The sequence below is a fragment of the Ambystoma mexicanum genome, chromosome 5p (genome assembly GCF_040938575.1).
Source record: "Ambystoma mexicanum isolate Mex_15411 chromosome 5p, UKY_AmexF1_1, whole genome shotgun sequence".
NCBI classification, from domain to species: domain Eukaryota; kingdom Metazoa; phylum Chordata; class Amphibia; order Caudata; family Ambystomatidae; genus Ambystoma; species Ambystoma mexicanum.
The window spans coordinates 1,226,755,088-1,226,827,176 of record NC_090930.1 but is presented as its reverse complement, the minus strand read 5'-3'; positions in this window follow the sequence as shown (position 1 = coordinate 1,226,827,176).

Here is a 72,089-nt window from a genome sequence, read left to right as displayed (position 1 = left end):
TGCTGCTGCTGCCGACAAATTTGATTTAAGTGCTGCTGCTACATCTTTCGGCGATTCATTTTCATAATTTAGATTTTCCAATTCCTTTTTCTTCTTTACCCCAAGACCCTCACTTTCCGCCCTCTTGTTATTCAAGGTGTTGAACGCTACCTGCAACTTGGGGGTCGAGCATGTAGACGCTGTCCTCGCGTTCGAGTTTTGAATGTCGCTTGCAAAAATGGCACCACCAGCGGCCTCATGCCATAGGAGTCCACTTGTAGGGAGGATTACATCTTCGTCCCCCTTCTCCAACACCTCCCTTGTTTCAGGACAGGCCATTGGCAGATCATGATCCACTATAGCGCTGCCCTGACCTACGGAGGGTGGCTTTGTGATGTGCTTATCGGCAAACTCCATTTCGGGTCTTGAAAAGCTGACAGACAACCGTTCCTTCATCCTCTCAAAGTCAGCTTTCAGACGTTCCGCTAGTCGAGCTTCACGCCCGGCTAAATCCAGCACATGATTCAAGTCATTATAACTCGCCTGTTGAAAATCTGTACTGTTATTTTCAAGGGCACTACGCGCAGAGTTGTTTAACAGCTCTGCAGCAGCACATCGCTCCTTCCGGATTGCCTTTGCTTTATTGAAACTAGTCGCAATGTCAGCATTTATTCTCGCTGCGACTTTCGCCTTTCTATTACAGCATGACTCGGCAAACAACATGACATCACTGTCCCACGGTCGATTAATCCTCTGCTCGTTCTCACCATGGTATGTGTGTCTTCTCGCTTGTTATCAGAAATCCTAACTTTAGACCTTATAGGTTCAGTGCATTCCGACACCGCCTCAAGCTCTAAAAGTTCATGATCCGTCACGTCAAACGAGGACTGGAGCGTTGCCAGATTTACTCCAGTCACAGGATGAGGAAGGTTCATGGAGGTGGCCGTTTCTTTTCTCTCAAACTCAGTTTGAGCGCTGGCTGGGAATTTTGAGCACTCCTCCTCATGCGGGCCTCTCCCAAAGCCAGCCGCTGGCTCGCACGTTCCTCCAACTGGAAATACCTTCGCTAGCTGTCTAGACAGGAGACTCGGCTGGAACGTGTCATCCACTTCCAATTCAGACAGTCGTACTACGGTATCAATCACTGTTAAGGAGGCCAATGGTGATACCTGAAGTAAGGTAGCGCTGGGTTCGTTGCTCAATGATTGTAGCAGAGGAAGTGACGCCAAGTGGGGACTAACCGATTTTACCAAGCATAAATCGTTCAAAGGCAACATTTTACCTTCTGCATGATGCCCGCTCTGTTTTCCCCACTCGTATCCCTCTAGCGCTCCATCTTTAGGCTGATGGTCCCCATGAATGAAGTTTCCATCAATTGGATTGAGCTCCATATATTCGGCAACTTCGGCAAGCCCTCGCTCGTCCATTCCGAGCAGCTGGGAACTTTCCAAACGAAGCGTGTCCAGCTTCTCTTTGGAGTGGAGCGTTTGCCTGGCCATAGCACGTGTCAGTGGCCCCGGCTCAGCCATCAAGTTTGTAATATACAGGTTAGAATTCTTACCTTCCCCAGTCGGTAAGCCCAACACTCCTGGCTCAACCTGCATTCAACCGCGGACTGCCGCAGACTGAACTCTGCCCGAACTCCGCTACTAAATAACAGGTGTTTGTCAAGCATCTGCAAAAAAAAAAAAAAAAAAAGCCTCTTTTCAGAGCCAACCTCAAAGGGGAAATGGGGCACACTATTTAAATTTACATTCACCACGCTCAGATTTTCGATATGTCCGCGGATATGGCGGTTGTCCGCGGACATCGCATATCACATACAGGGATTTTGGGGTGGAGATGCATGCAAATGAGAACGAGCAGAGCAAGGGATTGGTCAGTAAAGTTTACTGGGTGTGTTGTGTAAGGAGAGAGTTTATCAGAAAGTATTTTTCCTGACTGAAAGAACAGTTAGCTATGGCTGTGTGTTTCAGAAAACAGATTATCTGGATTTTGGGAGACTCATGGATACATTGGTTGGAGGTGCATGCAGAAGTCTGTGGAGTAGCTGCAGAATTTGGATTCCATAATGTGGAAGTGCACTGGCATGCAGTGTGTGGAATGAAGTGGCTGGACTTGGTACCTCTCTGTGCTAGTTTGGAGACGCAGCATCATACAGACATAATTATAATTAATTGTGGAGGGAACAGTTTAGGACATGTGTCTGGAATTTCTTTGCAATTTGCAATGAAAGAAGGACTTGGGAAGGTCATGGACATGTTACCTAATTCCCAAGTAATTCCCAAGTAATTCTTCCTCGTATTGCGCAGAGACAAATGTGACTGGTCCACAAACGGAGAAAGCGAGGCGCAATGTCAATAAGGCTGTTTATGCCTTTCTAAGAGATGTTGGCATGTCCTCTTTTCACAATGAAAATATTATGTTTCGTAGTACATACATTTTTCGCAGAGATGGAGTCCATTTTACTTATGCTGGTAATCAGATTTTTCTCAGAAATGTACAAAATGCATTGCAACCTTTTTTGGAATAACAGCCATCCATTTTGCAGTAGGTGTTGACTATTTCAAGTTTTTCAAATACAAAACAAAATACCGCCAAAAGGCTCCTTTCAGAGCCACCATTTCCTCCCAGATAAAAGTGCAATGGTTTTGATGGGGCAGCACCCCAACATTTTAGATGTCCGTGAAATGTCCCCGGACTTCTAAAAAATGCACAGGGTCCTGCTCAATTTATTTGCCACTTCTATTTTTAGACTGTGAAAGGCGGCTCTGAAAAGAGCCTTATTTTTGTGGATTTTTGTTGTTTTATTTGTTTTTGTTTTTTTACACACACCACACTAGGAGAGGAGGGGAAAGGAGGGTAAGGAAGGGACACCAACCACAGGGATAAGAAAGGGCAGGTGGAGAGAGGAAGATGTAGGGTGGGCCTTATTTAGGTAGTGGCAGACCTTCTATGCTCTTTGACCGTAGTATTGAAAGCACTCCGAAGACTCTCCCCCCTGCAGAGTGCTGTGTCGCAGTACATACACAAAACTGTGACCCTTAAAAGGTAAGGGTCAACAGCATCATGGATGTCCTGTGAGGCAGCTGGAATGATGCACTGTCCCACAGGAGTGTCTCTTGTGGTGACAGGAGCAGAAACGGAGGATGTGGTAGATGAACTCAACCTACTACGTTGATCACAAGGTACAACCTTGCGAATGGTCCCACCGTGGAACAACCTTAGGTGTCGCTTCATAGATGTCGTACCAAATCTATACCAACCAGGCCTCCCATGACTCAGCACCATTTTGCACTGGTTGCAGGTGACCTTGTTTGCACATGCTTTTGGTACATCACCATGGACAGTAAACAACCGCCACACCCAAGACTCACAGCGAGTGCTGGTAGTAGGGACTTGCACTACCTCATCCTCATCATCCTCTCCATCCTCCTCCTCTACATCCTCACGTCTGTTCCCCTCTTCAGGCCCTTGGGGAGGTGGTGGTGGTGGAGGGTGTGGTGCTGAGACAGATGTAGCACCAGCTGGAGCTGCAAGCATTGATGCCATCAGGTCTGATGGAAAGCAGCAAAATCTGGAAGGTTAGCAGCCGAAGTCGACAATGCTCTGTCGGATAGCAAGAAGCACAATGAGCACGAACTCTGGGGTGAGGCCTTTTATAGGGGTGCAGGTGCACGCTTCTCAGACACCCGTGCGGTCCGCGGACAGATTGAATACCCAAAAAAGGCTCAAAAAGTTCCACAAAGTATGTAGAATGTCAGGGTCATTGTCTGGGACATGTGCTATGGTGAAATTTTACTATAAAATACATTGGATTGTGTGAAAAAGTGCTTTTAAAATGTTTGGGGACCCGGACACTGTCTGCAATTCAGGACACACGCTCAGCGTGGGTGTGGTCACATGATGACGTCGCGAACACCTCCGCGAAGGGGATGGGTGTCCGCAGGACACCAAATGGACAAGGACGGCTCTGCGTGTGCGCACGGGTGTTCTACGGACAGTGTTCGGGTCCTGAAAGTAATTAAAAGTGCGACACAAGTGAGACGGACAGTTACAGACAGGCGTGACTTATGGGTGTGGTGCGCATGTGCGTAGATGTTCTAGAGTTAGTATGGACAGGTATAGTGCCCTTAGGACACCTTCATTTTGGATCATTACGGACTTCCCGGATACCGTGTGTGTTCTTAGAACAGTTTCACCTTGCCTCTGGACATTACAGACAGGTATCGTGTCCTTAGGACACCTCAATTCTCGTTAATTGCGGACATTCTGGACACCCTGTGAGTTCTTAGAACAGTTTCATCTTGCCTGCGGACAGTACGGACAGGTTTACAGTCCTTAGGACACCCCCATTTTGGTTAATTACGGACATACCCGACACCGCGTGTGTTCTTAGAACAGTTTCACCTTGCCTGTGGACATTACAGACAGGTATAGTGTCCTTAGGACACCTCCATTTTTGTTAATTACGGACATTCAGGACACCGCGTGTGTTCTTAGAACAGTTTCATCTTGTCTGCGGACAGTATGGACAGGTATAGTGTTCTTAGGACACACCCATTTTGGATATTACGGATATCCAGGGCACCCGTCCTGTCCGCGGACATCTTAACTGCCTTTTTAATAAAATAAGACACAAAGGACTGAATTAAAACACACATAATATGTTTTTTAATTATATACAGAGGTAAAATGTATGAAAGATAGGGGGAAGCAGAAACTGACAGAAACCAGGGGAATTGGGGGTTTTGAGAGGATGGATAGGAGGAGATGAAGGGATGGAAGGGATGGAAGTCTCATCATAACGTTTCTCTTGGTGGGGAGGGTTTGGGGATCCCCACCAAGAGAAATGTTATGATGAGACTTCCATCCCTTCATCTCCTCCTATCCATCCCCTAGTTGACTGGGATATGGAGAGGGGGAACAGGTACATGTGGGACAATGATATTTAATGTTTTTTCTTTTAGGTGGTCCTCCACAAAATGTTTCAAAAGATTGACATTTTCCATGAGCATGTCCATTTTTTGTTCCATGCGCTGCAGAGTATTTTCTAATATCTCTTTTGATGTATTATTTTCAATGTCTCTATGGTCTGTTAAAAATAAATATATATGTTAAGTGCACATAAAGTAATGATTATTAATTTGGTGATATAGAGAAGTGTCTACCATTAGTATCACTATCTTGAGACATTTCCTCACATGGGAAATGTTCCTCAAGCCATTCCAAAGTACTGGGCATTTCTGTGTAAAAAAAAAATATATATATATATTACTTTTACTGTACCTAATACAGAAAGTTTAGAAATGCATAAGAAAAATGAAGTTTACTTACTAGCTTCTGGTAAATTGTGTTCTTACTATTCTGTAGGTCTGTTGTTGCTCATAGTTGTGCAGTTTCTGTGAGGTAATTATTTTGGAAGCATATCTTTTTTGTTTTGGTATATTCCATTTTAGTACATATGATATTTAAATGGACGGTTGATGTGTTAGATACATAGGTTGCACTTCTTATGTATTATTACATATAATGTGTTTGTGTGCTGCTTTTTGAACTTGTCCGGTGTTCATATGGCATGATAGAACAATTTAAGATACCCCCTGCACAGTCCACGGACATCAAAATCACTAGCTGGGGGTTCAGTATGTTCTATGTTACATGTATATAAAGTAAGGGAGTCCTAGAAAACATCTATCAAATGTACACTATGAATATGTATATTCAGTAAAATAAAATTTGATAAAGGGAGGTTATGGTCAAGTTACGCTAATAAAAACCTATGAAATTCAGTAAAAAATCTATGTTAAAGGGATGTTATGATTAAGTTGTGCTACTAAAAACCTATGAAATTCCGTAAAAAAAGATTAAAGGGACGTTATGGTTAAGTTGCGCTACTAAAAACCTATGAAAATCAGTAAAAAAAACCCTGTTGAAGGGAAGTTATGGTTCAAAGTAAAACCGAAAAACCCCTGAAATTCACCAGTTATGGTAAGCTAAGCAACCATAACTCGTGCCACCACCGTGCACTGCTAAGACTAACACCCAGGACACCAAATATGACATCACAAATGTCATTGATGACATCACTGATGATATTACATGTGCATTTACTTTTCATGAAAAGTCTGTACAAGGGATTCTTATTTTAATGTTGACAAAAAAGTGTCAAGGATCATTGGAATTAATATCATGAGCTAATTAGTGCATTAAGCAATGCATTGATATAAATAGCATTCTATTATGAAGTTCTATCCAGTCTACTAAGCTACTCATGCACAAACATAGGCATTGTGTGCAGCATACATGATGGAGGTGCAATATTCATAATCTTGCCATGTTGAATAGTGAAATGATAACTGCTTTCTTATTATAGTTTTGCGTACTGTGAAACATGTAATAAGTAGCTAATAAAACCCACTTACTATATAATTGCATTATTACAGACAAAACACAAAGCGACAACAACACATACACATATGAGTACATACAGGGAAAGTGAAGTGAGCAAAAAAACAGCAGTAGTAGCAGAAAGAGTTCAAAACCTAACTGATTATCTTTATGCAGAGAAATGATTGCTCTGTTTCAAAGCTGCTACTTACCCTATGTATGTGTATCACATGATGTGACTGGACCTTAAGGAAAGTAGTGTGAGTACAATGTATACAAATATGAGCATATAGAGGGTAAGTAAAGTAATTAAAAAAAACTATCAGTACGTGCTGATAACCCTACTGATTATCTTCATGCACAGAAAGGATTGCTGTCTTTCAAGCCTGTGTCTTCACATATGTATATGTTTCATATGATGTGACTGGACCCTAAGGGAATTACTGTAAGAACATACTTGAAGGATAAGTCTACAAATATAGTACCTTTTCAATTTTTAGTTCCTGATTGTTACTGAAGAAAAACATGTGGCCTAGATATGTCAGTAAAGGAAAAAAGGGGGAGCCAGACATGTGATGTCATCAGTGATGTCATCAATGACATTTGTGATGTCATCTTTGATGTCCTGGGTGTTAGTCTTAGCAGTGCACGGTGGTGGTGTGAGTTATGGTTGCTTAGCTTTTTTCAGTTTTAGCTAGGTTTTTCAGTTTTACTTTGAACCATAAGATCCCTTTAACAAAGTGTTTTTACTGAATTTCATAGGTTTTAGTGACGCAACTTAACCATAACGTCCCTTTAACAAAGTTGTTTTACAGAATATATATATCCTTAAAAACCTCAACTCACCTCAACACATCAATCCTATTCTACTAAAATATACAACAACCAATAACTATACAAAACAACACTGCTTTATAACCAGGTCCTATTCTTACATATGGGACAGCCCTACGCTAAAAAGCATGTCCTTCTCCTCAGGGAATATCCTCTTTTCTTCACAATACTGAAACTATGCAATGGTGCCTTCCCTAAATACAATAGGGATATCTTCTTCATCAATATCTCTTTATCATCTCCACTTCTATAACCGCATGGTTTCTCGAGGTCACATCAACAGGATATCACGCCCTACTCCACCAAAAATATTGCTTGTTCCTATTCTTCTAAGCCTCAACTCTTAAACAAACAGCCAATCATTCATATATACACAGCAATCGTTCATCAAGCATGTGTGCCCACAAGATCTGACAGGACTGTCAAACTCAGCACCTGCCAACCTCCTTGTTTATGTGCACAGATTCCAGTCGTGATGGGCCAACACCCCCACACCAACCGGTCCGTACTGTACACCAGTCTTTGACCCTTCCAAGCATTCTGTAAGTATCGCTAGGTCATCCAAGTGTAAGCACACTGCCAAAAAATCCACACCAACCAAAATAAGGGAGCAAAACAAGGTGCATGAAATAACCGGCTTTATTGATGCATTCGGCTGGTAGAATGTCCACAAATGTTCTCAGTTACTTCCTGGTAGCCCAGGGGTTATAAACTAAACACATTACATTGTCATATTCATAAAAACAATGTTCACAAAATACTATTGGCTGTTAAAATAAATCAAATACATTGTTATTTACATTTCTTCTTCCAACTGGGAAATCATTATCTTTGAGTCCACCCAGAGTCCCTCCCATTATGCAAGACATCACATCCAGACATCATTGGACCATCCTGTGATTGGTTGTCATCACAACTTGCTGACAACGTTAAAATATGTGTGCCTGTTACTGGATGCTGTACTTATCCACAACAGTCCAATTAATGTCTGGTGGGAAATGATAGATTTAATGCTTCCCTGGCAAGAAAACCTATCAAACTCACTCCTATCTCATTGGCCCACGCAGGGCCCGAACCTTCAAGACAGTTTGCTCAACCTTGGACATCTGGTCACTTGCTCTCTCGGATGCATTCTGCTGCCTGCAAGTGTTTGATATTATTGGGTCATGATGTGTATAACCTATTCATTGTAGTGTGAGGCCAGTGTATGAGAACATTTAGCTTCAATTCATCCAACCTGTTAAAGTGTTCTATGTGTGTGTGTGTTTGTTGAACTGCTTTCAACATTGGGGGAGCTGTGGACATGCTATGCTAGTGTAGTATAGGCCTTTTTACTTTGACAAGATGCCACAAGGACAGCCTCATTTTTTATTTGATGGTTAATGTATGCTCCCATTTAGGATTAGGATTAGGTTAGGCGTTTATCCGCGCTGCATTTTCAGTGGAATAAACACCCTTGAACTGTGATCACTTGTGTCTGTCTTTAATGTTGCCACCATGAGTTCCTTACAGTAGTGAGATGTAAAATAGTGAACCCAGCCAGGTTTGTAGCCGAACCTACAGAAGAAGGTGATCATGTGCATGACTGTTCAAATGATGTCGAATTTTATGATGACATACCCTGCGTGAAAGAAAATGCATTAGTGGGAGGGGAAATCCTTTTTATTGATTGTTCTTCAAAAATTGATCAAACTAGTGGGGAGAGGCATTCAGGCTACGCATTTGTAAATGGTGAATTTGAGGTAGTGGCAAGTGCAAGACTAAAATCTCACTTTACAGCACAAGCGGCATAATTGGTAGCGCTTATTGTTGCACTCGAGAAACACAAAGGGCAGGAAGTGACAGTGTACAGTGACTCCACCTATGTGACGTCAACTGCACACGCAGGGCTATCATGCTGGAAAAGGAGGGGTTATCTTGGTGCAGGCGGCACTCCAATGCAACATGCGTCTTTATTGGACAGGGTGTTTAAGGCACTACAACTCCCAGTATCCATAGCGGTCGTAAAAGGTGCAGCACATAGTAAACAAATGTATCTCTCACAGAAACGATGACGCAGACATAGAAGCCGAAAGAGTTATGATATGATATGATATTTTATTTATATCACGCTCATACACAGGTGTTTCAGAGCACAACCAGGCAAAGGGAGGGGAACAGGGGAGATAAACAAACACAACAATCTTACTAGGCCCAGTGACATTGAGCACGTGCAAGTGTATAGGGTAGGGAAAAGGGGGAAAGTGCATGGGAGGCGGGAGAAATTGGAAAGTGCAGAGCATAAGAGAGGACAAGATAAATAATAAGTAAATAAATAAATATGGTGATCCATAACAGTGGTAGTGCAGCCTGTGAGGGCCAAGTGCAAGGTTAGTCATATAGGGAGTATCTGATCAGTGCAGACAAAGAGTGGGGGGGACTGTATGGGTACAGATACAGGCCCCAGTGCAAGGGTGGCCAGGGGGCAGTGCAGGAGGATGGCGGGTGAACAGGTCCCTTCGCCCGATGGGCAGAGTGTGGCCAGGTGCAGCATTGCCGAGAGAGAAAGCAGATCAGAAGGGGAAAAGAGGGGCAAAGGTAGAGGCGAAGAGGAAGGTCTTGAGGAGCTTCTGGCACCGTAGATGATTCTCCTCAAGTTTCAAGGTGCCAGGTAGGCAGTTCCAAAGGGAGGCCCCTGCAGAAAGCAAAGCTCTACCACCAGCTCGTTTCTTTGAAAAACAACTGACCCTGAGGGAGTTGGCGGTAGAGGAGCGAAGGGCTCTATGCGGGAGGGATTTACGGAGGGATAGATGAAGGTAATTAGGACCCAGTCCCCAGAAAGCCTTGTCGACAATGCAAAGGGTTTTAAATTTAATAATTGCAACCACAGGGAGCCAATGAAGGGATTTCAGCACTGGAGAGATATGATCCCAGGGCTTGAGGCCAAGGACAAGTCTTGCAGTCCTGTTCTGGATTAGTTGTAAAGGGCGGAGAGTGGAGGCAGGTAGATTTAGAAAGAGGCTGTTACAGTAGTCAAACCTTGAGAGAATCAGAGCTTGAGAGACAAGGAGCTTCTGAGGGAAGGAGAGGAAAGGAAGAGTGTCTTTAAGGAGGTGCAGTAAGAAGTTAGGCTTTTTGAAGACATCAGAGATATGTGCAGAGAAGGAAAGTGTGGAGTCAACGATGACCCCAAGGTTCTTAGCTTCGCTGGTAGGGGCAGGTGGAGGGCCAAGGGAGGCTAGCGAGAGAGTGAGGGGAAAGGATGGAGGGGGTGTACCAATGAGGAGGATCTCAGTCTTGTTGGCGTTTAAATAAAGATCATTTGTGGCACACCAATTTTGAATGGCAATTAGGCAGTCAGAGTTGAGGGAAGGAGAGAAGGTGGCCGAGGGAAGCCTGAAAATTAGTTGGGTGTCATCAGCATAGCACTGGAAATTTGAGCAGAAAATGGAAATGCAGTAGGCAAGAGTTGCCAGGTATTGATTGAAAAGCCTGGGTGAAAGGTTAGACCCCTGGGGAACACCGCAGGCAGAGGGAGATAGAGGATAGGAAGGACCCAAGTTGTACCTGGGAGGGTCGATCAGAGAGAAGAAGAGGTCAGCCAGGCCAGAGGCTGATCGGTGATACTCAGGTTGTCACGGAGACGATTTAGCAGTGTGGTATGGTTCACCATGTCAAAAGCAGAGGATAGATCAAGTAGGATGATGACAGAGGGAAGTTTAGAGTTAAGGTTGGAGAGCAGGTCTTCACAGATGTTCAGGAGAGCAGTTTCCGTACTTCAGAGTGAACGTTAAGCGGAGAGATGGCAAGCTATTTCAGGAGCTTACCCAAAAAGGGAGTAATGGAAATTGGGCGAAAGTTAGCCAGAAAAGAGGGATCAGCTGTCGGTTTCTTGAGGAGAGGATGAACAAGGGAGAGCTTCTGAGGGGAGGGGAAAGATCCAGAGGCAAAGGAGAGGTTGCAGAAGTCTGCATGGACCGGGGAAAGGGTATCAATGTGGTCCTTAATAGTTTTGGAGGAGTAGGGATGGACCTGTCTTGAGGAGGCTTTCATAGATTGGACTTGTCTAGCGACCTCATCAGGGGAGAAAAGAGGAAAGGCAGAGAAAGAGGGAGGAGGGGTAGCTGAGGGTGAGTCAACAAGCAGAGAGGGAGAGGGGAGAGGAGCGGGGGAGGAGGAGAGTGAGGACAAGATGTCCTGGGTTTTAGTGATAAAGTGTGAGGCAAGGTCATTGCAAAGAGCCTGAGAGGTGAGAGGAGGGGTGGATACTGCATCAGGGTGGGCCAGCTCCTTGCAGATTTTAACGAGTTAGGCCGAGTTGTTACATACCGCAGAGATACAGGCTTGAATATGGACTCGCTTCTTGGTACGTACAGAGAGACCGTATTGCATTGGAGTAGGTGGCAGTCCAGTTTGTCAGAAGATGAGCAAGAGGCCCTCCATTTCCTCTCAGCCGTCCTACACTTACGCTTGAGTGTAGCTAGGTCTGAGACAAACCCAGAATTACACTTGGTTTTGGGCTTAAAACGGATCCTCGTGACAGGGGCAAGAGCATCAAGAGTATCAGAAATAGAGAAGTAGAGGAGAGACAGGGCTGTGTCAGGGAGTGTGTCAGCCAGGAGTGGAGGAGGGGGTGAGAAGGTGGCAGTGAAAGCCTTGACTGACACACTTTTCATGGGCCGGATGTCCGAGAAGGTGGGTGGCAGTCTTGGGGTAGGCTTGGCTTGGGGGGAGGAGATGGGAAGATAAGAGAAGAGGAGGCAGTGATCGCTCCAGGAAAGAGGAGTGGTAAGGGGAGTAGATAGGGGGAGGCCAGAGGAGATCATGACATCAAGTGTGTGGCCAGCAGAGTGAGTCGGACCAGAGGGGAGGATAGAAAGGGAGAGTGAATCGCAGAGGTCGCGAAAGAGCACAGATGAGGAACAGGGAGAATCGAGATGGATGTTAAGGTCACCAAGGTGGAGGAGTTGAGAGGAAGAGGCTGGAGCATATTCTTCAGCAATTTTGAGTTTTGATACTGAAGATACTAAGACATTTTGAATAATATCATGCTAGTATTTGAGGGGTTTAATATGCTGTCAATCACAAAACAAAAAGAGATTCAGTGAGGAGCCCCACAAGAAGAACACAATCTATTAACACAAAGGGGGTGTTTTTTATCCTCCACGGAAGCATTATGGAGACAGGAAAGCACTGGAAAGCCAGTGATGCCAGTAACATTGTTGAAAGTGGCACTTGCACAGCTGCACTGCCCTGCGCATATAACCAGAGAAAGTCTTGCTCCACAATTGCAGAAGACTGGTTTATTCCAAATTTATCGGAACACGTTGCACAGTTCATGAAGCATTGCATCATGTGTCAAAAGTTTACTGCTGGGGATACACTGAGAACAATCAGAGGAGTAATACCTCAGCCCAATGGTCTGTTTCAACATTTACATATCGATTACGTTGATATGTTGCAAACATGTAATGGATACAGGTATCTATTAGTGGTGGTGTGTCCATTCTCTAGGTGGATTGAGGCCAATCCTTCTATATACCCTGATGCCACTTGTGCACCAATGTTTTGAGTGTGCAAATTCTTCCCAAAATGGGCTGTGTGCGAAGTACTAAGGTCTGATAATGGACCACATTTTGTTCATGAGCTATTTGAAAAAATAGGACTACTATTGAGCATAAAGCATATATTTTCTTCTGCTTATCATCCACAAGCAAATAGGATATATGAGAGACTCAACAGTCTTCTCAAGAAGAAGCGAGCCAAGATTGAGTTAGTGACATGGTGTTGCATGAGAATACCTCTTTTGCCTCTATCTAGAGTAAAGGGTGATGTCCATAGTGTAGCCAAGGCTCTAGGTGATGAAATGCATGATTATTTGACATGTATGACTACCAATGTTTCTTTCATTGCAGATCAAGTCATGCATCGGAGGGAGGGGTCAAGGAACACGAAAGAGGACAGTCCAGTAACCAACCCAAGTGAACTATTGCCACCGTCAAAGTTATATGTTGGTAATTTAATCCTTATCAAGAATTTTACCTGCATGTGGCACAAGCCTAGGTTTAATGGTTCCTTTAGTGTTAAGGAAGTCGCCCCTTCGGCAGTTAAGGTATCAGCAAGACAAGTGTGGCTGCATTTCGGAGGTGTAAAGATCTACAATGGCAAGACCCTCCAGAGGTTGCTGACCAAGAAGCAACACAAGACAAATAATTTCCACGTGTGCAGATGCGATGAATGACCAAGAAGAAGGACGCTAAAACAGCAGTTGATTATAACATATTTCTTTTTGACTGGATATCATTGGAAACTCCTTAAACTTATAGCGGGAAGTGCACATACTTGCAAAGAATTCCAGAGGTGGAAAATTCATAATTTTTAGAAATTCTATGAAGAAGTAAAAATTGCATTAATACTATGCCTAAACGTCAGTTCCTGATTAAAAATTGGAAGAGAGATCAATACCCAGATTCATTTTTAGGAGAATATATGTTTCAATGACGAATATATGACACCCGTCGACAGTGACACACATCAGCTTGTAGTTGCTATTTTTGTGTTTATACTCCAGTCCTACTCTGCCCTTGTTAGGAGAGATGTCAGTATTCATACCATTCTACATGACCCCAAAAATGGTCCTGTGTTAAGGAGGCTCTTAATATCGGTTATTGAGCAGATTGAGCAACTACTAATGCAAAATTGAACTCCTGTAGTAAAAATGATTTGTGAAGAGGATACCGTGATTATAGAGAGAGCACCAGTTCAACAAGTCTTGGGATGGCACACCAAATGGTTCTCCAGACGTCTATGCCTGGTATACATATACATGTGTATTCTCTTTATCTTTCTGTATCTTACATTTCGAAGTCTCTATTATACTAATGGTCCTATTGAAAAAATGACAACTATGATTTTTCCTTGTATGAGCACAAATTATGATAGTTTATTAACCTCTAAGGGCATGTCAGATGACATAGGAGGGATGCAGTAGAAGATAACCAAGGGATAAATACCTATCTTGATAATGTAAATCATCTGTTGCAGGACAAGACAAGATGATTGTTGAAGAAATTAAAAGAATGCACTGTTCTGACATGACAGAGAAGACTGGAATGCCTGGATGCTGGGAACGTTCACTACTGCTGATCTATGGATGAGTGAGTCCAAACAAAGGATGAGAAGATGGAATGATGTCCTGTGCATCCCATCTGCTGAGGAAGGATTCAGTGCAAGGATTACAGAAGGTGAATGATGAGTGTCTGAAGTCTTGGGCCAAGTACTCCAAACTGCTGACATGGCTGGAAGATGAATCAGGTCTGGTGTCTGTAGTCCCACTGATTAATGCAACAATATGCTGCCAAAGCAAAGGAAAGAACTACGTCGGACATAATAAAGGGTGCAAGAACATCATTGATATTTCAGGAATGAGGAGAGGGACAGCTGTATTAATGGATCGATATTGTGCCTGTGGATCTAGAGCACATATGAAAATGCCCAGGAATTTGGGTGGAGTGTGTTATTTGGTATATATTAATGTTCCAGCATTGGTGATTCCACAAAGTGACCTAAAGATCAAAGAATTTCCAAAAGGGGATGATCACCTGAGAAGAAAAAGGTCAATAGAACTCCAGCGGATGAAGAGATCAAATCATTTTTTTAAAATCACTAACAGCTTATGAAAACATTCCTGATAAGCATAATTGCAGTGATGTTCACACCAATGTTCATGCCAGGAATCCAAACAGAGGTGAATGCCAAATTACTGCAGATCACCAGATGGGAGCTGCTACAAACAATTAATGCCACTATAAAAGGATTTAACACCATAAAGGAAGAATTGAGGGCCATAAGGTCGATGACCCTCCGGAATAGATATGTCGTTGATATGAATACAGCAATGGAAGGAGGTGTTTGCGCCAAGATCGGGCCATCATGTTGGACATTTATACCATCTCATTACGGCGAGAATGGGACCTTGATGGAGGCCATATCCATGTTGACAGATCTACACCTAAAATGGTAGATGAGACAGAGGCCATTGGAGATGACAGTTGTTTTGCACTCCTGTTCTCATGTATTCCTTATTGGATGACCAACCTATTCCAGTTCCTTAGAGCAATATTGATGACAATCATATTTGGATTCTGTATGATCAGAATAATAATTAGACAGTGTAAGGAAATGACAAAGAATGCAGAAGGAATTAAGATTATGATTGATGCAAAGGATGAACCAGAAGACAAGGTGATGACGGATGATGCAATCAGAGACTACATAAAAGTTACTATTGTGGCACCTGAAGGAACAAAATTCTGGTATCCAAAGTATCATAAGAATTACATGAGACATTGGGTCTTTTGTACCCTGAATGGACAATCCAGCTACATGACCTGGAGTGTGGATGAACACATTAAAAAAGTGGGCACCCTGAAGAGGGTGACAAAGATATGGACACCCAAGAAGCACTTCTTCAAGAGAAGACAGAAAAACTTGAGGAGGTGGTCGAAGATTCAACCAGAGGGGGGATTGTAGAGGAGCAGCTGCATACATCTGCAGGAGATCCCGTGCCCCTACCTCCCCTGTATTGGAGACATGAAACTGTGCCTTGCCTGACACCAGCTATTGTACCAATACCACAGTGAGTCTTTGGAAGGAGATACCCATTGAGACAACCCTATCGATTACACCCTCGAAGTGACAACAACCTGCAGGAGGATCTCCCCGCTCATGCCCCGCTCATGCCCCGCTTGTGCCCCGCTCGTCTCTCGCACCCGCCCACTGCCCGCTCATGCCCTGTGTGTCTCTCCCATCCCCCGTGTGTCTCTCCCACCCCCCGCTCATGTCCGTGTGTCTCTCTCCACCCGCCGCCCACCCCCCCGCTAATGTCCGTGTGTCTCTCCCAACCCGCTGCCCACCCCCCGCTCATGTCCATGTGTCTCTCCGCACCCGCCGCCCACCCCCCCCCATGTCCGTGTGTCTCTCCCCAGCCGCCGCCCACCCCCGCTCATGTCCGTGTGTCTCTCCCCACCCGCCGCCCACCCCCGCTCATGTCCCGTGTGTCTCTCCCCACCCTCCGCCCACCCCCACTCATGTCCGTGTGTCTCTCCCCACCCGCCGCCCACCCCCACTCATGTCCCGTGTGTCTCTCTCCCTCCCCTCCACCCCCGCTCATGCCCCGTGTGTCTCTCCCCCTCCTGCCCACCCCCGCTCATGCCCCGTGTGTCTCTCTCCCCTTCCCCCCGACCCCGCTCATGCCCCGTGCGTCTCTCTCCCTCCCCCCACCCCTGATCATGCCCCGTGTGTCTCTCCCCCTCCCGCCCACCCCCCGCTCATGCCCTGTGTGTCTCTCTCCCTCCCCTACACCCCCGCTCATGCCCCGTGTCTCTCTCCCCTTCCCACCACCCCCCACTCATGCCTCGTGTGTCTCTCTCCCTAGCCCCCACCCCCCGCTCTTGCCCCGTGTGTCTGTCTCCCTCCCCCCACCCCCGCTCTTGCCCCATGTGTCTGTCAACCTCCCCCCCACCCCCGCTCTTGCCCCGTGTGTCTTTTCCCCTCCTGCCCACCCCCGCTCTTGCCCCGTGTCTCTTTCCCCCTCCCACCCACCCCCGCTCTTGCCCCGTGTCTCTTTCCCCCTCCCGCCCACTCCCACTCTTGCCCCATGTCTCTTTCCCCCTCCCGCCCACCCCCGCTCTTGCCCCGTGTCTCTTTCCCCCTCCCGCCCACCCCCGCTCTTGCCCCGTGTCTCTTTCCCCCTCCCGCCCAACCCCGCTCTTGCCCCGTGTCTCTTTCCCCCTCCTGCCCACCCCCGCTCTTGCCCCATGTCTCTTTCCCCCTCCCACCCACCCCCCCGCTCATGTCCCATGTCTCTTTCCCCCTCCCGCCCACCCCTGCTCTTGCCCTGTGTCTCTTTCCCCCTCCTGCCCACCCCCGCTCTTGCCCCGTGTTTCTTCCCCCTCCCGCCCACCCCCGCTCTTGCCCCGTGTCTCTTTCCCCCTCCCGCCTGCCACCGCTCTTGCCCCGTGTCTTTCCCCCTCCCGCCCACCCCCGCTCTTGCCCCGTGTCTTTCCCCCTCCCGCCCACCCCCGCTCATGTCCCGTGTGTCTCTCCCCCTCCTGCTCATGCCCCGTGTGTGTCTCTCCCTCCCCCTCACCCCCCGCTCATGCCCCGTGTGTCTCTCTCCCTCCCCCCACCCCTCGCTCATGCCCCGTGTGTCTCTCTCCCCTTCCCCCCACCCCCCACTCATGCCCCGTGTGCCTCTCGAACCTCCCCCCAACTCCTGCTCATGCCCCATGTGTCTCTCTCTCTCCCTCCCGCCCACACCCCGCTCATGCCCCATGTGTCTCTCTCTCTCCCTTCAGCCCACCCCCTGCTCATGCCCCGTGTGTGTCTCTCTCTCTCTCCCGCCCACCCCCCGCTCATGCCCCGTGTGTCTCTCTCCCTCCCCCCACCCCGCTCATGCCCCGTGTGTCTCTCTCCCCTTCCCCCCACCCCCCGCTCATGCCCCGTGTCTGTCTTCTGTTCCCCCCGCTCATGCCCCGTGTCTGTCTCCTGTTCTCCCCACCCCCCGCTCATGCCCCGTTTCTGTCTCCTGTTCCCCTCATGTGCCGTGTCTGTCTCCTGTTGCCCCCCATGCCCCCCGTTCATGCCCTGTGTCTGTCTCCTGTTCTCCCCACCCCCCGCTCATGCCCCGTGTGTCCTGTTCCCCCACCCCCTGCTCATGCCCCGTGTCTATCTCCTGTTGACCCCCACCCCCCCGCTCATGCCCCTTGTCTGTCTCCTCTTCCCCCCACCCGCTCATGCCCCATGTCTGTCTCCTGTTGCCCCCACCCGCTCATGCCCCGTGTCTCTCTCTTGTTGCCCCCCACACCCCTGCTCATGCCCCGTGTCTGTCTACTGTTCTCCCCACCCCCTGCTCATGCCCCGTGTCTGTCTCCTGTTCCTCCCACACCCCGCTCATGCCCCGCGTCTGTCTCCTGTTCCCCCCACCCCCCACTCATGCCCCGTGTCTCTCCTGTAGCCCCCACCCCCTGCTCATGCCCCGTGTCTCTCCTGTTGCCCCCCACACCCCGCTCATGCCCCGTGTCTGTCTCCTGTTGCCCCCCATCCCCCGCTCATGCCCCGTGTCTGTCTCCTTTTCTCCCCACCCCCCGCTCATGCTCTGTGTCTGTCTCCTGTTCCCCCACCACCCGCTCATGCCCTGTGTCTGTCTCCTGTTGCCTCCCACCCCCCACTCATGCCCCATGTCTGTCTCCTGTTGCCCCCACCCCCCGCTCATGCCCTGTGTCTATCTCCTGTTGCCCCCCACCCCCCGCTCAGGCCCCGTGTTTGTCTCCTGTTGCCCCCCACCCCCCGCTCATGCCCCGTGTCTGTCTCTGTTGTTGCTCCCACCCCCTGCTCATGCCCCATGTCTGTCTCCTGTTGCCCCCACCCCCCGCTCATGCCCCGCCCCGTGTCTCTCTCCTGTTGCCGCCCACCCCCCGCTCATGCCCCGTGTCTGTCTCCTGTACCCCTCCACCCCCCGTTCATGCCTTGTGTCTGTCTCCTGTACCCCCCCACCCCCGCTCATGCCCCGTGTCTGTCTCCTGTTGCCCCCCGCTCATGCCCCGTGTCTGTCTCCTGTTCCCCCACCCGCTCATGTCCCGTGTCTCTCTCCTGTTGCCCCCCACCCCCCGCTCATGCCCCGTGTCTGTCTCCTGCACCCCCCCACCCCCCGCTCATGCCCCGTGTCACTCTCCTGTTGCCCCCCACCCCCTGCTCATGCCCTGTGTCTGTCTCCTGTACCCCCCACCCACCATTCATGCCCCATGTCTCTCTCCTGTTGCTCCCCACTCCCCCGCTCATGCCCCGTGTCTGTCTTCTGTTCTCCCCACCCCCTACTCATGCCCCGTGTCTGTCTCCTGTTCCCCCTGCTCATGCCCCGTGTCTGTCTCCTGTTGCCCCCACCCATGCCCCGTGTCTGTCTCCTGTACCCCCCCACTCTGCGCTCATGCCCCGTGTCTCTCTCCTGTTGCCCCCGCTCATGCCCCGTGTCTGTCTCCTGTTGCCCCCCACCCCCCTGCTCATGCCCCGTGTCTGTCTCCTGTTCTCCCCACCCCCGCCCCGTATCTGTCTCCTGTTCCCCCCATCCCCCGCTCATGCCCCGTGTCTGTCTCCTGTTCTCCCCACCCCCCGCTCATGCCCCGTGTCTGTCTCCTGTTCTCCCCACCCCCCGCTCATGCCCCGTGTCACTCTCCTTTTGGCCCAGTCTCTCGCTCATGCCCCGTGTCTGTCTCCTGTTGTCCCCCACCCCCCCCGCTCATGGCTCATGTCTCCCTCGTGTTCCCCCCACCCCTGCTCATGCCCCGTGTTTCCCTCGTGTTACCCACCAAACCCCCGCTCATGCCCCGTGTCTCCTCATGTTCCCCCCACCCCCCGCTCATGCCCCTTGTCTCTCTCCTTTTCCCCCCACCCCCACTCATGTCCCGTGTGTTTCCTGTACCCCCCGCTCATGCCCCGTGTCTCCCTCGTGTTCCTCCCACCCCCCGCTCATACCCCGTGTCTCCCTCATGTTCCTCCTCACCCGCTGCTCATGCCCCTCGTCTCTCTCGTGTTCCCCCCACCACCACTCATGCCCCGTGTTTCCTTCCTTTTACCCCCCACCCCCTGCTCATGCCCCATTTGTACCCTGTTCCCTCTCACCCCCGCTCATGCCCATGTGTCTCCCCTGTTCCCCCCACCCCCCGCTCATGCCCTGTTGTGTTCTTTATACACCCCGTCTTCCCTTTCCATGGTGGCCATCTTGGTAAAAGATTTTCCTTCCTACACCGGGACGCCGCAGGCGTCCCGGTGTAGGAAGGAAAATGTTTTTGTTTTTCTTACCACCCGGTGTTCCCACTTTGAGGACATAAGATGTTAGTGGTCTTCATCTATTGAAAAGGATGTTATGGTGACGTTGCACTAATAAAAACCTTTAAAATGTAGTTAAAAAAAAATGTTACAGGGACGTTATGGTTAAGTTGCACTAATAAAAACCTATGAAATTTAATGAAAAAACTTTGTTAAAGGGACGTTATGGTTAAGTTGCGCTACTAAAAACCTATGAAATTCAGTGAAAAAACGTTGTCAAAGGGACGTTATGGTTCCAAGTAAAACCGAAAAACCCTTGAAATTCGCCAGTTATGGTAAGCTAAGCAACCATAACTCGTGCCAGCACCGTGCACTGCTAAGATTAACACCCAGGACATCAAATATGACAACACAAATGTCATTGACGACATCACTGATGATATCACATGTCTGGCTGACATATCTAGGCCACATGGTTTTCTTCAGTAACAGTCAGAAACTAAACATTTTATTTTATTTGTAGACGTATCCTTCAAGTAGGTTCTTACAGTAATTCCCTTAGAGTCCAGTCACATCATATGAAACATATACATACGGGAAGACACAAGCTTGAAAGACAGCAATCCTTTTTGTGCATAAAGATAATCAATAGACTTATGAGCACTTTCTGATAGTTCTGTTGTTTTTTTTTTTATGGCTGTACTTTCCCTGTGGGTATGTAAGGATATTTGGCGTGTTACAGCACAGAGTACAGCACTACTGCACAGGTATCATTTTTTTTTTTGATGCAGCACCACCATATGGGTGTGGTGCATTGCTATATGTGTTGCCAGAGTAACATGGACATATAAGTAAAAACAGGCTATTCAGTCAAAAACGATTTTTACATATAAGATGCAAATCTATTTTTACAGTTAAAAGCACACATGTGCACATTCAAAATGCACACTATTTTTCACCTGAAATGTCTATGTTGCAAGAGACACATTTGAAAATTAATAACTAACCTTATTAATAACTAACCTGACTAATAAAACTTCATTTAACATAACCCACTAATAAAAATGGGTCTCCACTGCAGAATTAGGCCTACTCTGAAAGTGAACTTTTAAACGCACATTCATTTTTTTTCTCTGCTGCTCTGTCCACATAACTACAGGAAGCAAAGAGCTCGAAGGAACAGGAAATCAGTTTGTTACAATTTTTACTTTAGAAGTGAGCCATTGTGTAGTGAGGGAGGAGATGACATAATTGATTCTGATTGGAGCAGCGTCATAGCAAGTATCATGCCAGAGGCTGTGATTAGAACTTTGCTGGAGAAGCTTGAGGGGAGGGAGAGAACAATCGAGATCTTGCAGAGCTGGGAGAAGGACCTGTTTCCTGGCTGGGGCATTCCTGCTGCAAAAGCTGAGAGTTCCAGGCAATAACCCCGGTTTGAGAACGGCAGACGCTTGTTTTCACTGGCGTTGATTTTCAAGGGAGCCAAATTCAGAAAGAGAATAGCCGAAGAAAACTCTTGCTGAACAGATAAGGTAATTATAGAAGCGAGTGGGAGCTGTGCGAAAGTGTGCGAAACTGTTCAGTCAGTGTATTAAAGGGAGTCTCAGTCTCTTATCAGCATATTTAATGTTACCAATTGAATATATTCTCGCAGCTCTCTGTTCATTTTATCACAAATAATGTTGTACCATTTCATTTATTTCTGTAAAAAAAGTAAAACTGTGTTTAAAAGAAATTTCTATAATACAAAAACATTTGAAAACAGATAGCTAGTGTGTATTATTTCTCTCTTTCATTTTGCATGGGGAAAGGTTTAAACGTGGGGAGATTTTTAAACAGTGTAATTGTCATTTTAAGGCAGATGTGTGCATGATTCTATTCAGTATGGACAGTTGTGAGTGACTGTTTGTAGCATAGCCTGTTGGAGGTACATGAGTCAACGGGAAGAGAGACTCTCTGAACATAGTTCCCTACCGTATATAAGGTAGTGGAAATTACCACAAAAATACCACAATAGCCCATGGTGGCACACAACACTAACACTGAAAATGTGGTATCTCTAAAATGTAGGCCTGAGGTCTCTCTAGTGATCAAGAACAATCTAGATAAAAAACAAGGGATATTGGATATTGGGGCCACAAATAAACCAACCACTATACCAACAAACCACGCAAACTACCGCGCATACCATCTAAATAGGTCTGAATTCTGAAATAATGCAATGTATTATTGTCATGTGTGACCCAATATGAATACAGAGAGTGATTATTGCTAAAGGTATTTTGGCAGTAAGAAAATACTGCAAAGCCCCAAATATCCACAAAATAACCAACATATTTATGGTGCGTTGCAGGCCGGGAAGGATCATAGAGTACCTACTGGGCGTGGCAAGCGTGTCTCACACTGCCATTTGCACATTAAAGGGAACCCATTTTATAATAGCAGTGTGCCACTAAAAACGAATTTCAGAATGTCACAAAGGGAAACCACATTTTCAGACCTAGTGCAATATTTAGAGGCAAAGTTGTTTGCACATGGGACGTGGTCGTCGAACAGCACCTTAGAATGGCGTGACTGCATTCAGGGTGAGGTGCAGAAAGAAAAACTAGACAATATTTTTGCAGAAGGCAGCATAATTCAGGTCTGCCTTACAAGATTATTGAATGCAGCCGATAAAAGCGCAGAGAAAGACTGTTTAATACGGCTATGCGGCAAAATATGGTTTATTTTGAATAAGTCCCTGCGAATGCAGGAAAATGATACCCAGCTAATTAACAGGTTAAAGACTGAATTAGATGGGGCAAGTAAAAATCAGGAAATGTTAAGAGCAGAATTGGATGTATGCCAAAAAGACATGCAATTAAAATGCAGAGACTTTGATGCTCAGTTATCCAAAAGCAAGAAACAATTTGAGGATAGTGAGCAAGAATTGGTACACTTAAAAGCCTTAGTGGACCACATTAGACAGGATAAAGATGAGGTTGTTTCAGAAATGCAGATTTTACAAAAAGAACATTGTGAAAAAGAATGTGATCTCCAGAGTGCAGAACAAGAAATGATTAAAATGATTCAAGAAAGAGACAAGAGAAATAAAGAGTTCAATGAATGCCAAATGCAAATGTGCGACATGCTGGAGGTGATTAATAAGATGAGTGATGAAAACAACTATTTGCAAAATGAAGCAAACAGACTCCTTAAAAAGTGTAAGGACTTAGAACAGCAAATGTGCATTCCCAGGTCCCAGGAGAGGCGGCAGGGTACCACATTCAATGGAGTGGAGGTGAATTCTAGTTCTGCCCAAAGAGCTAGTGCTCCAGTGACTGGGCTGGTGACTGAATTTGGTTGCAGCGCCCTTGGGGTATTTGATACTCCCATTGGGGGCAGCCACCAATCTCATACACCTGAAAACAGGATTGAATCACACAATAGTGCAATTCCATGCATTGCAACAAGTAGCCCCATAAAAATAAAGAAATCCATTAAAGCCCTGATCAAACCATTTAAAAAGGGAGGTGAATGCTGCATTGAGGATCACTTAGAAGCGGTGCATGACATTTTTAAAGCACTCCAGATACCTAAGGAACAGTACAGACAATATTTTCATTTAACTTTAGATACCCCGACGGCCAGCATCATAAGGGGATTAAATGAACAGCAGAATATGACCTGGGTGGAGTTTGAAAAAGAAATTAGGCGTCATTTTTCTCCTTTTCAGTCATTGCAGGAGGCAAAGAAAGTCGCTTACACAATTACTGCTGGACCTAATACATCCCCTCGCCAATTTTTACAAGACTTAAAAAGAGCATTTTCTCACTTTGATGTATCTTTTGACCCAAATTCCAATGAGTTTAAAACTGCATACTTCTATGGGCTACAGAAAGACATCATATCCCAATTGGTCCGTGAATTTGACCGTGACAAGTCCCTTGAATGGATTGTACATCAAAGCACAAAGCTATATGAGGTACTCTATTGTCAGGGTAGAGAAAGTGATAAAATGAAAGATACTAGACCTAAATCTAAAGAACCCTCAGCCACAGTAATGGAAATCAGGTCAGCCAAAATGTCCCTTGAGTCTGCTCAAAGCCAAGGTAAAAATAATGTGACACCTGAACAAAGGGGTAATCAACAAAGATCGCCATTCCCTGTACCAATGTTCCAATCACATGATCCTAGTAATAGGGAGAGCTACATCAGCCCTAGGTATTTAGGGGATAGACCCCGGGTAGGTTATCGGCCTGATATGGCACAATAACCAGTGACAAAATCAAGATCAAAGAAATGATGGTCCCTACCAGTGATTGGGGACACAGAGCAGATTTGATCCCAACACCATGATATATGGTAATCAGGATAGACCCCGATATGTGGATCGATTTACTGATAATGGAAATCAACATAGGGGCCAGTACCCACAATCTGAGAGACAGGACATGAGGCAAAACATGAACTACAATCCACGTCAGTACAATGATTCCCCACCAGGGGACTATAATCAAAGGATGGGTGCACCCCGCTCCCCTCCACAAATGAATCAAGAGTTCAGAAACCATCCCAACCGACATCAATCACCTGAGAGGTATCAGAATAGATCCAATCAGGGGGAAAACAACCAATATTGACCTAGGCCACAGAAAGAGGATTCTAGAGAGATGGAAAGGTTCCAGTGCCTTGAGGCCCAAGTGAAAATGTTAGCTGAGCAAATAGGAAAGCTCTATACAGCGCAAAAACAACCTTCCAAAGAGGGGGCTGATGGCCATAGCAATGACAGAGGGGCTTCCGAAAAGTGACTAAGTACTCATGATAACTGCAGTGCCAAAAAGACAGATTGTCTGATATAATTTTGCATAACGACTCTGAGATGCCTAATGAATTAAACATTAAAGTGCCAGTAAATGAACTTGTGACAGAAAGTGCAAATACTTCTAAAAAAGAGGTACGGTTTAACCTAGAGCTAAATAAAACAGTAAAGATTTGCACAAATGAAAAAGAAACATTAGGAATTCCAAAAGAACAAAGGGACAGATTTAAGAAAAATGACTCATGCATGGGGAATACCAGTGAACAGGGAGTAAGTGGGGATGCTATAGCTCCTTCCCTGGGCAAGCAAAACAATGACCAAACACAAGCAGAAAAAGGAAATACTCAAAATGAGGGTACAAGTCAATCACCTTAAGAATTCTTTGAGCCACATATTTTTGAAGAGGCTGAAAGGGCTGGTATCACACTAAATGATCACAAATGCACAGAATTAAAAAATGACAAATTGCTGAATGATGTTGTTACACATGTTCAGTTGGAAGGTTGTAGTGTGGTCTCTGATGTTACCCAGATGGATGGGCGAACAGTGGCCACACTCCAAAAAACATCTGACCATGGAGAAAGGAATAAAGTCTCTCGCGCAGAAATGGGTAAAAAGGAGGGAAACATGTCTTTCCATTTACCAATGTGCTTAGCCAAAAGTGAAAAAGGCCTGAGAAAGGTGAGCCCTGAAATCAGTAAGAATTCACACTTCTTATGTGTATTAGAGGAAGTTGAGGACAGATATTATGCACCCATCACTGTACAAGAAAAATGCCACACCTTTGCTATGATTGACACTGGCGCACAGGCCACAATTATGTCCAAGGAGCTGGTAAAGAGTATCAATGAAGGGATACCCCCACAGAGTCAGATCACAGTGAAGGAAAATCAAGGTCCAGTGCATAACTTTAATGGGGAGGAGGTGCCCATCATAGGTGTAACTGAGGTTGACATAAAAATAGGAAAGCACAGAATGAAACAAGAGGTATTGATCACATCTATTTGTGAAATTCCATTTCTGATGGGGACAGATTGCTTGAAAAGATTGTCTCCTCTCATAGATGGGGTGAATGGAGTGCTGTGGTCCTTAACCAAAAAACCATTGAGGCCTAAGAAACTAAAATCACAAAACAGCAACATAAATGAATGTCACACCGTTGCCAAAACAAATGATGCTGTGGAGGTATATCTCCAGAATAGTTGCATACTTAGTGTCACTGTTATATTAATGTGTCAAGACAAAATGCAGAGCGACAATGAAAAACTACCTGTACAAATATACTTGGACCCAAGGAAAAATTGGCAGACTGCCATAGATGAGCACACATTACGTTTTTATTTAAAAGAGAAAACATGCAAACAGAATTCAGAAAAACACATTACCACTCTGGCAGAAATACTCATGGAAGATGAGCAATCATGGGTTCATGTTGGTATAAATTACTATTTCAAAACAATAAAAGCCACTTTAGCGCTTGGACATGAAAGGAGTTTCATTAATGAGAAATTGTTGCAAAAAATAATGGAGAGGGAAGAAATCCCGAAATTTAGGATTAAAAACCAATATGTTTCTGGGTTGGACAGTCCAGACTTTGAAAACCGAATTGCAGGCAGATGCATGCTTAAAATTAGCATTGGGCAGAAAACAATTTACCATAATGTATGTATAGTGAGTGGAGCACAAAATGAATTTTACATGGGCAATGACATCATGCACAGAATGTGTATGGTGTTAGATTTCCTTAATCAAAAAATATGGTCACGCCTAGGTGGTCCGGCACCTGAATTTGAAGACAAAAGAAGGGCTTATCATTGTGCACAACTGGTTCCTTATGCAATCGAATTACAAATGAGGAAAGATACTATTATTCCTGCATTTAAAAAACAGTTTGCAATAACACTGACATGCAAAAATGGACAGCAGATGAAAGACTCTGATGCATTTGTATGTCTGAATGAATCCATAAAACAGCAAGGCCTGTATTATGAATACATTCCATTGGTAGATATTGGGGAAGGATCTGAAAAAGTATGGTAAATAATAAAGGTTGTCAGGATATTCATTTAGAGATAAACTCCCCATTAGGAATGGCCATACAAAAATCACATTATACGGCAGATTTAAATAACATGGTGATTGGAAATATCCCTGAAAAGTATGTAGATGCCAAGGGTGAGTTGCCAGAACACCTGGACTCTCAGCCCAAAGGAATATTTAAAATTCATTCTGTGTATCCTTATGATTCAAATGAGACAGTGTGCTGCCATCAAGAGGATTGCATAATATTTAATTTAAATGAAAATGAAACAGAAAATCAGCCCATTGAAGTGGAAGCTGATATGCCAAAATATTTAAAAGTGGCAGCTTTACAAAAAGACACAGCCACACATTTAGAGGAAAGCGCCGAGATTCCCTTACCAGAAGATTTTCCAGAATTTTCCAAAATGGTAGAAGAGCAGATCTCCTTAGCGGATGCGTGTGACAGCAATGAGGATAGGGACAATCTGAGGGAGATATTTATGGAGTTTAAGGATGTATTTGCAAAAGATGCTTATGATTGTGGTTTAACTGATTTACATGTGGCCACACTACCAGAAGGGTGTAACAGAGGTCCAGTGTTTGTACGCCAGTATAGACTACCGCTGGCATGTTTAGAATCATTGGCAGAGATTATTAAAAATGTTGAATCGCGGGGAATTATCAGGCCCATTCATAGCACATCCAATACACCTATTTTAGGTGTGTTAAAGCCAAATGGTCAATGGCGGCTATGTGCAGACTTGAGAGAGTTAAATAAAAGAGTACCAGTATCTAGATGGCCACTGCCATTCATTGATCAGGGCCTAGCTCAGGTACATGGTTCAAAAGTATTTACCACATTAGATTTCACCTCTGGATATTGGTGCGTGCCATTGGCAGAGGAGATACAATGTTTATTTTCCTTTACATTTGACAGGACTCAATACGCCTGGCTTAGAGCTCCGTTCGGGTACATCAATAGTGGGAGTGAATTTGGCATATTTTTGAGAAAGGTCATGCCGGATGCAGCGGAAAGAGGAACAATAGTTTACGTGGACGATGTCCTGATAAAAAATGAAAGCCTGAAAAGCCATTTTGATGAAATAAGACATGTGCTTGGCCAATTGCAGAAAGCAGGCGCCAAAGTATCTTTGCAAGAAGCACAATGGTGCAAGAAAAAAGTGAACTTTCTAGGGCATGAAGTGACTGAACATGGGCTAAATCCACAAAAGAAGAAAATAGAGGCCATACAAAGATTAAAAGATCCTAAAAATGTGAAAGGAGTAAAATGTTTATTAGGGATGACAGGCTATAACAGAAAGTTCATTGAAAATTATGCAGAAATCACTCAACCATTGACGAAACTGCTTAAACTGAATACTCCCTGGAAATGGGAAAAAGAGCAGTCTGATGCAGTGGCTAAATTAAAGGAATATCTTGTAAAGGCACCATGTTTAGCATACCCCATAAAGGACAGGGATTTCTTTATAGAAATAGGTTTTTCTGAACATTGTATGTCAGCAGTGTTATCACAAAAACACGATTTGAATCACAAAACCATTGCCTATGCAAGTAAGGCATTTTCCCAAGTTGAAATGAAATTTAATGAATGTGAAAAGGCCCTATTAACCACTGTGTGGGCGCTACAACATTTCCGCCCCATTGTTCAGGGAGAAAAGGTGATTATTGAAACAAATCATCAACCTTTGCAATTTTTAGAGAGTAAAATAATTAGATCAGGTAATCTAGCGCAGTCCAGAATCACTTCATGGACGCTGGCATTACAAGGTTTTCCTGTAGAAGTGAGATATGGACAAAATAAAAAGAACCCAATTGCTCAAGGGTTAGCTGACTCACATGAATGCGCAGCTGAACAAATACCAAATGAAATGGAAGTGGAAACTAGTTTGAAGGAATTTGAACAATCACCACACAAAGCTTTTGATGAAAAAACATGCAAGGATTTGCCAACTGTATATGTGGATGGTTGTGCTTTTCACATTGAAAATGACAGTAATAAACAATTAGTGGCAGGAATAGGAAATGTCTGGTTGAATTGTGAAGGCGTCCCCAGTATAGGGATGAGGATTGGAGCTAGGAGCAGTCAGGTGGCGGAATTGGCAGCCATTTATAAAGCAATTGCTACTGCAGTTGATAAAAAGTTCAGTGAAATTGTCCTAGTGACTGATTCTGACTATGCACGGAATAGCTTTGTGGAGTATTTGCCTGGTTGGAAAGCAAGAGGCATGGTTACATACAACAAAAAGCCACTTAAACATGGAAAAATGACACAAACCATAGACAAATTGGTGTCAGAGAATAATTTAACAATAAACTGGAGAAAAATGTGTGGGCATTTAAAAACACCAGGAGAGGATAAGGAGGGAAATGATAAGGCAGACCACCTGGCTAAGATTGGGGCTGTGATGGGAGAATTGCTACCTATTGATTATTTAATGGGTGAAATACAAATTGATGCAGTAACACGTTCTAAAGCACCAAAGGAGGTAGATCAACCAGTGGTACAGTGGAGTCATGACACGCCAGACCAAGATTTGATTGAGGCACAAAAGAATGATCGAATTTTGGGAATCTATTATAATCATTTGATAGATCCTGAACAAAATCCTTTAACAGAAAATGATTGTATGGGAAAAGAAGAGTTGAGGGTGCTATTAAAGAACAAAACACGAATTAGATTACAGGATGGACTCATGATTAGAGAGTCCATAACAGGACAAATACAGTGGGTGGTACCCCTTTCATTCAGAGGGCTAATGCTACACCATGCACATGATGCCATAACTGCAGGCCATGGAGGTTCACAAAAAACATTAGAAATACTAAAAGATTATGCTTACTGGCCACATATGTCCCAAGATGTGGAATTATATACTAGAGGATGTCTAGTATGCGCCCAATTTAAACCTGCTTCACCAATTCATAGAGCCCCATTAATGAAAAGAGGCCTAACTCTTCCATGGTCAGATTTGCAAATAGACTATGTAGGGCCTTTAAAAAGGTCGAGCAGATGAAACTGTTATATTTTAAGTGTGGTATGTTTGATGTCAAAGTGGATTGAATGCAATCCTGCACCAGATTGTAGTTTGCAAACAGCAGCCACATTGCTGGTGAACCATGTGTTCTCAAGGTTTGGGTTGCCACAAAGAATTGAGTCAGACAGAGGAAGTCATTTCACAAGTACTCTAATGAGTAAGGTATGGAAAATAATGGGTGTGAAAAGAAAACTACATATTGCATATCGGGCGGCCTCTTCAGGTGGAATTGAACGAAGCAATAGGTCTGTTGTGGATATTTTAAAGAAATTTGTGGCAGAAGCAGGTTCCAGCTGGGATTTACGTTTACCGTTGGTTTTGATGGCAATCAGATCAACTCCTGCCAAAGCAACAGGTGTTAGCCCCCATGAGGTCTTGACAGGTAGGAAAATGGTGTTACCACAACACCTACTATACAGAACACATGAGCAAACACTTGTGAGTGCATCCACAGTTCATGAATATATTGATGAACTGAGGAGGCATTTGCAACATGCATTTGCTTTTGTGCAGAGAAATCTGGAAAGAGCTGCTGACAGTGCAAAGTCTTATTATGATCAAAAGACATCAGTAAAGGAATACAGTGTAGGGGATCAGGTGTACAAGTTTCATTTTGGAAAAAGTAAACAGAAAAATTCAAAATTTCTAGCAGCCTGGCAAGGGCCATTTCGAATTATAGATAAGGTCTCTCCTGTGGTTTATAAAATTTTGAAAAATGAAGGTGAAACGGCGATAGAGCAGTTTGTCTATGTAAATCAGATCAAACCATGCCATCCCAGACACGAGATCAGGCGGCTTGAGCATGTAGAAACAGAAAGCCCTGGGGCTACTACCCACTGATGCACACAATACAACATAAAGTCCCTTGAACACAAAAAGAGAAAATAAATGGGTACAATCAGGAGGCAGTGACAGAGAAGTTAAAAAGTTGATTGTTATAATGGCACACAAACACTGTAATATATGTAAAAATATATACTATAAAATAAGTAAATAAATAAATATATATAATGGAAGCTCATGGTTGGTGTGCAGAGAGAACATGTATTAAATATTGAATGCTGTTTTATATATGCTTGTTTTCTTTTTAACTTGTGTTTAATTTCAGAAAAAAAAAGAAAAAAAAACCAAATGTTTTTACCAAGCATGTTTTATTTTTGGCAAAAGGGTGAAGTTAGTATTGTGCTATGTACTTAATTTGTTTCTTTTCTATTTGATTTGGAAAATTAACATTATTTGGTCGGAGGTTCTGGGATCAGAGGCCACGGGAGACGATGGAGTCCTGGAGCCCACGTGGACGGATTCCGGGAAAGCCCCAAAGAGGGGTGAAGACCAAGGCAGCAAAGCGATCAGCATTGAAGATGATACCGATGATATGGTTAATGATGATGATATTTGGAGGGATCTTCAAGAATTCAGAAGCACAGGTTGTCTTTGAACCTGGACCAGCATCTGGTTTCGCGGTGGAAGAGGCACCAGGATTCATCATGAGTGATAGACGGATGATTTTCCAAAATATCTACATACCATTGAATCCTGAGATTTTGATTGAAAAACATTTGAACAATACCGGAATTAAGATTGAACAGACTAAAGAGTGGCTGGAAATAAGAAAAGAGGACACTAAGCAGTCAATAAGAGATATATTAATGCAGTTGGAGAAAACATTTGTGAATTCAGCAGACATTAAGAAGAGGAGAGGAAAGAGAGGTGCGGTGATGCTCGCGATATCATTGGTAATGTCTATAGTTGGAGCCATAATTGGTACCACAATATCAACAGCCAATTCTATTTTGGTAGGAACACTGAGTACTAAAGCGCAACAACTGAGTATTGACCTAGAAATAATACAAAAAACATTAGATGGGATTAGAGGGGGACTGGATGAACAAGTAAGATTCATAAATGAAACTGCAATCATTCTAAATGAACAAGCAGATGTGATGCAACGGGCGACTAAGATAATACTTAAGCGTGACAGAACTTTAAATGAAATATTGAACATAATGAGTCCTGTTGATAGACTATTAACGAATTATATGAGAGAAGTTCAAACTGCAGTTTCACAATTGATTCAAGGACATATCCCCTTCTATTTTGTTTCGCAGGATATTATTCGTCAAATGATAGAAAGATTGACCAGGAGGGAAATTGATAAAATACAGGTAAAAACTGCATTTGAAATGGGTAATGCAATGCCGTTATACGTGGACTTGGAAAGACTAGAGATCGGATTTTTGCTATGCATCCCATATGTAGCTCCTGAACTTATTTATCAAACGAAGTGGGTACACAACGTGGGATTTTGGCAAGAGGACAAATTTATTAAGATTAAGACTCCAGAAGTGGTGGCATTTCAGTCATGGGAACCTGGAGTTTATTTAATACCAAACCTGGAAACATGTGTCAAATTTAAAGAACAAAATTATATGTGTCCAGGTAAACCGTTTGTTCCTGATGCCACAGATGCTATTTGTGGTTTGAAATCTGACCCAAGTATATCAGAAGGATGTGAAGTGATTATTAGCAATATGGGGAGTGAAGAACTGGCACAGGCTAAGATGGTCAGAGGTAAATGGTTGGTCAGCACCTGTTTAAAGAACATGACGGTAGTACATTTAAACCATGGAACATACGTGGTTAAACAGGTGAAATATAATGTTTTTTATTTACAGGTTCCAAAGGATACAATTGTGTCAATTGGGGGGTTAACATTGTTTCATGTAACAAATGATGTTTGGGAAAGCCAAGTGGAAAATATCGATTTTTTTCAAAGGGATACTTTTCCAATAGATCCGGATGTGGAATATTTATTGAATCACAAAGAAAGACACGTTATAAAAATGAATTTGAGAAAAAACAATATTACAATTAGTAATCTGGGGATAATAGAAGTGGAAAGATTTATTTGGGGAACCTGGGGGGAACGCTCAATAGTGGGTTTGGCTGTCCTGGTGCTTATCATGGGTGGATGGTTGATTGTGCTGTCAATAAAAATGAAAATGTTACTGATTTTAGTAGCTACGTCAGGAAGAGAAAGATATCCCAATACACATGCATTTTAAAAGAAAAAAAAAGAACAAGTTGTTTTAAGGAATTGACTTGGATCGTAGCCAAGTTCTAAAAACAAAAGGAGGGTATGTAAGGATATTTGGCGTGTTACAGCACAGAGTACAGCACTACTGCACAGGTAGCATTTTTTTTTTTGATGCAGCACCACCACGTGGGTGTGGTGCATTGCTATATGTGTTGCCAGAGTAACATGGACATATAAGTAAAAACAGGCTATTCAGTCAAAAACGATTTTTACATATAAGATGCAAATCTATTTTTACAGTTAAAAGCACACATGTGCACATTCAAAATGCACACTATTTTTCACCTGAAATGTCTATGTTGCAAGAGACACATTTGAAAATTAATAACTAACCTTATTAATAACTAACCTGACTAATAAAACTTCATTTAACATAACCCACTAATAAAAATGTGTCTCCACTGCAGAATTAGGCCTACTCTGAAAGTGAACTTTTAAACGCACATTCATTTTTTTTCTCTGCTGCTCTGTCCACATAACTACAGGAAGCAAAGAGCTCGAAGGAACAGGAAATCAGTTTGTTACAATTTTTAGTGTAGAAGTGAGCCATTGTGTAGTGAGGGAGGAGATGACATGATTGATTCTGATTGGAGCAGCGTCATAGCAAGTATCATGCTAGAGGCTGTGATTAGAACTTTGCTGGAGAAGCTTGAGGGGAGGGAGAGAACAATCGAGATCTTGCAGAGCTGGGAGAAGGACCTGTTTCCTGGCTGGGGCATTCCTGCTGCAAAAGCTGAGAGTTCCAGGCAATAACCCCGGTTTGAGAACGGCAGACGCTTGTTTTCACTTGGGTTGATTTTCAAGGGAGCCAAATTCAGAAAGAGAATAGCCGAAGAAAACTCTTGCTGAACAGATAAGGTAATTATAGAAGCGAGTGGGAGCTGTGCGAAAGTGTGTGAAACTGTTCAGTCAGTGTATTAAAGGGAGTCTCAGTCTCTTATCAGCATATTTAATGTTACCAATTGAATATATTCTCGCAGCTCTCTGTTCATTTTATCACAAATAATGTTGTACCATATATTTATTTCTGTAAAAAAAGTTAAACTGTGTTTAAAAGAAATTTCTATAATACAAAAACATTTGAAAACAGATAGCTAGTGTGTATTATTTCTCTCTTTCATTTTGCATGGGGAAAGGTTTAAACGTGGGGAGATTTTTAAACAGTGTAATTGTCATTTTAAGGCAGATGTGTGCATGATTCTATTCAGTATGGACAGTTGTGAGTGACTGTTTGTAGCATAGCCTGTTGGAGGTACATGAGTCAACGGGAAGAGAGACTCTCTGAACATAGTTCCCTACCGTATATAAGGTAGTGGAAATTACCACAAAAATACCACAATAGCCCATGGTGGCACACAACACTAACACTGAAAATGTGGTATCTCTAAAATGTAGGCCTGAGGTCTCTCTAGTGATCAAGAACAATCTAGATAAAAAACAAGGGATGTTGGATATTGGGGCCACAAATAAACCAACCACTATACCAACCAACCACGCAAACTACCGCGCATACCATCTAAATAGGTCTGAATTCTGAAATAATGCAATGTATTATTGTCATGTGTGACCCAATATGAATACAGAGAGTGATTATTGCTAAAGGTATTTTGGCGGTAAGAAAATACCGCAAAGTCCCAAATATCCACAAAATACCCAACAGGTCCAATCACATCAAGTCATATATATACATAGGGTAAATAGCAGCTTTGAAACAGAGCAATCATTTATTTGCATGAAAATAATCAGTTAAATTATGAATTGTTTCTGCTACTACTTGTGCTTTTTTGCTAACTTCACTTTCCCTGTATATACCCATATTGGTATGTGTTCTTGTGTCTTTGTGTTTTGTCTATAGTAATGCAATTATGTAATACATGTGTTTTATTAGCTACGTATTACATATTTCACAGTACAAAAAAATCTATTAAGAAAACAATTATCATTTCATTATTCAACATATTAACATTACGAATATTATACCTTCATCTTGTACGCTGCACACAATGTTATGTTTCTGTATGAGTAGCTTAGTATACTAGATAGTACCCCATAATAGAATGCTATTTATATCAATGCATCATTCAATGCACTAATTAGGGTATGATATTTATTGCAATGATCCTTGACACTTGTTTCGCAACATTATAATAAGAATCCCTTGTACACATATTTCATGAAAAGTACATACACATGTGATGTCATCAGTGATGTCATCAATGACATTTGTGATGTCATCTTTGATGTCCTGGGTGTTAGTCTTCGCAGTGCACGGCGGTGGCGCGAGTTATGGTTGCTTAGCTTACCTTAACTGGCGAATTTCAAGGGTTTTTCGGTTTTACTTGGAACCATAACGTCCCTTTAACAAAGTTTTTTCACTGAATATATATATATATATATATATATATATATATATATATATATATATATCACCAAACCGAAATATATATATATATGGTCAATTTTGAAAAGGTCAATTGAGACCCTTTAAAATCGGTCAATTGTCCATTCGAACAATTGTAAACGAACAATTTGGTGTATACCGACCACACACTATTAAACCCTTTCACTAACTATACATTTCAAACTCTCCTTTATTTTAGATCATGGACCAGTCACTCTGTTGGCTAAGTCTGCCATCAACTTACTAGCCACCTATAAGACCACAATTACAAAACCTCCTTGCTTTATATATTGACATATTTTTGATTCATTTGGCTACTTGTATTAATCTTTGCAGCAAAGCATTAAAATAAATCCACTCAACAAATTCGCCAAACCATACCCTGGAGAAAAAAAAAAAAAACTTTCAATCTATAAGAAATAATTATCCTAAAATTATAAATATCCTGTATCTCAGACCAGGATGTGTTATTTGGAAAAAAAAGTACTTTGAGGAATAATACATAGGAAAACCCCAAATCCAAGCTGGAAACGTGCACATTTTAATGAACGATTAATTGACAAAGTGTTGATATAGTGTCATGGTCTTGCTGAGATTCATGACAGACTTACTTAGGAAACCCTTCGATCATGCATCCTTAGAGCTGGTCCATACTCCACAGCACATTTGACAGCAGAGCTGCTTTCCTCGTATGCCCTCGTGTGCAGTGTGTAACTGATCAGCCCTGCCTGAGGGCGATCTGTCTCTTTCACATCATATTGATCACTCCGAAATGCTATCTGGATGTTAAGCTTGGCATCCCACTTGATGCACAATATGCATTTGTATCAACACATTCTGCCACTGGCAACATATCCTGCATTTATCTTTCAGCACTAACACTGCATTGTAAGATATTTGTCTGTCCTTTTGAATGGTGTTGAATTCTGACAAGAGTGAAAGCCACCCTTGAATAAACCACTCAAGGCTCTGAATGCATGGCAGTCCTCTTGGAATATCAATCAATCCCTCGCCTTCACCAATGGTAACATGAAAATATGAAACAGTTCTATCAATCTCTTGAATGAGGAACTATTTCAGGTAGAATAAATGTGTTTAATTCAAATCCATAAACAACCACATTTCATGTGTTCATTGAGGTACAATAAAAGTCATTAAATAACTGGGTGAGCAATGCAGGCGGGATAAATGATGGTTATCGTCACTGGAACTTCCCCCACTACCACTTCTGATCTGGGGGAGTTTTGTGGATTTAACAGTGGGATTGGTAATGTGGAACTGAATCAGAATGTCTGCTTGCTTTTCCAATCCATTTCTCAAATTTGATAGCGTTACCATCAGCATGTGATTTCCATGGTGGTGTTAATGAAATTAACTGCACTATACACTTCGATAAAGATGGTGAATTCCTTAAGGAAGAATTTTAATTGCCTTCCACAATAGAGAATTATGAGATATGGTTATGCGTTTATGCTTATTCAAATACACAGTGGAAAAGTGAAGAGTAAAGGTGAGTTAATGAGTCTTTTACTATTTACATTGGGTTTTGTAAATGTGCACAATTGTACTTAGAAACCTCTGGGTATTAAACGCGTTATAAATAACCTATCATATCATATCATAAAAAGGGGACCTTTTGCACTTGAGTGCAAATGTTCAGTCACCTCCAGTGCAATATATGATATTTCTAAATGTACTCCCTGGCACTGCAATTGTAATATTTATGCAAACAGCATGGCAGGATGATTCCTTAGGAGTTTCAAATAATGGGCCTCATTATGGGTCTGGCGGTAACCCTGCTAATGATACCGGCGGGTTGCCGCCAGACTGGAAAAAGATTGCTGACGGCTGACTTCCCGGTAACACCGGGGTATTACAACCCCGGCCACCGGGAAGTCAGGCGCCAGTAATATTGTTAGTCCTCATGGGAATGGGGACAGGGGAGCAGTGCTCCCGTGAGAACTCTGCGAGTGGGTGCCGTCCCGTCCGGTAGGTCTGACCCTGGCAGGCGGGACAGCACCCGCCTGCAGTGTTGTACTGTGCTGGTCCGGTAACAATGGTGCCGGTATGCTTACCGTTGTTACTGGGTCGGGACAGTTGTAATGAGGCCCACTGTCTCCTTAGCATAGATACACCATTCTAAATATCACTATGTATGCTTCAATCTACTCAAAAGAAGGGACAAGTAAGCATTCTTTATGCAAATCTAACAATGCATGGCACCTTCCATATACTCCCTTGACTTGAAGATACAATAGGAGCTCCCTACCTCTTATTTGCATGTATTTATTTATTCATTTATAAAGCACACTAAGATTGGAGACATCAAGGCACTGCTACAGTTACTGTTTCACACATGCATTGTTAAGTACAGAGTGGATAAACAGTACCAGTTACCCACAGGCATTGTTGGGGGTTAAAACAGATGAAGAGTCACAGATGAGGAGGAAGACACATTCCACTATGCCACGCTCAGGTATGTGGACAACCAGGCTTTCAGAATTCTCCTGAACATTCGGTATGATTGCTCAGCTCTCAAGGCGGGAGGAAGCGAGTTCCACTGTTAAGCTGCAAAGGTGGGAAAGCTTGCACCGCAAGCATTTGTTCATTTGAATTTCGGTTGCCCCGATCTATTAGTGTAGGCTGCTCTAAGGGGCCTGTCTGATTGAGCTCTGGCAATTTCCTGAGACAGGTAAGGGGGAGCTGAGTTGAATAGGCATCTATATGTGATGGACAAGGATGTGAATATGATTACTTCACAAATCGGAGGCCAGTGGACAGTCTTTCTTGCAGCTGAGATGTGCTTGCTTTTGGGGATGTTGAGAGCAGCTCTGATGGAGTTATTCTGTATCACATGCTTGTTCTGGATGTTGTGCAGTGAGGTGCCAGCAAATATGGTAATACAATCGTCTAGTATAGCCATGATGGTGGCTCGGGTGATGGTAAGGCTGCTGTCCTGAGAGCGTAAGGGTCTGGATGCATTAATCAGTTTTGACATATAAGCAGCAGATGAGGAAATGCATTCACTTGGTGCGTGAGTGCAAGAGTACCGTCCAGATACACTCCAAGTGTTTTCACTGAGGAGGCACCGGGATTTGGATGCCGTCAATCTGAAATGCTGCATATTGGGTATCAAGTTTCTTAATCACTGCCGCAGGCCCTAGAAGTAGGATCTCTGTTTTTTCTTTGTTCAAGCAGGGAAATTTTGCTGAGGGGGGCACTAGCCTTCTCAGAAAACACTCTCATGGATCGGCATTCTAGGAAGGATGCCACCCATTTAGTGGCTTCAGGTGAGAAGTTGGCAGCAGTAGTGAGGTGGTGGCACAGGATCTGGTGGTCGACCAGGTCGAATGCAGCCGAGAAATCCAGGAGGAGGAGGAGTACAGGTTTCCCCTTGTCTCTAATCTCATCAAACTGGTTCATCAAGTCGAATAGGGCATATTCCGTGCCATGGCTAGGCCGAAAGCTAGACTGTCAAGTTTCCAGGATGTGGTTTGACTCAAAGAATTGAATTTGGATGGATGCTGCTCTGTCCAGGATTTTCAGCAGAAAGTGACTGTGGTGATGGGTCGATAGTTGTTAGGGACAGAAAGGTCAAGTGCAGGTTTTTTCTTAAATCGGGGGGGTACCCAGGCTTCTTTGAGACTAGAGGGTAGTAGGCCCGAAGAGAATGCAGCATTAACGAATCTGGTGATGAAGGGGATCCATGCTTCTGAGCAGTCTTTAATGATGCTGGAAGAGCAAATATCACCTTTGCACCTTGAAGGTTTGAGGCTCTTCAGGATGGTGGCCACTTTGGTCTTAGAGACCTTACTGAAATGGAATACAGCGACCTGGCCAGTGCCATCTGCAGGGTCTGCTGGTGGGTAGATGAATGTTGGCAATAGGAGAGGGTTGAGAAGAGAGTCCTTGAGGTGAACTTTCTTATGTGAGGTGTCTATTTCATCCAACATGGCCTTTTGGATATTAATGCACCATGTTTCATTTTTGGTAATGATAATTGGTGGGGGTAACTGGGGTTTCCAGTTCCTTCAGGGTGGCGAAAAACTCCCTTGTGTTAGATTTGGTGCTCACAATTCTTACATAGATTTCACCAAAATGATGGCTTGTCTGTAAAGTTTATTTTCAGTGGCAAAATGAAGTTTGTCGGTGTTTGTAGGAGATTTTTCCCATCTAGCTTCTACAAGACATTTCTTTTGTATGCAGCTCTAGGAGCCCAGGAGTAAACCAGCAGTTAAGATGTCTGGCCAGTTTGGATTTTTCATGGTGCTACGGGGGCAATGGTGTCCAATGGTGTGGTTAGTGTCCTCATAAATAATTCAGTGAGTAGGCTCAGGTTGTTGGTGTGAAGGTACTGAGGCTGGAGTGCCTGCAACAGGGGTTCAATAATGTTCTTAGTACGTTTACAGGCACTATGGGCAATAGCAGGCAGTATGGCCAGGGGAACATGTGTCGTGTTCTTGGTAGGCAACATGGTGAAGGACTGTGAGAAACCAGAAGGTGTCTCACCCGCTAGTCCCCGGGGATCTGTCATAAAGGTGGCCAGGACATGGCCATCGCTTGTGTATCTAGTTCCTGGGCGTGGACCAGTGCGGGAGGATCACCTGGGTGAGGGGTCTTTGGGGAGTGGGAGTGGGGCACCTGATTGCGAGACACAGTATCCACTTCCTCGTAACACCTTTACCCCAGCCTACCCGGTAGGGTACATGGGATCTTTACCCCCTTTCCCTTCACATTCACTTTCAAATGGACAGCCTGCTCTGGGAGAAAACAGAAGCACACACAAGCATTGTATCTGACATGTCCCATTATTATGGTCAGGCAAGTTCAGGCAATTACTGGTAATCACTCACACCTGACTTCCATTAAACTTCCCCACATGGATAAAAGGCAGAGCACGAGAGCACACTCTGAGCAAGGCAAAGCACACAAAGGAATAGCATTTTCCAGATGGCATCTGAACAAAGACGGCAAACCAAGAAGGGTACACAAGGTGGGAGATACCCTTGACCTTTCTGGCAAGAAACTGTTACTTTTCTAAATCCTTCATATTAAAGAGTGTAAGGCCAGGAAACCAGACAGAAGAATCCTGCATTGTGTGCCAGAGATACCTGGAGCTCTCCTACATGACTGAACGACTGGGGAGGACCCACAGCTGCTGTGGTACCATCCTTGGCTCCACGAATAAATCAGCGCCAAAGAGATCAACATAGCCTGTGAGTTGGGGAGACTAGTGCACGAACGGTCAGTTGTAACAGCAACTTTGTATAAATAGCGCTAGTACGAAGATTGGAAACACGTGCATTGAAAGACGTGAGGAAATCTTAATTGCTGATGGATGTTTGTACTCGAAGGAATAAAGATACAATACCCATAACAGAGTGGTCTGGCACTGCGAGTGTGCTCAATCGAACGTCTCTGTTAGGTATCCAGCAGGAAGTGACAGAAAAGAAAGTAAAAGAACGAGAATGAAGAATGAAGTGAATAGAAGGTGTTCTGTGACAGTTTAAGCACAATCCTAAGCACAATCAAAAGCCTTTGATTCTTGAAACTAAGAGGTCCATGCACAAATGAGGGAGTCCCAATGTGAGCATTGTGTTTAAGGGGTCCAAGCCAGAATGATGGAGACCCATTGTGAACATTGTTTTTAAGGAGTCAGAGTCCGAATGAGGGAGAGTAATTGTGAATGTGAAGTAAGGGGTCCACGCCCAAATGAGGGAGACCAATTGTAAACATGAAATAAGGGATCTGAGCCCGGACAAGGGAGACCAATTGTGAATGTGAACATGCTGACATGAAAGGAACTTTGCTGCTTGTTTTGTTACATCAGGTGCTCTACAATAAGAGACCTCTTATGTGGAAAGAGACTTTAGCACAGAAGGCCCTGATACCTTTGCTTTGCACTATATCCTCATGTCAGAGAAGCTAGAGTGTGTGCGAAGCTTGAGTGTGTCACCTTATCCCGTGCTGAAAACTTGGGGAAAGGAAGCTTTCCTTGACTATCCTTAACTATCCTGACATATCATTTCTTGAACACTTTTATTTCTGCATAAATTGCTGTACTGCACCATTTGTATTTAGATGTAAGGATTGGCAATAGGTTTATTAGTATAGGCCCTTTCATTTTGACAAGGACTCCACTAGGACTGCATTATTATTATTTAATTGTCGTAGCATTGTCCCATCCTTAGAATTAGGTTAGATAGACGTTCAACCAACCCATTGAAGTTCAATAAACAGCCTTGAACTGTAATCACTTGTGTCTGTCTTCTTTGTTTGATACCATCCCTTTCTTTCAAGAACACAATATGATGGGCAGACCATGAAAAGGGTTTTTGGACAGGATAGATATCTGTGTGGCCTTTGTTTTGTGTGTAGGGTCGCCAATGTAGTGTGTAAAGCCCTGTACCCTAAGTGAATAGGCTACTGCAGTGGCAATGTGGTCATGTGGGTCATTAAGGCCCAGGTTCAGACCACCTAAAAAATGTTTTCGGAGGGAGGCTTAATGTTAGTGCCAAATGTGTGCAGGAGTTCCTCTCCAAATGTAAGGATAGGGCCTGGTGTGCTGTAGACAATGTGGATGGAGATATGTCATTGTACTCAATGGTCAGTTTGGCTGGGAGTAGGTCACAATTCCCCTCCATCTTTGTACAGGAGGCTCTAATGGGCAGGGACACCTCCTCCTCTAGCATTAGGTGTGTTGTTTCTGTATATGGCATAGCCTGAAAGAATTGCTAGGGATAATACTGGCCTGGAACCTACATGAAGCCAGGTTTCATTGATGGCAAAAATCTCTAGGTTGTGGATGGTGATAAGGTCATGTATGTCAAGGGCATGTGCAGGGATGGGCCTGGCATTGACAAGGGCCTCTTTTAGAGGAGTAGTAGGTGATTTGGTTTTGTTAGTGAGGCTGGGGGATTTCATTTGGCCTAGGGTTAAGGGCACTTGTGGGAGCAACTACCGGAGGGTGGGCATGAAGGTTGTTATAGCTGTTATATGTCTGTTTGGCTGCCTGGGTGTGGCTCTGCAGGTGGTCTTGCAAGTGCATGTTTGTGCAATCTAGGGAACCTTGAGACCTGAATGCTGCACATGGGTCTGAAGTTGCCATTTGGGCGTGAGCGAGATCCTACCTATTTGCTTCTGTCAGGCCTATGCATGATACCTGATGTTGTGGGTAGGCAACAGATCCTCGTCCTGAGCCTGCTGTTCCTAAGAAACGTGTTTTTTGGGCATGTTTGTTTGTTTATTTATTTGTAGGGCACATTGAACCCGTAGGTAACTGGGCGCGACATTGTATAGGAATACTTAAAGCTTGTTACATGGTATATAGTTACACAATGAAGAAAAATTACAATAACAAGACAGATGATGAAGGAGAAGGTACGGTGATGCATACAAATAGGTCTATACAGGTATGTACAATGATGATAAACCCAAGGTAGTTCATATGTCATTGGCGTGCAGCCAGTTCAGTGTGTTGCACCTGAAGCTCAGGTAGGATTGGTCAACTCTAAGTGCTAGTTATAGGGTGTTCCAGGATTAGTCAGCTTTTACTGGGAAACTATTACCTCCACATTTCTTTAGCTTACATCTGGGTATCTCAAGGATGAAGGAGATGGCCGTTCAAGTGGGCCAGGTAGACGTTCTCCTAACCATTCTCTCAGTCAGGTATGGTGGTGCTGTGTTGTTCAGACATTTGTAGGTCAGGGAGATAGTTTTGAGTAAGATTCTATCATTAGTCTTTAGCCAGTGGTGTTCTCTTCTGATTTTAGAGACATGTTCTTAATTTGGGATGTTCAAGATCGTTCTGAGAGTGTTATTTTGTATGATTTGTAGTTTATCCAAAATATACTTGTTGCCCCTAGGTATAGGGCGTTGCAGTAATCCAATTTTGACATTATTAAGGAGTTTGCAAGGGTGATGCAGCTTGTTTTGGATAAGAATGGTCTGCATGCTCTGATAAGTTTGCAGGTGTAGGCTGTAATTGACACCATGGAATTCACTTGTTTCTTTAAGGTAAGGGTAGAATCAAGGTAGAACCCTAAGGCTACCTTAATGATATTTCCATCTATTTTGAAGACGGAGTAGTTTGAATTAAGTTTTTTTAAACTAGAGGTCGATCCAAGAATCAGTATTTCTGTTTTGTCATCATTCAGGCACAGGCCATGGGATGCCATCATGCCTGAATGAGGAGGTATATTTTATTTACCAAGACCATTTCTTTGTCAAAGTTTCCCGAAAGGGGAATGAGGATCTGGGTGTCATCTGCATAATTTGTGTAGATGACACCCAGTCTGTCCGATTTGTGAAATAAGGGCTCGGTAAATATGTTATACATGGTTGGCGATAACCAGGACCCCTGTGGGATGCTGCATGTGGTTTGGATAGGGTCAGCGGATGCCAAGGGCGAGAAGACTCGCATCGGTCAGTCAAGGAAGGATTGAACCCAAGCTATTGCGCTTGTGGAAATGTGGGCGGCCGTTTCCAGGTATTTGCATAGTACTCCATGGTCCGCCAGATCAAAGGCCGCTGACAAGTCCAGTAGGAGTAGCATAGCATTTTTCCCTTGGTCCCTAAGTTTACCAATTTGCGTTTTAAGGTCAATAAGTGCCGTTTCCATGCATGTTGGGGCCTGAATCCGGATTGACGAAAGCCAAGAAGGTGATTGGTTTCCAAATATTTCTGAATTTGCATGTATGCAACTCTGTCAATAATTTTCAGGAGGAATGGAACTGTGGTTATAGGCCTGTAATTGGTTGGGATTGACAGGTCCAGTGTTTGTTTTCTTAACAGTGGTAGTACCCATGACAGTTTTAGGTTCCCTGGGACTGAGTTAGTTGTGAAAGAGGCATTGAGCAACATAGTAATGAAGGGGGCTAAGTCTCTCGCTGCATCTTTGATTATTTGGAAGGGACAGTTGTCGCCCTGACAGTTGGAGGGTTTCAGTGATAGGATAGTTTTTTTTTCTGTTTCCAGGATAGAGACTTTAGTGAAGCTAAAAGGTGCAGGATGGCTAATGTGCTCTGTGGGGTTGGGGCCTTGAGGTATGGTCTGTTGTAGGGAGGCTTTTTTATTGGCAATTTTAGTTTGCAATGTGGATATTTTGGTAGTTAGCGCATTCTGAATGCTGGAGCACCATTGTTTGTCCTTAGGTAAGGTATCTAATGGAAGACTGGGGGCTTCCAGTTCCCCTGAGGATCAGGAAGAGTTCCTTGGTGTTAGAGCTGGAATTGGAAATTCTTACGTTATAGAGATCTTTTTTGTGCAGATTATTTACTTTTTGTAGTTGTTAGCAAAGTTGGTCAGAATTGTCTTAATTTCTTCTGATGGGATAAGGCACAATTAGGTTTCTAATTTTCTTTTCTGTAGTCTAAGGTTTTTGAGGTGATGGGTAAACCAAGTATTGAGGTGTGCTCGTTGTTTACTTTTGCGCAGTTTAAGCGGTGCAATAGCGCCCAGGACTTTAGACATGGTGTTGTTGCACACTTTCACAAGTAGAGTAGGGTCAGCGTTACTCGGGAGAGAGTGAAGGGATGGCAGGATAAGGGAGAGTAGCTTATCTGGTGTGATTTTTCTTTTACTTCTGGTTGGAAGACGTGGAACCATAATAGTATCTTTAGTTGCTTGTTTGTCTAATGTTAGTGAGAAATCAAACAGGTGATGGTCCATCCAGGATTGTTGGGTTACTTTAATAATCTTAGTCTCACAATTCAAGTTGGCCACCCAGTCAAGGGTCCGCCCTTTGGTATGAGTTGGTACAAGGACGTTTTGGGTAAGTCCATGTTCTGAAAGAGTGGTGGCTAGTGTCTGCACATGTTTGTCCTCCGGATCGTTAAATCCAAGGCTGAAATCTACTAGTATTAGTAATTGCAAGGAGCCCTTATAGTTGTTGGCAAGCAGGCTGGAAAGGTCCTCTTCGAAGGTGTTGATAGATCCTAGGGGTCTATATATCAGAAAGATGGTTAGGTTGCAGCAGTTGGATATGGGCATTTTGGCCATAAGTAATTGGCAGGAGTTGATCGGTGGTGGAGGTAGGAGTCTTATAGCAAGATTGGCTTTTCCTATGAAGTCTAAACCTCCTCCTCTCGTATTGGGTCTATCCGTTCTAAGTATTGGGTAATTCTCAGGGATTGCCAATGAAAGGTCGGGGCCTGAGGCGTCATGCAGTGGGTTGAGAGGGGAGGGGTGCAGGACTCATGCACCACTTAACTTGATTAATATAATCCATTGTGTACAAGATAAATTAATTGAACAAAAACACATTTCAAAACCATTTTTTTGTTCTAAATATTGTATTCCACACAAATGAAGAGTTTCAAACGATTTGTCACATAGTGCTGTTGTTCTGTCTGTCTGACAGGAAGATCAAAGCTCTGCCTTTAAATAGGGAAAGTATCCCTAGGGTCACAATGGTGTGAAGCTTATCTCAAAAGGATAGTTAATGAAAGAACACCTTGTCGCTATCCCCATCAAACTTTTACCCATTTTTAATAGTTTTCTGGTGGGTTGATTCCAGACGCTGAGAGAACTATAAAAATAGCGATTTTGTTCCCTGCTGAGTGTTACATATTCTTCTAAATACTGCCACTAACGATCACTCTGTTGCACAGACTCATAAAAATAAAACTTTATGTAAATCATCATCTACATGCATTTGTTAAAACACATTTACAATTTCAATCATTGAGGAAGCAATTTCTAAGTGATTCTAGCAACACAATTACAATTGTTGCACACATTGACCTGAACAAAAAAGTTCATCCATTTTCTGAAATGCCTCTCATTTTTCTTTACACCACATAAAAATAATTTCTCTCATAGCCAAATGGTTCAGATGTGTGTGTCAAGGAAAATATTTACGATAAATTAAGCACAGCCCAAACATTTCTGACATCTTTTGTATTGTTTGGCTGGTGCCAATTAAGGAATATTCAAGGGGAAAATACATATCCGTAAACATTCAATATTTCAAGAGGAAATCTGCTAAGGTTTGTGTATTCTCCAATATTGATGGTGCTTTTCCATGGTGATCTTTGAAGACAAACAGTATTGTCTAGACAAAGGATCACATTTAAAATAAGGATACCTCAAAATATATCTTCCACAATGGGTTGAATGCATGGAAGAACATGTCACGTTTTGCCTCATATAGGGGTCTCTGATTTGCCAGGATTGAGGATTATGTGGTTGTTAGTCATCCATTGGTGGATCTCTATGAGACAGGAGGCGAGGTCCAGGAGTGGTGAGCCTTGGTTTTTGGGTATTTTGAAAGTGATCTGCATATTGTCTCATAATTGTAGCAGGTAAGGTTGTGTGGCGGCTGGCACGGGGCAAAGGGAGAGGTTAAAAAACAGTGGTGAGAGGGAGGCTCCTTGCAGCACCCCTTTTGTCACTGGGCAGGCGGCGGAGTAGAAAGGGGAGAGGAGAATGATTTGCAAGCGGTTGAAGAGGAAAGAGGTGATCCAATTAAGGGCAGAGTTTGATGGCTAGGGTAAGGAGTCTGTTACCTAGTATTGTGTGGTCAATTGCATCAACCGCCACAGACAGATCCATGAGGATGAGTGTGGCACACCCTTCTGAGTCAATGGTTCTTTTTAGGCCATCCTAGATGTAGACCAGAGAAGATTCCATTCCACAGTGGGGTCAGAAAACCGATTGGGCAGGGTCAAGGAGATTATTTGCTTCTGTGAAGAGACCAAGTTGCTTAAATGCTGCACGGCCAATTAGGTTGGCAATGAAGCAGGTGTTGGTGTGAGCAATATGAGCATTAATAAACAGCTCAACATCTTCTCCCATTTCCCAGGGTTTCCTCTAGCATTATATACTCTTTTCTCCAGGGATTCACAGCAATACATTTCTGCAACCCATGTCAACAGTTTTGGGCAGTATGACACCCCCCCATTGTATTGCCATTATTTGTTTCATCAAACCAACTGCTGTGGACACAAACAATTTCTCATCTTGGGTAAAATCAGTCTCTCCCCACACACTCAAGAGCTGTAATTGTGGATCTTCAGGTATCTGTAGTACCAGAGCCGCATGGACCGTGGCCAGGCACTTTTGCCAAAATCAATGCACCCTTGAGCACTCCCAAATGACGTGAACGTAGTTGCCCTCTGTCCCCCCGCACCTGGGACATTCTGAACTCTCTGCCCATCTAAAGAAGGTAGTGCGTGCATAGCAGACCCTGTGCAGTATTTTGAGCTGTATCAGCCTTATACGGACCAAGATGCTGATTTCCCCAGTGGTCGAAGTGTATGAAAAGAAGTAGTGGAACTATGTTCCCTGCAGGCCTGCCCCCACTCCCCACAAAACCCACCGCCACGCCCCCTTGCACACACAATACATACTCCCAAATAAATGTGCCTGCTGTTTCAAGGAACGTTCAGTGCAGTGCACTGAGGTGCAGGTTTCAACTGCTTCCTACACGTTTATTTTAAAACAAAACCATTCCGGAACGGTTTCATTCTAAAATGAAAGTATAGGAACAGTAAAACTTAAAATAAAAAAGTAGAGGAGCACCACTTCCAACAGCTCCCACCCACTTCGACCACTGCATTTCCCTTGGAAACATTGAGGCCTCCGCCCAACCCTCTGACTCCATCGGACAGAGATCCTGCTTCCAGCGCTCCCTTTGGATTACCAAATCTTTTGTAGCAAATGCCGTGAGGACCTGATACAGGGGAGAGATGGCTTTTGACACGATGCGCTCTGAGAGCAGGTTTGCCTCTATCGGTGAGCAGGGCATCACCTCCGTAGGAGTCTGAAACTGGGTCAATAGGGTGTGAGCCACCTGCAAGTAATGATATCTCTCAGTTTCCGCAGGCCACATTTCTTTGTTAAGTCAGAGAAGGGGACCAACACCCGCCTGCCCATCAGCTCCCTCAATGTGGACACCTTACATCTCTACCACAACTGTAATTTACCGATCTTACTGACCTCTGAGAGTAAGGTGCTGTTCCATAGTCGTTGAACCAGGTTGCTCTACCCCCCACACAATGTACCAGTTTGAGTTTTTCCACACTTGCTGAACATGAATAATCATGGGTGGCAATGGCTGCCTCTTCTGACAACTGTAAAGGATCTGAGCGGGAGGCAAGCCGTTCATCCATCTTCTCTCTGCCACAATGTGTGTCAGGGTTGCATCCCCATGTAGCCAATAATTTACCACCAAAAGTTGGCTGGCCCAATAATAGCCTTGTATGCTAGGGAGCCCGATACCTCCCCACCACACGGACCGCTGCAATGTGGCCAGAGCGATGCATGCCTGATCTCCTTCCCAGAGCAGACCTCACAGAGCCCCATCCACCCTAACAAATTAAGCCTTAGACAAGTGCATCGGCACATTCGGCAAGACATACAGGTATCTCAGATGAGTTAACATCTTAAATAGAGCCGCTTTGCCAACTATTGTGAACAGGAGATATTTCCTATGAGTGACATCCCGTACAAATCGATCTGTGATTGGTATAAGTTACGTCTCGTATAAACTTCCAGATCCGGGAGGGGAGGGTTTGGCGTTTGGGGGGTGTCCAGGTGTGGGGGGTGGGATCAGAGCTAGTTTTGAGGTTATGCTGTGGTGTCTTTCAAACACCACGTTATGAATGTGGTTTTAGAGCTCATTGCAGAGAGCTTGTGAGTTTGTTTGTTTTAATACAAAGCGTTAACTTTGTAACTATGCCACTAACACAATTACAGAATAGACGTATTTATGTAACTACACACCAACGCCTAAGGAAACATCAGACACATGAAGTGAAGGAAACTGTTCAAATATTAGAACACATATGGCTTTTTTACCATTGAGTGCAGTTCATAATACTGGCAACTGTGAGTTAATGTCGTAGCCTCAGCAAAGGCAGATGTTTCAGAAAATTGGCTTGTTCGTACTACCCTGTAAGTTATCACTCTCTTACCCTATTTTGCTTAAATCATTTCCACTGCAGTGATGGAGAGTGTATTTACTGAAGAACTGACAAAATAAAAAAGTGAGCTGCATTTACGCAAATATAAAACGACTCTATATACTGATTGCCATATATTTTAAAAGTGGTTGCACACCTCACCAACTGATCTTTTCTGTGAGATACAAATACATATTTCAATGCACTATTTAAAAAGCATCACAATCCATAATGGTGTTCTCATTTGCTGATTGGAATTGTAATCTAAGCATGGAATAAAAAAATCCAGACTCACACCAGTCTACATTGCACCCGATTCGACTTGGACCGGCAAAGGTGAATGATCTAGCTGTGCTTGAGCGACTAAGATCAAAATGAACACTGTGTGCATGTGACCATTTCAGCGCTTTAGGCAATTGCAAGATGTGACTGACAGCATGGGTGTTAGATCACTATCATAGCACCAATAAGGAATACAGGAGCCCTGGGGTGTATCAAATTCAAATAAATTAATAAATAAAACCTTCCCTTTATTTCTCTCCATCACAACTGCCTCTTCCTTCCCTGTCCTCTCCCCTTCTCCCTCTTCCCACCTCTCTCCCCTTGTCCTTGGTCAGACCTCCTTAAAGGAGCCCTCCTCCATTTCTCCACTATAACACCTCCCCTTTGCTTAGCATGCAAGTTCATTGTTCACACCTGCTCGATCATGCGTGGTGGTTTCCTTGTTGTACTGTGGGAGCCTCCCTCCGAAAACATTTTTTAGGTGGTCTGAACCTGGGCCTTAATGACCCACATGACCACATTGCCACTGCAGTAGCCCATTCACTTAGGGTATAGGGCTTTACACACTACATTGGCGACCCTACACACAAAACAAAGGCCACACAGATATCTATCCTGTCCAAAAACCCTTTTCATGGTCTGCCCATCATATTGTGTCCTTGAAAGAAAGGGATGGTATCAAACAAAGATGACAGACACAAGTGATTTGCAGGTCTCTCCTGACCTCTCTACCTCTGGTGGTTCGCTTACTTCTTAATTTCTTGGTCCTTCCACTTCTGCTGCGGGTCCCTCCCTTGGTTTAGGTTCTTCGAGGTATAGCTTGCAGAATAACGAGGCATTCTGGGTTATCTCACCCTCATCTCCTTTGCGTTCTCCATCTGCCCTTTCACTTCAGTCACTGTGAAATCGAATTTAGAAGTGTGCCCAATAGCCCCTCTGCGAACTTAGAAGTGAGCCCTGTAACACCTCTGTCCAACTTGAATTTTGAAGTGTGCCCAATACCATCCCTGTGAAAGTTGAATCTAGAAGTGTACCCAATAGCCTCTCTGTGAAAGCTGAATTTAAAAGTGTGACCAATAGCCTCTCTGTGGAAAGTTGAATTTAGAAGTGTGCTCAATAGACTCTCTGTGAAAGTTGAATTTGGAAGTGCATTAGAAGTTGAATTTAGAAGTGTGCCCAATAGACTCTCTGTGAAAGTTGAATTTGGAAGTGCATTAGAAGTTGAATTTAGAAGTGTGCCCAATAGCTTCCAGGTGAAAGTTGGATTTAGAAGTGTGCCCAATAACCTCTCTGTGAATCTAGAAGTGTCCCAATTGGCCCTCTGTGAAAGTTGAACTTAGAAATGTACCTAATAGCCTCTCTGTGAAAGTTGTATTTAGAAGTATACCCAATAGCCGCTCATGGAAAGTTGTATTGAGAAGTGTGCCCAATATCCCTTCTGTGAAAAGCTGAATCTGGAAGTGCATTTAGAAGTCGAATTTAGAAATATACCCAATAGCATCTCTGTGAAAGTCAAATCTAGAAATGTGCCCAATAACATCTCTGTGAAAGTCGAATCCAGAAGTCCGTAGAGCGGATGAGCACAGATTGCATCCAGTACTGATGAGTGCGTAGAATAGATGAGTACATAGAAGTGCTGATGCGGAGAGGATGGGGCAGACAGGAGCCCATGCGTGGGGCAGACAAGAACGCATGCGTGGGGCAGACAAGAGTGCATGCGTGGGACAGACATGAATGCATGCGCAGGGCAGACTGGACCACGTGGGGTGGACTGGAGCGCGCAGGGTGGGCTAGAATGCATGAGTGCGTAGAGCCGACTGGAGTGATTGGAGCATACTCGGGTACATGGAGTGGATAGGAGTGCATGGAACGGACTGGAGCGCATAGAATTGCATGACGTATATAGTATGGAATTTGGTTTGGAATGCAGAGAACGTTTGAAAGAGCATATAACCCATCATATCACACCACCACGCTTACTCTCTCCTTACATCACCACTCAACTAGAACACAGGGATACTATGACACCATTCGGTATAACTGTTCTCATACCAACATCCGCCGCTCACTCCACATCATTCTAACTGAACACTGCTGGTTTCACACCCCCCAGCCAGGCGTTCTCTTCAGGCCGAACGCAGCCACATCCGGCCTGGATAAATCCTGCCAGAACGAACACATACTCTTGATCTCTCAACCACCACACCTACCGCTAAGAAGCAGCTATTACACGAATACTGCACAAGCTGCACACATAACTGGTGCTCACACGCACCTTTTGACTCCCTCTACTCTCTCTACTGATCTGAACTTCGGTTCCCAAGAGCGTTCAACCTACCAGCGCCTTCAGACCATACCAATGGTATATAAGGTGCTATATAAATGCAAAATAACAATAACAACAATAACAATAACTAGGAGTGGTTCTGGGTTGTACGTTGTGTTGGACTCCTTTTTTTGCCTTTGCCTCCCCATGTCAGGCCCCCCGATTGGAAGTTGGTTTTCCCTTGCTCTCCTCCTTCAATCCGCCCATTCTTTGGCCTTCCCTTTCTTGTCTGCATCTCTTTCTCAGATTTCTGAATCCTGTTGTGGCGTGCAGTCTTTGACCTGGGGAAGACAGGCTGAGGTTTGTACTTTATCATTAGTTCTAGTGGCATCCGTCCGGTTGCTCCATGTGGTGTATTTCTGTAGCTCCTCAGCATTGGGCATATTGCTTGGGGTAGCGACATTTGATCCACAGTAGCCTTTTGTCGGGTTTGTTTGATGGTGGACATGAACCGTTCCACCATGCCGCTAGCCTGTGGCCACAGCAGTGTGATTCTCTGGTGATGGAATCCTAGATGGGCAACAAGTTTCCTCCAGTCTTGTCCTTGGAACGGTGGGCTGTTATCCATCTTTACGGTGTTAGGAATCCCCCATTCACTGAACAGTTCTTCGACTACTCCCGCTACATGGTGGAATGCTGTGGATTGTACATGTTTTATCAGTGGGAATAGGGAGTAGTAATCCACTATTACAAGTAGATAGCCCCTTCCTCTAGCAGGCCATAAAAGTCCATGCCTATTCTCTGCCACAGCCCATCTGGTAGTGGTACTACTTGTAGCGAGCATGGGGGGGCTGTTTGTCGCTGTCTTCTGGCAGGCCAGTCAGTGGGTCAGGGAGTCCTCGACAATTGTGTCCATGTACGGGAATCACACCTGGTTTCGCAGTATCTTCTTTGTGCTTTCAACTCCTCAGTGACCTTCATGGGCTATGGTACCGAGTGCTTTCCTGAGACCTTTGGTGACCACTAGGCGGGGGCCTATTCCTTGTTCCCTTGTGGCAAGTTTTCTTTGTATTTTCAGCAACCTTTCCACATCTTTCTTGTCCACTTCCCCTCCGTGAATGTTTCTGTGTTGAGGTGTTTCCATTTGTTTGTGTTGGTGAGGCGTGCTGCTGCTTGTATGGTAGCGTCCGCCCTGCTTTTGGTGGCGAATGTCTCTGTGATGATGGTGGGGGAGGGCGTTGACTGACAGGTATGATATGTAGTCTTCTGCCTCCGGCATCATGGAGTCCTTTGTTTGCCCTTCCAGGTGTCTGGATAGATAGTCCGCCAGGTTGGCATCTCCTCCTGGTTTGTGGATGATCAGGTAGTCATATTCTTGGAGCCTGATGCACCACCTTTCGATGCATGGGTGCATTTTGGCACTGGGGTTGCCGAAAAGGGAGAGCAGTGCCTGGTGATCCGTGATGAAGATGAATCTGCTGCCAATGACAAAGTGATGAAATTTTTAACATGCCCATACAGCTTCAAGGCTCTCTTTTTCGTCTAATGAATATGCCTGTTCGGTTGGCGACAGTGCGCTGCGGGCCTATGCAACGATGTTGCACTTGTGATGCTTGCTGGGTTTTGTCTCGGCAAGTATAGCTCCCAGGTCTCCAGTGCTGGCATCAACAGTGAGTTTAGTATCCCACTCCTGGTTGAAGTAGGCAAGATGGCGATTATTGGTGAGTTCCTCTTTTATGGTGTGGCACGCTTCTTGGCAGTGCTTGTCCCATTGGAAGGGGGAGTCTTTTTAGAAGACTTCAGAGCGGGTCTGTGAGGGTGGCATAGTTCAGCAGATTGCGGGCATAGTAGCCTGCCATCCATATGTATGATCAGAGTTTGGCGACTCCTGTGAGGGAGGCTGGGCCAACGATGGCACTTATTTTGCCGGGGTCAGCTGTGATGCCCTGGTCCGAAAAGATGTGACGGACGAAGTTCAGGCACATTTGTCGATCTCACAACTTTGATCCATTGAGGGTGAGTCCCGCCTTGCTTAGGATGTCGCACACTGTTCACATTGCATTGTCATGTTGCTCCAGTGCCGAAGATGGGTATGTCATCACTGTAGTTGACGGCATTGTGCACCGGGAATATCAGTCTGCGAATAGTCTCTTGAAATATTTCAGTAGCGGAGGATATCCCGAAGTTGAGCCGCTTGTAGTGGCACAGCCCCTAGGGCATTACAAAAGTGGTGATTGGTCTGGATGTGGGATCAATTACCAGCTGATGGTACCCTTGATTCAGGTCTAATTTGGAAAAGTGAGCCTTACTAGGATGTCCTCAATTTTGGATCCTGAGTGTCTCTCTCTTTGGATTGCAGTGTTCGGAATGCGCATGTCTGCGCAGAAGCACAGTTGACCATTGTCATTAGGGATGACAACCAAGAGGGACAACCACGGGGTGGGGCCTTCCACCCTCTCAATGATGTCATTGTCGAAGAATAGTTGGAGTTCTTGCGTGACTTGGGCCTGTAAGTGGAACCCGACCCTGCAAGGGTGTTCGGTTCCAGGTTGACTTTCCGGTCGATGTGGAGGGATATGACTGTTTCTTTTAGCATGCCCAGTCCATTAAATAGCTTTAGAAATAGTGATTTAAGTTCCTCCATGTTTATTTCTTGACAGGATATTGAGCGCAGGATCTGTGCACCTGGTGGGAGGCCCTGGACAACTTCAGATTGGTTGTATTGAATGTCGATCAGGGCCAGAGCCCTGGCAGTCCGTAACTGAGGAGGCATTTCCCTATCGTTGGGCTATGGATGCCAAGAATGGTGCTGCATCCTCTGTGGAGTAAGTAACATTGGAATTGACCTTTCGACTGGAGTGGGTGGGCTGCACCCCACTGGAAAATGCGAGCACCGGATTGAAATAATGGTTAGGTGTCTGCTATGCTGTTATGGAGACTTATGTTCATCACATTGACTGTTGCCCGGTGTCCACAATGAACTGGCTGTCCAGGCCACTGATTTGCACGGTGGCCTTTGGTGCCATGCTGTCGTCCGACGTGTTGCTGATGAGTCTAACATATTCTTTGCTGTACTTGTCGTTAAAGTAGTATTGGTCATCCTCATGTTTTTGCACTCCACTCAGTGCTGGGTTTTCGTATGGGTCTTGGCCATGGTTTGGTGCAGGGTACATGTTCAGGTTGTGGTATTGACTAAGTCCTTGGTGAAGGACATAACCTGCCAATAGGTCGGGTGGGTAGTCAGATGTATCTGGGTACTGCATTGGTGGGTCCATAGTTAGATCTTCCATAGCCCGTTTTACTCCTGATTGGGCCGGAAGTGTTGGCATGTTTTGTTCTTGAAGTGTCCCTGCGGTGTCTCGGTCATAGATTGACCTGGGATTGGATCCTCTCATCTGTTCAAACCTTCTGGCTGGGCCTGACCGTGGTGACGGTCTATATGGAGCAAGCGGTGGGGACTTCTCTCTGCACATTGCCTGAAAGTGATTCTCCTGGCCTCACCTCATACACATTTGCCCTATGGCTGGGCATTGGCCCCTGTGAGGGAATTCGAACCTGCACCTATAGCATTGCTTCTCTCCTTGGGGTCGTCGGTGCAGGCTTTGGGGATGTCTCCCTGGCGGTTCTGGCCTATGGGTGGATCCTTGAGGCACAGTCGCTATTGCTGCAATGGTGTAAGCTTTCTTTGGGTTCTCAATGGCTGCCACCTGTGCGTCAACTCGTTTGTATATTCTCGCTAGATCGGTGATTTCCTGTAAGGACAGGGGTTTCTTGAGGAGGTGCAGCCTTCAATTATCCTGAGTCTGATAGCTTTGTTGTCGTTGAAATTAGAAAAGTCGCAGTAAGTGGTTTTCCTCTGGAGGCTGATGACAAATTCTCCTAAAGTCTCATGAGGTAGTTGTATGCACTGATTAAATGCATATCGCTCATAAAGCTCATAACCTCTATTAAGGAGTACAATTAGTTTCCTGTTGATGGCAGAGATTAGGTGTTTGTAAGTAGTATTCTCTTGTGTGGGGATCATTTTCAGGATCCCCTTGATCTCCTTTCCGGCTAGGTTGGCAAATATATCTATTTTGTTCGGTGAGTACTGGTCGCCTATGGCTCTCATAAAGTCCTTGAACTCCTCCATCCACTCTTCCCACATCTGGTCCTAGTCATGATCTGAGTGTAGTGTGAACGGGTTGGGCCGCCTTAGGAAGGTCGCCCTGGTGGCTGGTCCAGTTCCGGCAGTGACTTTCGCTCCTGAAACTGTGCCAGCAACTGGTTGCGCCTCATCTGCCCCTACTGTGGGTTCTGGGTGTGCTTGCTCGCCCCTTGGACTTTATGCTGTCTGTGTTCTGTGGACTGGCAGTGGTACGTGGCTTCCTTGGAGTCACTTGCTCCCTGGGTGTCCTGTGGCTCTTCTGGGCTGGACGTGAAGGCTTGTGCGTTCTTGCATATCACCCGTGTCTTCTCTTATCTTTCCCCCACTGGTTACCTGGTGGCGTTCTGTGGTGCCCACTTGCATGCCCCTTTCTTTACTTGTCTCCCTGGTGGCGTAGTGTGGTGGTCACCTGTTGGCGTAGCTCATGCGGGGTGCTTCCACTCTCTCTCCTTACCTCTGGCCGTTTTGTGTGTTTCCATCGCATGTGCTTTATTCTCCCTTTGCAGCCACATTGGTTTTACTAGTTTGTGCGATGTGTGCCCAATGCCTGTGCCTTGGTACTGGCTGAGCCTAGTCTTGTAGCACACACTGCTCTCACCCTGCAGCCAGTAGCCACGTGCGTAGTGTCAGCCACTGCGGTGTACGCACAGTACTTTTTATCTCTTTATGGTTTATTTTGTACAATGTCGATCCATGCGATTTATCGGATCAATTTATTCACGTTTAGATGTCAATTATCAATTTTTATCCATATTCTTATTTGCTTTATATTTGTCAGTGGAAGTTTTAATTTTGTGTGTCACGTTATAGTTGATTGTAAACATCTAACTCAAATTGTATCTACATTGAATTGAATAACTTTTGTACATTTGAAAGGTTGATTTTATCAGCTAAACAAATTATAAAAAGAAAAAAAAAACTTTTTATCTCTGTGCCTTCCTAGTGTGGCCACGTGCCATTATCCTGCAGCTCCTGTGATAGGTGCATAGTGCACATGTCTCTGTCCCTCCATCCTGCTGTCCTATGCAGCTAGGCTTACTGGTGTTAGTGCTGGGTCCTCCTCACCCTCAGGAATATCACTGGTCCTGTCAGGCGCTCCTCCTCCAGATGGCCACCTCCTCATATGCTGTGTCCTCCTCACCCACTTCCTGCCTTCTGGGCTCTGTTCCACTCCACTTTCAGAACGACTATCTCCTGCTGCAGCTGCCCATTTGTGTTGCACTGCACGTCTGCGCCTCCTCTTGTGTGGCTTTATCTGCTTTGCGCTGTGCCTTGCTGGGTACTCCTTGCCCGCGGCGGCCATCTCCTCCACGCGGTCCTGTGTTTCACTCGGCTGTGATGCCCTGCTTCATGGGGATGTGTCCCTTCATCACCAGTTGTTACATCCCTAGCATAGCACCAATAAAGGATCCAGGAGCCATGGGGTGAAGCAACCTTCCCTTTATTTCTCTCTATCACAACTGCCTCTTCCTTCCCTGTCCCCTCCCCTTCCTCCCTCCTCTCACCTCGCTCCCCTTGTCCCTAGTGGGTCCTTCGTAAAGGATCCTGCGTCCATTTCTCCACTCTAACACCAGGGAAGACCATCAAGAGGCGTATATAGGCAGTTGGTATATATCTAATGAACAGCAACGTGCAGCAATAGCACATGATTGTATAACAACATTCCTACCCTCATAGATGTTCAGGCTATACCTGTTTCCAAATCACTTCCCCCTGCTCAAGAACTACAGGGCCCAAAGTAGCTAATCAAGTTATCAAGTGTATTAATATGCTTTCAGCCAAAAGGCTTTGTATACATACATACAACATAAATCACAGCCAAATATACAAAATTGCACAATTAAAATAACATTACACTTTGCTTCAAACGGCCCTTAAAAATTTCCACAATTTGAAGATAAAAAAACACAATAAAATAGATAAGATTGATATCATCACCTAGCATGAATTTACACCATATATCAGAAATGTTATTAAAATCAAACAAATTATTGTAATACTTAAAAAACTTATAGCGCAACATAGCCAGACTTTCACAATCTATTATTAAATGTACAAGTGATTCAATTTCATCGCATCCACATAAACGACACTGACACAGTGGGCCTCATTACACGGACGGCGGTAAGGGTTAACGGTCACCGTTAATGGCAACGGTGACCGTTAACCCTTACCGCCGTACTACGAGGTCCCTTTGCGGGTTGGAGGAATTAACGCCTGCTTCTTGCAGGCGTTAAAAACCAACCCGCTAAGGGACCTCGGAGCTAATTACGGCACCGCAAAATTGCGGTGCCGTAATTAGCGCCTTCCCCATTCCCATAGAGCCCTATGGGGCAGAAATGGGAATGGGGAAGGGCAATGGCGGAAGGGGGATTTACCGCCCCTCCAACCTTGGAATGGGGCGGTAAATCCCCTTTCCGCCAAGGCGGTGCCGGTAATTTACCGGCATGGTCCAGGGTGCTAATAGCACCCTGGATTACCGCCTTCCGTGTAATGAGGCCCATTGTTTCGGTATGCCTATCCTTGCGCCCATTGTTTCGAGTGCTACCGCAGAGTTAAATTTCATTAGCAGATATGTGCGGAACATGGTAATACTACGATAACCCATGATGTATTGTGGCAGATTAATATGGGTGAGCCTATATTGGCAATAAGGTCACTATAAACCTTAGATGTAAGTTCAATCATGTTATATTCATAACTGTATTCTCGCATTTTTCTTTTTAGCCAGAATTTGAGTCCACCATAGCTGCCATTGATGTATGCCCAACAGTCCATTTCCCATGCATAGTTTTAATAATTCCCACTGTGCCAATGATTGAACTACCATCCAATCTCAAAAAAGGCCTGAATGTAAGTTACAATGATGGTATCATTTTGTAGCTTACACAAGTTATCACAAAACATGACACATTGGCTAGTATAGCACATCATAATACTTTGCAGGTCAAACTCTAAAGAGAGGTATTCCACAGAGACATTCCTAGGGAGCCGCATCAATTTACCAAGTAGGAGCACTTCAAATGCTACAAGTTGTATGCAACATGTATGACCCCATATTGCTACTGTGTATAGCAGGATAGTTCTAATTGTAACTGTATATATCGTTAGTATGGCATATGTAGAGTACCCCACATTTCTCCTAATGAATACACTGGGGGTCATTCCGAGTTGGGCGGTAAGGGTTTTCGGGCACTGGTAAGGATGCCGGTGCCGGTAAACCCTTACCCCCCTTTTCCGAGGTCCCTTAGTGGGTCCCAGCAGGAACGGGTGGTCTGACCACCCGTTCTCTGCGGTTCTCGTTAAGGGACCTTGGAGCTAATAACGGGCCCGCAATTTGCGGGCCCGTTATTAGCGCCTTCCCCATTCCCTATTGAGCCCTATGGCGGCTCAAATGGGAATAGGGAATGGTTTACTGAATGGGGACTTACCGGGTCCTCCAGGGTCAGAATGACCCGGTAAGTCCCCATTCAGCCAGACCGGACCCAGACCCGGATTTGGAGGCAGCCATGGTGCTAATAGCAAACTCGGAATGACCCCCACTTAGTACATTCGCTGATACTAGACAGCAAGATTTTAATGATTTCCATTGGCAATCCCACTTCAGTTTGTCATCAATTAGGACACCCAAATATTTGTAAGTGTGGACTTGTTCTAATCTCTTATCAACTTCCACACATCATTCTTGGGTATTTTTTTTGCTGGAAAAATCATCACCTTACTCTTCTCGATATTGATGGTCAAGCTGTTGGCAGAGGAGTACACAGCTAGAGCATCAAGCATTTGCTGCAAGCCCGTAGGCGTGTGATCTATCAGCAGCAAATCATCGGCATAGGCCAACCAGCCAATCACAGTGGTTCCCATCTTCACTGGATTGGTATCAATGTTACCAAACGCCTCTTCCATATCGGCCAAGTAGAGATTAAAAAGAGTTGCCGCCACAATGCATCTTTGTTTGACTTCACTACTAGTATGCAACATTGCGGATAGTCTCCCTGTGGCATCCAATCGCAAGCGGACATTTGTATCGGAATAAAGCAAAATCAGCATTTTTAGCATGCCGTTAGGGATGTTCCATGTGTTTAACTTCTGCCATAGACGGTTCCTCATCACCGTATCAAATGCAGCAGAGAAGTCAATGAATGCACAGTAGACATTGAGTTATCTGCGCTGCCATGCATGTTCGATTGCCGATGTCAAAATTAAGAGATTATGAGCGGTACTTGCTTTAGATCTGAATCCTATTTGATTAGAAGGTAAGGTTTTTGTTTTCGGGAATCCATGCATTTAATTTGAGAAGCAGGACACGTACAAAATGTTTTGATGAGATGTCTAACATAGCCAACATACGAAAATTTGCCGGGTTATTCTAGGCACCTTTCTTATACACTGTAAGTATGTGACTTGTAGTCCATGACTTAGGGATCATACTCAGCTTGCCTATTTGTGTGAATAGTAAATGTACAGCCGCTGCCCATATTTCAGGCTCCATTTTCAGCAATAGGTTACAAGCCCCATCTGGGCCAGCCGCCTGAGCATTATTAAGCTTTTCTATTATCAATAATAAATCTAACAATGACACTTTGCACTCCCAACTTTCAATCGTTAGTGGAAAAATGTCTTTTGCACCTTCAGAACGGCCAAGGGTAGCTTTAATATGGGCACTCCATTGTACTTCTGGGATGCCATTTATTGATATATCTCTTTGTTTTTTGCTTCGCAACAATTGCCAAATCCCTAAGGTGTTCTTATTAAGTGCTAGATGGACAATGTTTTGCCATTGCTCAATCTTGCACTGCCGCTTGTGCTCTTTTAACCATTTTCTATCATTCTTTTTCACTTCACGAATCATAGAGGATATAGACTTATCCTCGGTTATGTTATTGCGTAGGGCTATAATATGCGTTATCTCACTACGCATTGTCTTTTTAGCTGCCCTTACCAACTTGTCATTTCTTTGCCTTTGGGGCCCCTGTTTATTTGATCTTTCTATACTGGTCTTGTCGCACCCTTCCAACAACACCTGCATCCGGATAGTGTCCATCATAGTTGTGAAATTAGTTATAATCATTTCATTGGTGTTAGCCCCATTGGGTCCATCTGATATAAATTGTGGGACCAAATCTTTAACTATCCTGTTGGCAGAGTCTAGATTTTGTTGATCCCAATGTATACGATTACAACCCTCATTAAGATACAATTGACCATTACGATCATAATGAACACTTTTTGATCTGATATTTGAGACTGCTAATAAGAAACATAACGGAAGGTGATGGCTCTCCTCATGACTAACGACACTCATGTCTTTAATGTACGCTAGTCCACAATTATTAGCAAATGCATAGTCCAAGGTGGCAGCAGACCTACCATCAATCCTAGTGGGTGCAGAGCCCACATCACTAGGGGTGAGCCCATTGAGTTTGGTAAGTTTATGGTAAGCCAACAATGTATGCCACCTAATCCCTTGCTTATTAGGTTTGATCTCAACAGCAGTAGAAGACCAGTTCCTATTATTCAAGGATCTTGCACTGGAAGTGCACTGATCCTTGCATTAAAATCTTCTGCCAGCCAAATGGGATAACGGTGATTATACTGCTATAATATGCCTCCTACTACCTTTAGATTCTCTCTGCTTCCAACCATTTTCGGTGGGTCATATATATTCATTAATATGACCACAATGTTCCCAAGGGTAAGCTCTGAGACCAGTGTGTTGGAGTAAAATAGTTTTAACCGATTTACTTTCTAGGTGGGTTTAACTGTTACCAACAGTCCACCTTTTGGTTTCCCTTTGGGCCCTTTAGTCACTACCTTGTGAACAGTGCTGCGCCCATCAAATTGCACCTCAGCCGTGAGCCACGTTTCTTGTAAGGCTATGATCGAGAACATATCTAACATAGAGGACAGCCCCTTGGCTTCAAACCGATGCATGTGTCCCCTCGTATTCCATGAGTACATTAGGTCCCATTTATCAATGTCATCGACGTTCCTCAGTGAAATAGGGTTTGAATGCTGCAGGGAGCCACTGCCAATACCCATCAAGCACAGAACTTTTCCTAGCCACATCCGAAGGGTTTTGTATCTACAGAGACTATTTCAGTAGCACATATCTTGGAGACAATTGAACCATTATTAACCAGTTGCTTCTTAGATTCCCTCCCTTCTTTTTCCACTACTGGCTGCACAATTATAGGTGCCGGTGGAGATTTATTTTGACAAGTGTTTCCCATCTTAGGCGAGTGACTTCTAATTAGTGGCATAGACATTATTGTTGCAGTTTATCCCAACCTCAATATGTGAACTTGGTAGCCCATAACATAGCTGAGAGCAGAATCAGAATGAAAATATATATTTGGGATATATTGAGTTGTCAGTTCAACATGGTCTACGAGACATATATCTTGTGGTGAGATTACCCTAAAGGTACGATAGCCTGAAAAATGCTTGTGACCGCCCTGTGATTTAATGGTATCTGTAAGCCTTCGGAAAAGATTTGTTGAAGTTGCAAAGCCCTCAGGTGACTCCCATTAGCTACAGTCATGTTATCTTCAGGGTGTCCCTGTTCCTTAGCACTGTTGTTTGACGGCTTCCATAACTCGGTCACAGTGGGTTGGGCATGTTGAGCCGTCTTTACCCACCTCTGCATTTCACCTTCCGTGTCAACAATTTTTTGAATAAGAGGCAAAGATTAATCAACCAAAGGCACTATAGTGTTCCCAGCTATTAACCCATTAGTCATTAGGATGTCTATCGATAGTATAGATAAGTCATGAGTATGAGTGTCTAATTGGTTGATACTAACCTCGCCGCGGGCACATGCAGCTACCAGCTTTTTAGCGAGAGTTTTCTTTATAGGTGGCAGTCTGTTTTTGTGCAACTGTTTTTTATTTTTTGCTATGCATAAAGGCATGGTGAACGGGGGGGTAATCTACCCTTTCTGTTTTTTTTGCTATGGTCAGCAGCTGCCTTATTAGACTTGTCATTTTTGAGAGTATTAGTTATATTGTGTTTCTATGTGCGTTCTAAGAACATACTAGTACTTCGATGGCAAACAGAACGATTTTTAGACCTCAAACTTTGGTGGATCAACAATGATTGTATATCAAGTTTCGTTTTCAATCTCTCACATTTGGCCAGCAATGACGTGAGCAGTTTCTCGAACGCACTGAAAATGTCGTCAGAGGACTTGCTCACCTCATCCCTGCTGACATTTAGGCTCTCATTCGGTACACTTATGGTTTTTGAATGCATGTCTAACTTGGTGCCATTACCAACAATGGCATCGGTCTTACATATGGGGCCAGTAGGATTTGTATTAGGCTCAAACTTGGGATTTGCAGCTGGGCATTATTATTCAGCCCCTCACCTCGAGCATGCACGATACTAGGCGGTGACAACATATAGGGAGCTGATACAGCATCAACAAAAGACATTTCTTTGTTGTTTCCCATAAATTTAATATCGAGTTCTTCTAGCATGGAACTAGCAAGGTCGATATTGGTGTCAACTGTGAAAGAAAAACCTGGGGACCATAGCATTATGAGTGTGCACATTACCTACAGTATTGGGGATGTTATGCTCAATAGTACTAGGTTTAACATAATCTAATATACATGTCATAGAGGAGATAGCATGTTCTGTAGACACCATATCTGATTTTACTTTTTCCACCGGACTGGCAGGAGCAGCCAAGGACATGTCTATATTTCCACAAATAACATCACTAATCAGTTTAGAACTAACACATCCCAAATCATTTGTTATGTTATGTTACTTGGCATTTATATAGGGGCTTATGTTTCATTGGTATGATCTCAAAGTGCTGGTAGGTTAAACGCCCTCGGGAACCGTAGTTCAAGTCAGTAGAGAGAGAGAGTCATAAGGTGCGTGGGTGCACCGGATATGTGTGCAGCTGGTGTGGCAGTTGCATGATAGCTGCTTCTTAGCGGTAGGTGTGGTGGTGGGGAGGTCAGTTGGATGTGTACATTCTGGAGGGTGGACACCCAGACTGATTTCTGGCTGTGTTAGGCCTGAGGAGACGCTTAACCTTGCAGTGCGTGCTCAGCTGGCTGTGTTTAATTAGGATGATGAGGAGTCTGTGGCGGGTGTTAGTATGAGAACAGCTATACCGAATGTGTCATAGTATCGCTGTGTTCTAGTTGAGTGGTGGTGTATAGGAAAGAGTACGCGTGGTAGTGTGATATGGTGGTTATCAGTAAAGCGCTTGAGACGGTTAGTATGTCCATCTATTCTATCCATTCTGTCCACTCCATTCACTCCATCTATTCCATCCATTCAGTCTACTCTGCCTACTCCAATCTGTTCCAGCTACTTCATCCGTTCAATCCACTTACCGGTTCCGTTCACTTTATCATTTTATCCGTTCCATTTGTTTAATGTGTTCTATCCGTTCCATTCTTCCTATTCATTCGATCAGCTCTGTGTGTTCCACCCACTCCATCTGTTCCATCCACTCTATCTGTTCCATCCGCTCTATCCATTCCATCAACTCCATCTGTTCCATCCACTCCATCAGTTTCATTCACTCCATCTGTTCCATCCACTCCATTTGTTTCATCAACTCCATCTGTTCCATCTATTGTATCCGTTTCATCCACTGCATCCGTTCCATCCACTCGATTCATTCCATCTATTCCATCCTTTTCATCTGTTCCATTTGTTAAATCTACTCATCCTTTCCATCTGTTCAATCTGCTCATTCATCTCATCCGTTCAATCTACTCATCTGTTCTATCCGTTCCATCCCTACCATCTACTCTGTCTGTTTCTTCCACTCCGTCGTTTCCATCCACTCCATCTGTTCCATCTAGTCCATATGTTCTATCTACTCATCCGTTCCATCCACTCCATCCGTTCCATCTACTCCGTTTGTTCCATCCATTCCATCCGTTCCATCCACTCTATGTGTTTCATCCGTTCCATCCGTTTTATCGATTGCATCCGTTCCATCCATTTCATCCGTCCCATCCACTTCATCCGTTCCATCCACTTCCTCCGTTCCATGCACTTCATCTGTTGCATCTACTCTGTCTGCTCAATTCATTCACCCTTTCCATCCACTTTGTTCATTTATGGACTTCATCCATCCACTCTGTCTTTTCCATGCGTTCAATCTACTTTTCCGTTTCGTCTACTTTATCCGTTCTTTACATTTCATCTGTTTGTTACATTTCATCCATTCGTTATATTTCATCCGTTCCTTATATTTCATCTGTTCAGGATAATTCATCTTTCCCTCCTCTTCTTCCGTTCCCTCCAGTTCTTCCATAAGCGTGTCTACTAATTCTTTTGTCGCTAGATTCTTCTTAGTAGATATTGATGGTGAAGTCTGCGATATGGATGGCGACAGTTTTACATAGTTTTCGGTCAATTGTTTACTAGAAACCAGATTCTTTTTAGGATGAGATATCACTTTTGGTATGCAGATACGTCTGTTTTGCAGCGCCTTGTGTGTGGCGAGCTCACATTCCATGTCATCCATGCTGGAGCTCACCTGAATATAATGGGGGTGGCTTAAATTGTTTGAGTACTCTGTTATATAAGAACCTAATTCTCACGAACCACTCAAATACTGGTCGTTTGATTTCACTTAGCGTGATCTTGCTATTGCCAACCAGTGGGTCTGTAATACGAAATTCCAGCAGGGATCGACAACTAGCAAAACCATTGTTACTTTTGTCTCAAGCTACATCTAATTGACATAACATAACATGGCAACGCTAGTTACACAGTGCTAGTAATATATGTTCACAATTCATGCATTTGCCAATTTTTTGTAAAAATGTAACGCAGCAAATCATGGCTTCTCCCGGATAAAATGACAGGGTGACATGATGACAGAGTGTAAATTTGCCACAGCGGGACACTCAAAATATATTAATCAGACCAGTTTAACGGTCAACAATCAGATTAACAGCTGACTGGCTGGCGTGCTGCGCTGCGGGCAGCGAACAGTCGAACAGCCACTTACAGAGCCACTTGCTCTGAGCGCACGCGCACCTTTTGTAGGTTTCTGTGAAGGGGCAGAGCCAATTTCTAAAATTAAAAATAAAGTGAGTATTTAGACTCTACATTTATGGTTAAGACCACTAAATTGTATAATAATGTTCAAAAGTCCATAGAAGTTACATTCGACTCCTTAGAAGTGTACCAAATCAGAGGTGTGGCAGTGTGTCCACAATCTCTTGAGCGTGATCCAAAGGTCCCAGCCGAACAGCCACTTACAGAGCACTTGCTCTGAGTATGCACACACCGCACCTTTTGTGGGTTTCTGGGAAGGGGCGGAGCCAATTTCAAATCAGAGGTGTCGCAGTGTGTCGGCAGTCTCTCAAGCGTGATCCAAAGGTCCCAGCCGTACAGCCACTTACAGAGTCACTTGCTCTGAGTTCTGAGGTGGGCTATATTTCTTTAAACTTAACTGTGTTAGTGGGCAGAACCTACAATGATTTGTTATGGGAGAGGCGCACTTACCACTTAGCACTTAATTGTCAATGGACATTGCTTTTTACCATCCAACCAATAAGATCCACAGAAGTTAGGGTAGTATCCCAACAATATCATGCCACTGGGATTTGTTAGTGAGGAGCAGATATGAATAGGGTGTTCCATATAACTTTTCTGTATAGTACCCTGGCTGTTGACTGAGTGCCTCAACATGTGCTTTTGCCTCACTCTTCACGTCAATCTGCTGAATGCTAAGGTATCGATTTCTGCATTTGAAAGTCACACTTTCAGAATATAATAGGTATGGGCTGTAAAAATAGATGCATTGGCTTACCAACTGTGTTGTATTGTTTTATATGTTACTTATGCATACATGTTCATTAAAGCTTGAATTCTTGTATAACAGGATCAGGTCGAATCCATTCAAACTTGGAAAGTAACACCTTTCTCCCAAATATGAGACAATCCCTAATGCATTTGCAATGGCAAGAGGTGGACTGGCCTATAGGGAACTCTGGAGATTTCCTGCAGGCCTCTTATGGGAAAAGGGTTGGGCTTGCTGAAAATATGTAAGGCAAAGGTGTAGAAGCCTTGTTTTCTTTCAAATTAATTAATGAAATGATGTGGACATTCCATCGCAGAAAGGGTAATCTGCCAATCAGATTCCCCTTTCATAAGCTTCTTTCCAAAAGCATTGCATACACTTGTGCCCTGCTATATCAGTTGCCTGATCTGCAGTACCTGCTCTCCAGTGGCACAGAGCAGGTTCAGAGGTCACAGGTGCCCATTTGACAGCTACAGTGACAACCAAGTCTGAAGCGCAGGGGCTGAATATAAGATATGCACCCCTCTTCCAAAAACTTTAATTATGAGTCTACCGTTCTGGTGACAGAATAATCTCTGAATATAAATCATACTGGAGTTAAACAAAGGCATGCCTGATTTAGGGTATGGTGAATGGTATTTCTCATAATTATTACAGCCACATCAAATTGGTATCACAAATATGTCATCTGGGTGAGCACAGCTCAGCTGTGAAAGGATTATGTGCATTTCCCCCAGACAGGGTCATCCTACTGCAGCCAACAAGACTGTAGACTTGGGGATGGCCTCTATTTGTCCCTTTTGAGGGCAGGTAACACCCTTCCCAGAATGACAGCTACCCCAAAGGAAGTGATCCTGGAAACAGGAATCAAAGGACACACACATTCACAAAAGGCTTGACCTCACCCATGGGTGGTGCATAGCTAAAGGCCTTTGATTCTATTGAGGAGGGAAGAGTGTGGGGTTAGTGATGATATTGGGAGCGCTTTACAGTTGGAGAAAGGTTCCACCATCCTATTTCTCACTGCCTTTATCTTTCTGTCTTGCCCCTCCACTTCTGGCAATACAAAGTACTTTGGGTGTGGTGTCAGAAGGTAAAGTTCACTTGTTCCAACAGCAGGATAGCTTTAGTATAATCACCTGTGAGTAATAGCCTATAAAAGAAGGTGCCTGAGGCCACTTCTTTGACTCACTCTGGAACACACACGAGAAGGATTCAATGGAATCTCTTTTGGAAGAGTTGTACTTTTCAACCACTGAGGTGAAGGAGGAGTTTAAGGCAGAGGAAAGTTCTATTCCAAACCCACCCACAGGACACATTACGGGGGCCACTTTCTATTTACCAGGACTTGCCACTCTGCACCAGAATATCGCACGGCTGGGTGGACTATATCAGCTAAGGCTCTCTGTTCTGCTGTATTGAAACAGTTCAACTGCTTCAAGCCATGTCTGCCACACAGGAATCAGAGGGATCCTGATGGTTCTGCCTATAGCACTCCACCAAAAATTCAAACTGCAGTGCCTCCATTTTGTAGCACAGTGACGCTGCATCATGCCCCCACTGAGCCCCTTGCCCACTAGGCTTGAAGCAACTGCTTGTCAATCGGACCCAACTCGACTGCTGGATGTCACTCCCTGTCTCGGACCAGGGGTTTTGCCATGACTCAAACTGACTTGCCTATAAACTGCTTCCCTCTGAACCACAAACAAGAGCAACAGGATCACCATTTTATAACAACACTGTCAACAACACCCGACCCGCTAGTGTGTCACTCGTCGACCCTTCCAGGTAGTTACAACCCAACTTGACCCAGTTTGATCTCAAGAAACCAGAGGACCCTAGGCAGGGGGAAATCCAAAAGATCCAAAATAGGGTAAGAGACGCAATAATCTAGAGTAGGGCAAAAGTGCCCAGACCCTAAATAGGGGTGAAAGAAGCAGGGTTGAGAAAGTGGCAGGAGAGACAGATGACCCCAAGTTCGATTTAATGAAACCATGCTCCAGAGCGGATAAATCACCATTTCATTGGCATAGTCAAAGACTGTTGTGTAATTTGCAGGGCCTAAGACCTGCACATTTCAAGAGAGTCATTTGGGTGTGGCTCAGAAGCTAACCACCATTTCATCTATTGAGGTAGGAATCACATTAGAGAGCTGTTCTGGTGAACTATTTGTTAGTTCTTATTAATAGCAGGATTAGTGCAACAGTTAGATTAGACTTGTTGGGACAGAGGACAGTTTTAGGTTTGTAAGACTTACAAACACCATTTTTCTTTCTTTCTTTTTAGATAAGGCCAAGAGACGCTTTGGAGACAGGCGTAGAAATTGTTTGCTTAAGTTAAGTAAAACACACGTTAGAACTATGACCTCTAATCCACCACCTCAGTGTGACTTACTATTACATGAAGAGTTTTGAGACACTGCTGGCTATCATGGTCCGCTGTTGTCCAACTTCGATATCTGCCAATGTCATAATCTGCTTAAGATCACAGTCAGGCGTGTGAGAGGGAGGGAGAGTTGAGGACTTGTGACTTGGCTCCCCCAATCAGTGGATCCCAAACAATCGGCTGTGTGAGGATGCTCGCAATGGGAATATCTGCCTTTGGCGCACTCTAACCATGTGCTTCAGGGGGAGATTGGGGATTCACACCCTGGATGAGATCTTTGTCCAGGACTCATCAAGTAAAAATGTGTCAATCAGTCAGGAAAAATGTAAACATTCAGGGGCATCTTTCCAGAGATACAATATGGAACTTCTGATATCACAGCTGACTGATCATTTATCAGCACAGCCTGAGAAATAGTAGACCTATGCAATGTATATGTTATTCGTAGTATCTTGAACTGAACTATTCCTCCAAGTACAGTGTTTGATGTGATACTGTGTGACATATAATTTGATGTATGGCAATGTAGTTTACAATACATGTGTGTTCCTGCAAACCTCTTGCACTTGGACCTGGGCGTGTTGTTTCTATTGTGCATTGCTGAAGACACAATACACATCAGGAATTATGGATAATGTTGTCAATCAGGAACTCCTAACAGGAATATTCCTTCTGTGTAGAAATGCTGACTTAACTGTGCTGACACTGCATGTGAGCCCGTAGAGCCCATCCAACAGACAGAGGTACCAATGCCAGACAGGACTGGCGCTTAAGGTGCTGACATTACCGTTGGGTATCCACAGTGATCTGCCTCTCGATACCGTCTGTACTGAAGAGCTCTGGGTTTGGACTTGTAGACCTGCATGGCCAGGGGTGTACTCGGAACCAAAAGTGGTCCTGGAAATAATTCTCAATGTGGCCCTATATCATACATTTTAAACAAGGCCATCGCTTTTACCATGAGAACATTTTGAAATAACACACAGAAGATACACAGAGTGCAGAGGCCTACTGGGAGAATTCCTGAGTTCCCCATAGGCCAGTCCACACCTGTGCATGACAAATACATGGTGAGTGCTGCCCTGACGTTTGCACCTCTGTGGTGGTCAAGGATACGCATTCCATAAGGATGTTTGTCAAAACCTCGGCTTACTTCTTTCTTATCGTCCTGTCAAGAGCAGGGGAGGTTGCACAAGTTCAATATTATGTAAACAATACAGATTTTCAATTGTGGATGTTGGAATAATCTGCAGGTCATTGCTTTCCAGTTTTTTTTAACAATCTGGCCTTCGCACAGGTGTTTTTTTCCTTTTATATTGATCCATGCAAATAATACGTTCTCTATGCAAAGATGCTGCGTAGCTTTTTCATTATGCAACGCCGGTGCTCCACATATGGCGGAAATATTGCACATGCACACACAAGCAAAGTTTCCTTCTGTAATTATATGTGTACATGTTTTACTGCACACCCTTGCTTTGTCACATTTTGCACACTTTTGGTCTCGTGAACCTTTTTACACGGTCATACGCGTACTGTAAAATGCCCCTTATGCTTACAGATATGTTTTGTACTCAGTAAATCCAATTATTTTCTATGACCCCTTTGTGCTTTATGCATGTTCATCATTCTGTGAACATTCAATATATTTTGTTGTCATCCTATCTCTTTAAACATGAATAATCAAATCATAATTAGCATTAACTTGCTAACAATATTATACATATAAACCAATATTTGTTGTAATACCTGTTCACAACGAGGGAACATACTAGTATACACGTATCAGTGGACTTGTGTGTTTTACTTGGCCGTGTTCTCAATGAATGGATCCCCCATTAGGAGTTAGGCATTCACAGTAGAAACACGCAGCATTTGTGATATTGCATGTTTTTTCCACTTGCTGGTGGCAATTTCACTTTCACATGCAGTATTATCTGCACGCAGAATCCATCAATTCTGCATGCACTATATGGAAGATTCTGCATGCAAAGCATACTGGATGCTGATTTCCACATAAATCTTCAAGCAGAATTGACCAACGATTTATGAGTTGAAAAATAGTCTGAAACAAGACAAATATACCCAAGCATGTTTACTCCCGCTAAAGTGTGCTGTCACTGCCTGCATGGCGAGACAAGCTATACCAAGACCAACATAAGTGCATACATAGATGATGTATACAAGTGCACTTTTAAAAATGAGGCCCCATTAACAGGAGGCACCAACAATAGATAGTATGAACACAGAGGCACTATGGTAAACCCAGATTTCAAACATACACATAATGGCATACAACTGAAAGTTAACTGATTCAGATATATACAGCTGTAATCAACACCTGATTCCAATGTCTGTCAGGTGAGACCAAACAAGCTCCAGGTACAGCCAATGACCAGCAGAAAGGGAAGAGAAACCACAGCCCGAAATCACACAAGGGAGCAACAGATGTGGGCTGATCTCATCATGTGCAGCACCTGATGCTGAGATCAGAGGCCTTAGCATAGCAGATGTAGGATGTGAAAAGAAACTGTCCCAGAGGAGAATGAGGAAGATATGGGCCCCTGTTCCAAGGCCAAAACCATCTCCCTAGCAGCTCTGTAATGAGCAAATACCAACGTTTTGTGGGTTGGGCAGGGATCTCATCAACTCCATCTTCCTGTTCATTCATAATGAGATAGAACCTATGAGACACTTTCTGGGTGCCATATAACTCTGAATATGCTGTTGGCATTGCTGCACTTCTTTTCCATGTGTACATTCCAGGATCTGAAAGAACTGCTCCATGGAACGTCTCAGTTGACATTCTCCATGGTTCTCAGCCAGGTCATGAATGCCTTTTCTGCCTAGCTCCCATGCCACATTTCCCACCCAACAACAACGCCGAGCAATTGGCGGTTTCATCACTGTCCTTTAGCAAAGCAGTTCT